The sequence below is a fragment of the Nomascus leucogenys genome, chromosome 13 (genome assembly GCF_006542625.1).
Source record: "Nomascus leucogenys isolate Asia chromosome 13, Asia_NLE_v1, whole genome shotgun sequence".
Taxonomy (NCBI): domain Eukaryota; kingdom Metazoa; phylum Chordata; class Mammalia; order Primates; family Hylobatidae; genus Nomascus; species Nomascus leucogenys.
In genome coordinates this window covers 91287292-91357754 of record NC_044393.1, presented here as the reverse complement: position 1 = coordinate 91357754, position 70463 = coordinate 91287292, and the positions used below count along the sequence as shown (strand labels likewise).

Genomic DNA, 70463 nt, shown 5'->3' with positions numbered 1-70463 from the left:
TGAGTGACACCAGCATTCACTGGACCTGCAGAGAAAGACAAAGCCGATGCTGAAGCCCCACTGGGAAGGTGCTGGGCGTTGAAATCCAGGCAAGGGGACCTGCCCAGGACCCACCTGCCCACAGGAGAGAAAAGGCCGCACAGTACAGGAGGCCGATGCTCATTGCAGGTGCTGCAGGACAGAGGGGGCTTCTGGGTCTATGCATTGATGAAAGGGGAGCAGGACTCTCCAGGAAGTCATTCTGAGACCTCATTCTCCCTGCCTGGGCCCCAGATCCTTCCTGTCAGGAGAGGCCACACCCCTTCCCCAGATGCTCAAATTCAAGACAAATGGCACCAGTGAACAGTTTGGATGGGAAGAATACCTTTGTCTGCATTGATGCAAGTCTACCCTTTTTTTTTTTTGATCTTTTGGTAATTAGTTTGTAACTCAATGTGTTCAAGCGATTCTCCTGTCTCAGCCTCCCAAGTAGCTGGAATTATAGCCGTGCACCACCACACCTGGCCAAGTTGTTATATTTTTAGTAGGGACGGGATTTCACCATGTTGCCCAGGCTGGTCTCGAACTCCTGAGCCTGGTCTCCCAAAGTGCTAGGGTCACAGGTGTGAGCCACTGCACCCAGCCTTCAGCCAGTTATTCAATATGAGACCCAGGACAGCTGATTTCCTTCAGATATATAAACAGGTAAAATAATACTTATCCTGCACAATTTATGTGAATATTAAAGCAGATCACATGTAGAAGCAGCTGAGAGTGCCTGGGAAAGACCTGTCAGCTCTCCAGGGCCAGAACCCTTCTGGCTGGCAGCATGTCCCTCATAGTCATTTCCTGAGTGGGGGCAGGAATGTTTCTGGTGCTTCTTAGGGGAACTGGCCTTTCCCAGTTACTCTCCCTGCAGGCCACCACTGCACCCTGCACCCCTTGGCAGGGCCCAGGCTCAGCTGTTTCATGCATCTGTCCCGCACAGCCGTGAAACTAAAAGTTTGGTGGATGGGGAGCAGGCCCCACATGCCCACATCACACCTTACTTTCCTCTGGCTGCCTGTCCATGCCCTGACACTGATTCCCAGCCCTTGTGGCCCAAGCTCCTTCACCCTCCACTGCACATGCAGATACAGAGACACTTTACTCTGGTGCAAACTGAGGCCTCTGGCACCTCTACTCTTCTCTGGCAGTGGGGAGTTTGTGTTTAACTCAGGATCCACTCTGAATCAAACCACCCCCCTGAAGCCAGCAGGCAGCCAAGCATACCCTTCAGCCCCCCTCTCCTGGGTCACCCTCCCACCCCTCTCCAGGGTTCCCTGCAGCATTGTGGAGCCACAGCGCCTCCAAGTGGCCAACGTTCCATAGCCTCATGGATTCACAGCTTACCTGATGAGCTCAAGATTGTCCAAATCCGGAACAAAGATGCCCCATTCTCACCTCTGCAGCCCTCATCCTCACACCCTCTATGCTTTCCCCAAAAGGCCAATTTAGGGTTGATCTTCAAATTCACCCCGGGGCAAAGGGACACATGAACCAATCTTTTGATTACAAAATAAATAATTGTCGCACTTAGAGAGCAGCCAGAATTAAACAGACCCTTAATTAAACAGTGTGAGGATGTCAAGCCCACCTAGCCCAGAAACGCTGCATTGTTCCCTGGCTCCGTTTGCTCAATCTTTTCATATTTTGTATTTAAATTAATATCACTAAATTTTACATCGTGTGTTTTGTAAGAAAGGATTTCTTGATTTTATAAATTTATTTCTGAATTTGTAAAATTTTAAAATAAACAACCCTATCAGCTATAACTTAGCCAGTTTCAGTTGGCTGTGACATTTCCTATCACTCCCTGGGTTTAGGAACGTGCCTATGAACTTTACCAGTGATCCAGTGACGCTTAGGAAACGCCACCCACAGAAACTATTTGTATCTCCACCAGGAAACATACTCACGACCGGGCGCGGTGGCTCACAGCTGTAATCCCAGCACTTTGGGAGACCGAGGTGGATGGATCACGAGGTCTAGAGATCGAGACCATCCTGGCCAACATGGTGAAACCCTGTCTGTACTAAAAATACAAAAATTTGCTGGGTGTGGTGGCGCGCGCCTGTAGTCCCAGCTACTCAGGAAGCTGAGGCAGGTGAATCGCTTGAACCTGGGAGGTTGAGGTTGGAGTTAGCCGAGATTGCCACTGCACTCCAGCCTGGCTCCAGAAAAAAAAAAAAAAAAGAAAACACACTCACAGTCACAAGCACGCACACACAAGGTTCAATTACTAAGCACAGCTACTTTTTCTTTCAGTGTTTCAAGTTGATTTCTGAGAAGGACCATTGTTGATGTTTCCAGTCTCACCAAACCTCTAAAGATATGGTCACGGAAAGTGTGGTTACGATGAGAAATAGTTTTCAGCAAGATTGTGAGACTGGATAAATGTTACTAAAACATAATGATTTTCTTTTTTCCCGGAAGAACAGTTGCAAATTCTGGCTTTAAACACAGTTAGCGTACTTTAGAGAACAAGTCATCAATTATGACTGTGAAGACAGAATTGCTTAAAATGTTGCAGAATTTGTGTAGAAAACTGGGCCTATCCCTAAAGACTCTCCAGAATATTTCATGTGGGAGAAGTCTCTTGTAAAGAGAAGACAGTAATTCATATATTCCAGGGGTCTATATAAGTGGACTTGAATTGATTCATGTTATAAACATCAGGCAGTTCCAATTCTATTCTTGGTTTGGCCTATGAAGTGAAGAGACTGATAAGAGGGCCAGAGAATGCCGGCATGAGCGGTGAAGAGGAAGACAGGTGGGAACCTGTCCTTGGCAGATGAGCAGTGTCTGGCCCTGTCGTGGGAAAATAAAGGTCCTTCTGGGCCATGGAAACAGTGAGTGCAAACGCAGAGGATGTGAAAGGCTGCTGAGTTTTACAAAATCTTCGGAAACTGTTTGGTCACCGAAGGTAATGAGATCTGGATGACGAGTGTTAGAAAGCATTCCTAGGAAAGCAGAGTTTATCTTGGGGAGACGCGCAGAGCATTTTCTCCTTCAAAACCAAGGGCAATCTGACCTTCTCTGTATTGTGGGAAGTACCTGACTTCCCTGAGGAGTTAAGCTCAGGGCCAGAAGTCCAGAAGGAAGACATCAGGACCAACTTCAGGGTTCCTACACTGGACAAGCCCCTGTTTGCTGTTTTTCCCAACTGAGACTGGCCTCAACGTGATGCCAGTTGCTATCAGTCCTTTCTTTATATTTTCTAGGTGTCGAAAACTTTTGGAGTGGGGAGAAGAGCGTTCATGGTGCCTAGAACACAACTTTTCATCACTTTCTGCTCTATTACTATTTTCAGTCATCTTTGATCAGGTTCTCTTTTCTTGACTTTTCCCAAATCTCAGTTTCTTCTTCCTCAAGTACATAAAGCAAACTCCTGTGACTCTACCTTCTTCACTATGCCATTTTCAACAATCTTGACCCCAAAATAAAATTCCCTGCCCTGAATAAAGAAGACCCAAGCTATGAAATCACAAAAACTTCCTCTATCCCGGTAGTTTACAGCATCTGGTGAAGTCGGTAATTTCTCAAAAAAAATAAAATGGGGACCAACCCCAGACAGACAGAGATATGCGATCTTTAAGACAAAGAACTCAGAATGATGCTTTGAGGAAACTCAATGAAATTCCAGATAAACAAACATGTCCCCCAAAATGACAACCAATGTTACCATAAAAATAACGATTAGTAGAAGACTGACCAGATAATGAGATAGCCTTATTATTTCCAAGGTCATCTTGACCTTCAAGAAGGGGTCAAATATGCATTAACAAGTGAAAAATTGGAATATAAAAAGTAGGATCATTTGCAAGGCAATACACAGTATCTAATGTGGAAAGTAAGGATGGATATAATTAAGACCAGCAAAAGGCCTGCTATGTGAAATGAGTAACTTGCACAAGGCACATCTGCTGATCTGAGCAGCAGAGAGGGAAGAGATTATTCTGGAAGAGGCATAGGAGTGGTGTGAGATAAGGACACACCGGTGCAAAATAGTATCATTAGCAAACAGAGCCTGCCAGGGGACTGTGGCCTATATGACTTTTCTTTCCACTGTCCTCTGTGAGAGCTCAAATGCACCATTTTCTGTTCCAAGGATTTGCTCCCACAGCCCTCACTCCACCCCAGTTAGAAGCTGCTGGTATTTACTCCTCCGCAGTTTCCCATGGACAAACTCCCACTCCTTCTTTGTGGAGCATGGTCCAAAGCAGAGGTCATCTCTCCCTCCCTCCAAATCCCACAGTAATTGGCATGAACCTCTCCCATAGCTTGCTCACGTGCCACCTATTTCTGCACCTTTTAATTTCAACTAGATTGAAAGTTAAGTGTGGATCATGACCCTTAAACAACACCTTCATCACAGGATGTGTAAATGACTGTTTTCACTGTTCTATCGTGAACAGAAGAAATACACCATTAAAATGATTGTTTAAATTAATTTAACCACAAAAACCTTCCCAAATGCTGTCAACAATGCAACCACGAAAGAATTGCTCTCCTAAATTGTGAGATTGTGTAATAAAACAATAATCAAGGAAAATTATGTCAAATATTTGAGAGGAGCCTCAGAATTTTAATCCCTCTTATACAAACATCATTTGACATGATGCCTCTCTTTACCTAAGAGACAGAATGGCACCTGGGCCCCATACCTGCTGTAGACTGTGGATATCTGGAGGGAGCAACCTAGGTGATTCTGCCCCAAAAGAAGGGATTCTCTGGAGCTCTGGACAACATCCTGGGACTAAGATGGACAGTGGGAGTATTGTAGCTTGGAAAGGATAATATTTAAGGTGAGTATGATCCTTCTGACCTCTCAGCCCAAAATGAATCCAGGGTCATACCTGACTGGTCGGGGGCTGCTTAGTTTCCTAGGCAAATTAGTCCATGCTGCAGGGTCTGTCAATGCCACAGAAGAATAGTGGTGCACTATAGTATAAAGTGACTCACAGCCCAGAGCTTCTGCTTGCCCCATCTCTGTTCCCAGTGATTGCAGCATCTGCATATTTCATGCAAGGAAGGATAATTTGAAAATAATGGACTGGTTCACTGTTTCCTTTAGCTACATTCCAAATAGTTGTCTTGTTTCAGACTGGCATGCTCATAGGAGACACAGACCCACAGAGCAAGGGAATTTGGAGATTGGATAGCAATAGGATCACTTGAGATTCCCTTAGACTACGGCTTCTAGGAGAAGAAACAGATGGCGGATTCTGAGCCTTTTTGGCCCCATAAGACATGCCCTAATAGGATCATCATTGTATCGGAAAACATTCCAGGGATGTCCTGGTAAACTGGATGTCTGTGAGGGTGGGGCCATGCCTAGTAGCATTTGTCAGTTCCTATGGTATCAACATAGCCACTATGGCAGATTTCAAGCTGTCAACATGGTTTCATTGAATGAGGATCTGGGAAGGGTTTGCCTATTTGGCTCTTCTGAGTCGTGCGAGCTGGCTCCAGCACATTCCCAGACTCAGGAACACAGCTTTCAGTCTTGTTCAATGCTTCATACTCAACATCCTTAAAACGAGTTACCAGCAACTATAGCACAGCCAGTTGTTTTCATGATTGTATAACAGTGTGTGTCCCTAGTTCTTAGGGCGGACAAAGGGGTGTTTGTGCAGAGAAAGGATTGCCGAGTCCTCTGAAGCTGCTGAGATCACAGAACACAAGCCTATGCCAGCTGGTTTGAAAGCTTCTAGACTTTGATTCAAAATAATTTCATGGACATTCTGCTTTTGTTCAACTAAAAAATTCAACTCTGTTAGCATTTTCCCAGAATGTAGTCCACTGTTATTAACTCTAGTCACTTTGTTGTATAAAAGATGTTTTTAAACTTCTTCCTCCTATCTGAGTGAAATTTTGTATCCTTTGACCAGCATCTCCCCAGCACCCCATCTCCAACCCAGCCTCTGGTAATTACTGCTCTAGTCTTTTGATGTGACTGAATTTCCCTTAGGTCTTTAACTCAAGAAGACAGGGGTATTTTCTTTATAATAATGCTTATATTACTTTTTGTTTTCTTTATTTTTTCAAATATATTATTTGTTATGAATATAAGTAAGTATATTGTAATAAAATCTTCCACCTCTCTGTGGGTGAAGCTACAGTTCTCATTTCTTTAGAGCAGGGCTTGTATTGCTTCTTTTTTTAGTTATTAATAAAATGTTCCCTTTCTGCCCTTGTATGTTCACCCTCAGTGTAGGTAGGAAGCCCCGCCCACCTTTTTTACATCTTTTTTCAGCAACAGTGTTTACAGCTGTGGTCTGAGTTCTGTTCAAGCCTAAGACTCAGAGTTGGTCCACTATTGGGAGCGTGGGTCTCAGGGGTCACGTGGATAAAGGTGGAAAAAGATGGACACGAGGTCTTAGGAAGTCCTTGAAATAGCATCCGAAGGTCAGGGAATATTTCCATCTGTGCCCGGGGCGTCCTCACTCCCAGGAGACACAAGGTAACAGCAAAGAGTGATTTGATGATGGCAAAATTGTAATGGGTTCAGAACAATCCCCGCCAAGGACCATCATTTGCTAGAGAATGACATTTGATGTCTGCAGCACCACAATATCCAATAACTGAATTTGGGGAACTATAATTTTCCAAGGAGCTATGCAGGACCATGCACTTCTGTCCTGGCTGGGTCTGGAATATTCTATCTTAACCTTGGTGTACGGGGCTGTCTCTGAGGACTCCCAGAAACCATGATCCATAATTATGTCAGCTTTGGTCACAGCTTGAAATTTAGAGTATGTGAACTGTAGCTTTACCCAAAGAGAGGTGAGGGATTTTTATTACAATATACTTATTTATATTTGCAATAAACACTATATTGCAAGATGTAAAATAACAAACAAAACAAAAATAATATAAACATCATTATAGAGAAAATTCCCCCATTGTCTTGAGTTAAAGACCTCAGGGAAATTACTTCAAATCTAAAGACTAGGGCAGTAATTAGCAGAGGCTGGAATAGAGATGGACTTTTGGGAAGATGTTGGTCAATAGATACAAAATCTCACTCAGATAAGACGAAGATGTTACAAAGATCTATTATACAACAAATGACTAGAGTTAGTAACAGTGGATTGTATTCTGGGAAAATGCTAACAGAGTACATTTTAAGTATTCTCACCACTGGAAAGGATAAGGATTGAGGTACTGCATATGTTAACTAGCTAGATTTAGAAATTGCACTATGTACATACATTTTTAAATGCAGGTTGCATGGTATACATACATACAACTCTTATTTGTCAGCGTTCAGGTTCTAGAAACCCCATTTCCTACGGAACCAAGCTGACACTGGAGCAGTAGTGCTGTGGCTGAGCTGCTGGCACAGAGATACACGGCCAAGTCCCCCTGCTGTGTGCGCTGGATCTTCAGAGTGGAGATGGATCCCTCAGGCCTCTCTGCAGAGAACTGGTCACGGGGAAGCCCCGATTTGTCTGCTGCATCCTTGCCTTGGAAGTAAACTGGAAACTCCAGGCCTTGCCCCAGGCTCTGTCGGTACCAATAAAGGGCATTATGACCTGAAATTGCATCATATCTGAGAGCTACATCCTTTCCCTTCTTTGCTACCTTGTGTCTCAGGGACTGGGACACTCCAGCACCTGTGTGATTGGTGGAGACAGAAATTGGGAGCTGAATGAGAAAAACAACTATAGTCATCTCTCTCTCTCTCTCTCTCTCTCCCTCACACACACACACACACACACACACACACACACACACACACACGAGACTGCTTGGCGTCTGAGGAATCACCTGCCCCCAGGAGACATATGGCTGCCCAGCAGAGGAGCCTGGTGCCCATGGCAGGGTCAGGGCAGGATGGGGGCTTTACCAGATCAGAGTCACTGTGAGCAGCAGCAGAGGGGGAGGGACGTCCTTGTTCCCACACAGAAGGTCCCACAGCGACATCTCATCCTCTCTCAATCCACGCAATGACAGGAACAAAGGATTTATTTTAGGACATACTGAAATGACTCCTTTAAATATTTATGAGTTCCTTGCTTTTTGCTTGTTTGTTCTTCAAGACAGAGCCTTGCTCCGTTGCCCAGAATGGAGTGCAGCAGTGTGATCTCGGCTCACTGCAAACTCTGCCTCCTGAGTTCAAGTGATTCTCCTGCCTCAGCCTCCTGAGTAGCTGGGATTACAGATTCACACCACCATACCAGGCTAATTTTTATATTTTTAGTAGAGACAGGGTTTCACCATATTGCCCAGGCTGGTCTCAAACTCCTGACCTCAAGTGATCTGCCCACCTTGGTCTCCCAAAGTACTGGGATTACAGGTGTGAGCCACCACGCCCGGCCTATAAATTCCTTTTTAGACTGGGCGCGGGGGCCCACACCTGTAATCCCAGCACTTTGGGAGGCGGAGGCAGGTGGATCATGAGGTCAGGAGACCGAGACCATCCTGGCTAATATGGTGAAACCCCGTCTCTTCTAAAAATACGAAAAATGAGCCAGGCGTTGTGGCGGGCGCCTCTTGTCCCAGCTACTTGGGAGGCTGAGGCAGGAGAATGACTGGAACCCGGGAGGCGGAGCTTGTAGTGAGCTGAGATTGCGCCACTGCACTCCAGCCTGGGCGACAGAGCGAGAATCTGTCTCAAAACAAAAAAAAAAAATCCTTTTTAACAACATCAATGCATGTATCATCGTTCTGGGCTCTCATGCTGTCTGGACCTGGAGGCCTCACGCTGCATCTCTGAGTTTATCTCCTCATCCCACAGCCGCTCCTCTGTCTGCTGGGCATGTTCGCTAGGATGTGTCAACAGCTCCGCCAACATAAGGCACCAAAAGTTGAGCTCATTGTCTTTCCTGCAAGTCAGAGTCCCCTGTGCCATCCCCATTGATGCCCCAGCCTCCTCCATCCCCGCAGTCACACGTGCCCAACGGGGCTGTCCCATCACATGGGTTCCCTCACGAGTGGCACCTCATGCCTCTCTTCTGGGACCACTACCCATCTTTGTTAACTCTAATTCAGAAAGGATACCTTGGTGACAAACTCACAGTGTTTTTTCTTTCTCTAGCTATAAATATATTTACCTCAATCTCAATATTTAATGAATGAGAATTATAATTCTGACTTGATGCTTATTTTTAATCTCTTTTCTTGACTTTCACTGTTCCTTGCAATCTATTCCACTGGGAGATAGTTATCTTTTGGGCTACTTTTAAAATCTTCTCTTTGTCATTTGTGTCCCACAATTTCACCATAACATATGTATTCATCTACTTCATATTCATTTAACTTGTTGAAACAGAGGATTTAGGTCCTGAAACACGTCTTGAAAATTATCAGCTAATGTCTCATAATTATCACCTATCATTCTCTCTACTTTCTCTTTGTGACATTTCAATCATGTGTAAGAAAAATGGGAAGTTCCAACAAAATATTTTATGTATCCTAATATACTAGAACTGACAAGTTTTTTATTCCTTATCTCTTACCTTTTCTTGTTTCCTATTTAATTTTCTGTGCTGCATTCTAGGTAACTTCTTCAGATCTGTCTTTGACCTCAGTAACAATCTCTTTTGAAGCATGTCATCTTTTCTTCATTTCCATTTTGTTTCTAATGATAATCTTAATCATTACTGTGTTCTCTTTGATTATTTTTTAATGTTTCCTTGATGATTTCTGACAGTCACCTTTTTCTTGTTCACATATCAATTTGCTCTTGTATTCCTTTAAATATAGCTCTTTAACTTTTATATCTTTTAATGGCAAATTCCTTGTCTTCATACATTTCAATTGCTTATGGTTTCTACTCACTTTTCTTCATTGGTTCTTGTTTTAATTGTCTTAATAGTGGGAGTATATTTACCTGACATTAATCTGTGGGATTTCAGAGTGTCCGGCTTTGAGAGTGCAGAACGTCCAGTCCATAGCTTTTCCAGCTGTTTCCAGTCTCATCCCAAATTCACGGGGCCAAGAATTGTCTGCTGCACTCTGAGTCGCCAAACACACTCCTGGCTTTGGTTCCCGGGGTCAGAACATGCTCTCAGGACAGCCACAGTGTTCCCTCCAGAACGCAGTTCTCATTTTTGTTATTTTTCATGACACCTTCTCCAGAAATTAGCACCTATAAGGCTGTGTAGTCATGACTTTCCCTACCTATTCTTCCAAGAAAAATTTATATAAATACATTTTCAATAAAAAAACTCCTAAGTCTAAAGATATTCCCTCTTCTTTCCTTTTTGGTTTGGTTCCTAACCCAAAACTTTAAAAAATAACTTAGATATTAGAATTATATAATGTAGACTTTACCCCATTGAGTTTGAAGAACATGTGATACTTAAAATTGGAAACTCCTAGACGAACTGACAAACTGGCTTGCACAATGAATGGTCCAACGTTTGTTCAACAAGCGAGTGCCCTCTGAAGAGCTCATAGCAGAGCATCTCAGGCACAGTTAACTCTAGATTTCTGCCAGGGTACAGTGGACCTGGAGTGTTCCTGTTATTGGTTCATCCACCCGCTCATCACTCAATCACCCTGTCATTCATTAACTCATCCATTACCTGTGAAATAGGTCTCCCTTCATGCCAGGAACAGCCGTTGGTAAATGTAACAAGCACAGCCTTCCCCTTTATGGAGTTTAAAATCGAATTGAGCAGAAAAATATCCAGACAAGTAACTGGAAAACTCCAACTGTGCTCAACTCTATTGACTAACAAGCACATGTTACCATCAGCGCTTATAACAGAAAAATTGATCTCAGCTGGGAGGCAAGGGAGTGCTTCCCACAGGAGGGCTGATCATGCTGAGATCTGAAGCACAGGTAGGAGTTGGCCACTGCAGAAAGGAAGCCTCCAGCCCAGGGCAGAGAAAATGGACTTTGAAGTCTCCGTGATGGGAAGGAAGGAGGCACAGAAGAGGGGCTCCCCTCATGACTGTAGTAGAACGGGGCGGGGAGGTGAGGGGAGGAGAGACCCAGCAAGACCTTGGAGGGCGACTGCTCAGATGGGAAAGGTGGGCCGCAGGAGAGATCACGTGAGGGTGGGGGCTGGGGAAACCCTAGAGAGAAGAAGCAACATGGTCCCCAGGGAAAAACGAGAGTCTAGATGGATCTGAAATACAAATCCTGTTCCACCCTGGGGGCCTCAGACCCATGATGATGGGGTTTCAAGTTTCCTGGTGTAGAGAACTCTGCCCAGGGCATCACTGAGTCTGGGGTCGGGGAGGAGGGCCGAGCCTCCCCTGTCTTTCTGTGCAGAGAGGAGACGGCCGTGCAGCACTGTGGAGTAACTGCTGGCACAGAAGTACACAGATGTCTGGGAGGGAGCAGCCGACTCCAGCCTGAGTGAGAAATCCTGTGTGTTTAATCTGGAGACATTGTAGCCATCGGGGACTTCTCCTTTGTCAGTGGTACCCTCACCAACTGAGTAATGAATCAGCCTCAGCCCCATGCCTGGGTCTTGTCGATACCAGTACATGGAGTTATGGTTCATATCTTGGGCACACTGCAGTGTCATGCTCTGTCCTGTCTTCAGGACCTGGAATTTTGGGGTCTGAGTGACACCAGCATTCACTGGACCTGCAGAGAAGAACAAAGCTGATGCTGCAGCTGCAATGGAAATGAGCTGGGCCTTGAAATCCACACAAGGGGCCCTGCCCAGGACCCACCTGCCCACAGGAGAGAAAAGGCCGCACAGCACAGGAGCCCGATGCTCATGGCAGGTGCTACAGGATGGAGGGATCTTCTGGGTCTGTGCATCAGTTAAAGCGGAACAGGACTCTCAAGGGAGTCATTCTGAGACTTCATTCTCCCTGCCTGGGCCCCAGAGCCTTCCTGTCAGGAGAGGCCACGCCCCTTCCCCAGATGGTCAAATTCAAGATAAATGTACTAGTGAACAGTTATGAATGGGAAGAATGCCTTTGTCTGAATTGACACAGCCTTACAAGTTTTTCTTAACCTTTTTGGAAGCAGTTTGTAACTCAGTGTAACTTTTATCCCTGTGATGGTATAATTCCTCATTCATACACTGGGGTCAGTTATCTAAATATTTCTCTAATTTAGACTCTTAGGGAAACTCCTCATGTCTTCCTGGTGTTTTTGATCCCTGTGTCCCAAATATTCCTTCAAGTATCCTTTTCTAATTTGCTTAATTGACCATAATCCGATAATCCTGTTTAAAATCCAGTTGTCTCTATTGGTTTTCTCTGTTACCAAGTTTCCAAATCCCAGGGGCAGGCTCATCACCATTGGAGGAGTCGTTTTGCTCTGTTTCTTGTCAATTCACCGACAGATGGGACTCCTGACAAGCCCAGCTGAGCACCTTCAGCTCTACCCAGGGCTCTTGCTTTCTGTGCCTGGGGTGACACCACAGCAGGCAGAACCACCTCACGCTGCTGACTGCCCTCTCTGTGTGGATGATAGTGGCTGCCCAACGCTGCCCATGATCTGTGTGGGCACAAAGATTTCTTGATGTGTGAGGGATGTGGAGAGAGGAGAGAAGAGGCAGGCTCCAGGATAAGAAAAAGTGCTCTCATTTTATTTGAAGTGTCATATTTCATAGGGAATATTCCCTTGGTCAGGATTCTCAGCACTAATTCGGTAACAATTTAAAAAAGAAAAAAAAAAAAGGCGGGGCACAGTGGCTCACGCCTGTAATCCCAACACATTGGGAGGCTGAGGTGGGCGGATCATGAGGTCAGGAGTTCAAGACCAGTCTGGCAAACATGGTGAAACCCAGTCTCTACTAAAAATACAAACAAACAAACAAACAAATTAGCCAGGCGTGGTGGCGTGCACCTGTAATCCCAGCTACTCAGGAGGCTGAGGCAGGAGAATCACATGAACCCGGGAGGCAAGTTTGCAGTGAGCCAAGATTGCACCACTGCACTCCAGCTTGGGCAGCAGAGCAAGACTCCATCTAAAAAAAAAAAAAAAAAAAAAAGAAAAAAAGAAAAGAAAAAAAAGCTCAAAAACTGTATCTTAGTCCACAGAGTCCCACACTTAAAAAGACCCCTGTTACTGTAACATTGTCATGAGCTTCAACTTCCTTACAATATTTGAGCAAAGGAGCTGCCAGTAAGTCACATTGCTGGTCCTGAGTACATGGTTTTGTTTCATATTCTGCTCATCTCCTCTTGTGCTAGTTTCCTTTTGGCACAAGCACATGACTGGAGTCTGAGTCACTCAGCATCCATGGGGTTTAGGAGAGAAGGACACAGAAATTGAAGTCAGAGCAAATGGCCACCTGGTGCTGAAAGTCACAGCCAGGATGTAACAAGTTCGTGAGTGGGTGCCCTGTCTGTGCCCAGGCTAGACCAGGAGACAGAAACACATAATATAGGAGCCTGCTTCCCAGGGCAGAAAAGGGCATTTCCTAGCTCAAGGCTTAGATTTTATGAATTGGACACTTAGTGTCAACACCAAGAGAACCTTTCTCCCAATGTGACGTCATCTCTCAACAAGGTCACTATTACCGTATTTTGTTTGGCCCCAGAGCACTCAGTGTGTGAACACAAAGCTCAGCGGCATGTGTTCCTGATGAAACTCAAAATATTTCCCTTAAAGATGATTAATTTTCACCAAAATATCATTACAAAATAATTTGAGTGAATGAGCAGATAAGAAATGAATGAAAATGAATAAATAAACTTTGTAAAATCAGTCTGTACCAGCTTAGAAGACCTTTTGAGGTTGTTTCATCACAGCATCCATCTCCAGATAGAATTGTCCCTAATGTGGATCTGGTAACTCACCTGGCTTCAACCCCTTTTAAAACCATAAAACTTTTCAGGAGCTCCTCATTCTATTAATTATTTAGTTACGTGTAACCGATCTGTTTATTTAAAATTTGTAATGCTTATATAACTTATATATCAATAATATTGAGTTTTAAATGCCTGAGGGGGGATATATGCTACAGTCTCTAGTTAATGCTTTCAAAGTAATCATCACGCATATATATTTCCATTTCTGTAACTTCCTGAGTCCTCACCCTAAGATTTCCAGGCAAAGTGTGTCTTTAACTGCCTTTGGACGTTGGCGCAGTGAAAGAGGCTGCCTGAGACTAGCAAAGGAAATAAAAATAGCTAGATTTCTACTATATGCTAAATATTTTATGGTATTGGGGTATTGGCTGGGCGTGGTGGCTCACACCTGTAATCCCAGCACTTTGGGAGGCCAAGGTGGGCAGATCAGGGGGTCAGGAGATCAAGACAATCCTGGCTAACACTGTGAAATCTCATCTCTACTAAAAATACAAAAAATTAGCCGGGCATGGTGGTGCACGCCTGTAATCCCAGCTACTCAGGAGGCTGAGGCAGGAGAATCACTTGAACCCGGGAGGCGGAGGTTGCAGTGGGCCGAGATCATGCCACTGCACCCCAGCCTGGGCGACGAAGCGAGACTCTGTATCAAAAAAAAAAAAAAAAAAGAAGTTCTATTTGTGTATAGTAAAATAACAATAAATAATGAAATTATTATTTTTTTGAAGTCTTCTGTATGAAGCAGAATTGAACTTCGAATGAATGTGCATTCATGTGCTCAGTGCTTGCTGTTCTGTTCTGCAAATGGCCCTGCCGCACTTGTGACAGATGGTTTCACAGAAACAATAAGATACTATACATTTAATATTCAGACTTTAAATGTGGTGGATGCATACAATGGAATATCATTAAGCATTAAAAAGAAGAAAATCTGGCCATACATGACAATGTAGCTAAACCTGGAGGACATTATACTGAGTTGAAAAAGTCAGGCACAGAAAGACAAATACTACATGATTGTGCTTATATGAGGCAAACTAAAAGTCAAACTGATGTAAGTGAAGATGAAAATGGTGACTTCCAAGGGCTGGGAAGTGGGGGAAATGGGCGGCTGCCATCAGTGGCTACAAAATTTCAGTAAAGAAGGTTCAGGAAGTTTTAGAGATCTGCTGTCCAACCTTGTGTCTGTAGATTATGATACTATATTGTACATTTAAAAATCTGTTTAAAAGATAGCCTTAGGTTATTAAACTAAAAAAGCTGGCAGAAAAAGGTGTAGGTGGCTAAACAGAGAAGGAGAAGAAAGAGAAGAAAAATTATACAGTTTCTGTATAATTCAGAAACTGAGCAAATAACTTTGAATAAGTTAAAAAAAATTAATGCAAACCTTAATACTCTAAAAAGCAAGAAAAATTTAATATTCTTTCAAGCTTTTCTTTTTTATTTTCATTTGTTCTTTTTTATTTTGCATTTTATTTCATAAAATATCTATACAAAGAAAGGACCTCCAAACACATATTAAATAAAATCATAACTAATGAATAACAATTTTTCTTGTTACTTTTCCTCAAAGTAGATTATATCAGTTACAGGAAGTCTACAGTGCAGAAAATTTCATCCTTCTGTTTTGCTTCAATGAAAGGTGAATGGATATGCTTGGTCTGGAAGTCACATGTTCCTTGGACTTGTCAGGGAAGAGGTTATAATGGTCACATATGAGGCATGACCTTGCGCTCCTGCTAATGGGACTGGGAAAGGGGAAGCCAGATGAAGGGACAGATATACAGAGTCGGGGGAGGTGGCTGGTGCAGAGGTGTTGGAGGAAAACGCCTCAGCCAATTACTTAATATGAGACCCGGAACAGCTGCTTTCCTTCAGATGCATAAACAGGTGAAATCATACCTACCTTACATGATTTCAGTGAGCATAAAACCAGATCACATACAGAAGCAACAGGAAGTGTCTGGGGGAAAAGCCTGTCAGCTCACCAGGACCTGAGCCCCTCTGGCTGGCAGCTCCCTCCTCAGGGTCACTCCCTGAGTGGGGGTAGGAAAGTGTCACCCAGTTCCTTGGGGTACAGTCCTTTTCCAGGTACTCTCTCTGCAGGCCACTCCTGCCTTGTTCACCCATTGAAAGACTCAGGCTCAGCAGCTCCATGCAGCACTCCTGTCCCGCACAGCCCCTCAACTAAAGGGGAGGTGGTTGGTCACAGTCCCCGCATGCCTACATCACACCTTACTTTCCTCTGCCCACCCTGTCCCTGTCCTGACACTGATTCCCAGCCCTTGCCACCCCAGCCCCTACACCCTCCTCTGCCCATGCAGAGGCAGAAACACTCCCTGCTTGGTGCCAACCCTGGCCCTACCTTTCCCTGGGCAGTCCCAGGCCAGGATCTACTCTAATTTCCACCTAATCTCCTGATGCCAGCAGGCAGCCAGGCATTCCCTTCCACCCTCCTTTCCTGTCCACCCTCCCACCCCTCCCCAGGGTTCCCTGCAGCATTGTGGGGCCACAGCGCCCCCAAGTGGCCAACGTTCCACAGTCCCATGGATTCACACCTTCTGACCTGATGAGCTCAGGATTGTCCAAGTCAGGAACAGGGAAGCCCCCACTCCAACCCCTGCAGCCCCCATTCTTTCACACACCCTGTCTATTGCTTTCCCGGAAGGGCCTATTTAGGGTGGAGCTTCAAACTCACCCTTGGCCAGTGGAGACAAAAGGACACATCTTGATTGCACAAGAAATTACTGTTACGTTATTGCAATGAGCATCCTAAGACGGAAGAAAGGAGCCAGAATTCTACAGGCCACAGGATGAAACAGTGTGACAATATCAAGCCAATCTGGGCTGAAAATACTACATTGCAGAGCTCCCTTTGATTAGTCAGACGCACATCTTTTCACACATTGCATTTAGTTTAATAATTCACAAATGTTAGCACATTTTATAAAAGGGACTTTTTGATTTTAAAAATTTATTTCTGAATTTATAAAATCTTGAAATAAACTATCTTATCAGCTATAACTTAGGCAGATTCAGTTAGGTCTGTTATTTTCTATCCTTACCTAGAAGTGCCTAGGAGCTCTGCCAGTGATCCAGAACCTCATAAAATGCCACCAGGGGAGAAACTTCTATATGAGTGAGTATCCACAAGAAAACACACACACACATTCACACTCACAAACACACACTCACAAACACATAATATCTTTTCACTGTCAAGGATGATAAGATTCCATTACTGAGCAAAGCTAGTTTTTTTTTTCAATGTTTTAGGTTGATTTAGGTTGATTTCATCAAGGGTGATTAAGAAGCACCTTTGACTATATTCCACCCTCATCAAATCTCTAAAAATGTGGCTGTGGAAAGTGTGGTTACGGTGAGGAAGTTTTTTTTACAAGATTATGAGTCTTTATAAATATTACTGTACCATAATTTTCTTTCTTTACTTATTCTTCAGTCAGCCTAAATAACATAATTTTCTTCACTCCAAAAGAACATTTGCAGATTCCAGCATTAGATACCCTTTGGGAACTTGACAGCACTGGTCATCAATCCTGACTGTGAAGACACGATTGCTAGGAATATTACAGAAATTATATGAAATGCTAAGACTATTCATAATCATTCTCCATGATATTTCAAGTGGAGTCCCTGGTAAAGAGAAGACAGTAATTAATCACACTCCAGGATTCTGTATAAGAGGGCAATAACTTATTAGTTTTACAAACATCAAAGACTATCAATTGTATGCTTGGCTTTTCCCATGAAAATAAAGGAAAGAGAGTGATACAGTACAGTCCCAGGAAATGTCACAGAAAGAAGTGAAGAGGAAGGCAGGTGTGAGCCCGTCCTTGACAGATGATCAGTATGTGGCCCCGTCTTAGGAGAACAAAGGTCCTCCCAGGCCATGGAAACAGTGAGGACAAATGCAGAGGATGTAGAGACTGCTGAGTTTTAGAAAATGTTCAAAGAGCATTTGGTCATAGAAGGTAATTGGATTTGGGAGGTGAGTGTCAGAAAGGAATCCCAGGGACGCAGAATTTATTTGGGGGGAAACTGGAAAGTATTTGCCCCTTTAGGAACAAGGGTGACTTTACCTTCCTCTATGTTTTGGGAAGTACCTGACTGTGGCCTGAGGAGTCAAGCTCAGGGCCGGAAGAAGGAAGACAGCAGAAGCAACTCCAGGGCTCTCACAACGGCCAAGTGGCTCTTTGGTGATGCCTCCGACTGGGACCGGCTACCAGGTGATTCCAGTTGCTATAAGACCTTTCCTTATTTTTTCTAGGTATTGAAAACTTTGGGAGGGGGGAAAGAGGGCTCATGGTGCACAGAACACCATTTTTCATCACCTTCTGCTCTATCTCTATTTTCAATCATCTTTCGTTTTCTCTATCTTTGACTTTCCCAAAATCTCAATTTCTTCTCCCCAAGTTGTATAAAGCAAACCCTGTGATTCTCCCTTCTACACTACACTGTTATCAACAATCTTGACCACAAAATTAAATCCCTTGTCCTGAAAGAGAGTGCGCCAGCTATTAAATTACAAACATTTCCTCTACCCCTGTAGCTTATAGTGTCGGCAAAGAAGGTAACGCTGCAGTCAACCTACGGAAGCAGCACCATCCTCTGAGCAGGCTCTCTTGGCCTTGTTTCCTCCAGCCCTGAATTGCAGAAAGCCCCAGGCTGTGGGTCCCAGCATTCTCAATTGCCTTTCTTTCTCCCTGCAGTCCCCAGGTTCTCACAGATATGTCAGGGCTGAGGTTGCCCCACACTGGGCCAGGGAGGTTTGTGCACAGAATGTGGTTGGCTTTGTAGGGCTGTGCCAAGCTGCTGGCACAAAGATAAAGGGCCGAGTCCCCCAGCTCCAAGGTGCTCACATTCATCTCAGAGCGAGAGTTAGAGAACTGGCGCCCTGAGAATCGATCAGGGAAGTTTCCTTTTTCTCTCTGTGTCTCACTGAAGTATTCGAAGAGGAACTGAAGGCCCTGTCCTGGGGTCTGTTGGTACCAGAATACACTCTGATGCCCAGAGATAGGGGAGCAGCTCAGTGTCACTTGCTGTCCTCTCGTTTTGATCAGATATCTTGGAGTTTGAGTGACTCCAGCCTCTACTGGGCCTGTGGGAAAAGCAGATGGAGGATGAGCACAGGAGACAGCCTGGTGGTGCCTCCCCATGGTAAAGTGGAAGACACAGGGGTGAGGGCAGGCTCAGAATGGGATGCTGTCCTGTCTGCAGGGACTCACCTGCTCCCAGGAGACAAAGCAGCACCCAACAGAGCAGCCTGGAGCCCATGGCACAAAGGGGCAGGCAGCACTCTGTCTGTGCTCAGGGCTTGGTCCTCCTGGGGAAGAGCTAAGTTCTCAGCCTTGCTTTTCCTGGTGGGAGGGGCATCCTGTGATGTCACTGTCCTGTGTCCTCCTGAGGTCCACTGCTCTGTGTTCTGCACAGCAGAAGCCACTGGGCCTGTGAGGGAGGGAGACAGAGGCTGGGGAAAGAACGCAGGAGGGAGCCTGAGGGTGCCTTGGATGAGGCGTGCTCCAGAGATATCCCACCTGTGCCAAGGACTCACCAGGTCCCAGGAGACAAAGGCCTTCCCATCAGAGGCACCTGGAGCCCATGGCCAGGTGGGACAGAGCTGGGCAGGTGTCACCCTGCGACGGATACTGGTCCTCTGAGAGCTGGGGTTTTGAGCATCACATCTCTGATTGGATGTTAGGCTGTGATATCACTACTCTGATGTCATCTCTGCAGGTTCCCATGCACTCTGCCTCCCTTGTTATGCCCCTGGCTAACCTGATCCAGGACCTCTGCTTTGTGCTGTTAATACTCTCACATACCATGTGGGGCTGGACTGGGTTGCTCTAAGCTGGGCTGAGGTTAAGCTGCATGTCCCTCCCACAGTTCCTTTGCTTTCCCCTCCAGGCAGTTGTTCCTCTGTCTGTCCCTGCCCGGGACATGCAGGTTGTCCCATCCCAGCATGGGACATCCTATCTTCATCCTCCCTGGCAAGCTCACAGAGGCTTCCTAACCCACGCATAGCTGAAGCGCATGGCTCCCTGATGGGAAGCACACCTGTAATTTCATGTATCTGTCATCACACCTTTTAGTGAGCACAAACATTAAGCAAGGCTGCTCCTTAACCCTCCGTGTCCCAGGCTCCTGGCTCTGTGCATGCCCCAGAGACATTTGGAGCTCAGTGGTTCCACAGCACCCCCGTGTGGCCCACTGTGCAGTAACCAAGATTTTGCCGTTGTTAATGGACTGGATATTTATGTCCCTCCAAAATACAACCCCCAGGGAGACAATATTTGACGGTAGGGTCTTTATGGAGAAAATTATGTTTACATGAGCTTATAAAAGTGGAGCCCTGATCCAGTATGATTAATGCCGTCTGAGATGAGACACTTGATCGCTGGCTTGTTCTCTTTCCACCACGTGAGGATTCAACTGGAAGAGGGTGCTCTGCAAGCCAGGAGGAGGGCCCTCACCAGAGCCCCACTTGCTGGCATCCCCATTTCATACTCTGGAGTTGTGAAAAAAAAATGATTTGTATTTAACCCATGCAGTCTGTGCTATTTGCTGTGGCTGTCTGAGCTGATGGATACAGCCTTTCTAACATGGGGCAAGGGACATGGGACATATTTAAATTAGGAATGATTTCAGCATCATGACTGTTATACTGTTTCTCTAGGGGAACTAAAAAAAGCCCCCACATTTTAAAATTTATGTTCTTCAAGATCACTTTTTGCATCGTAAAAGGGAAAAATATGATAGAGAAGAAATGTTGCCTTTGAGAAAATTCTGATGAAGGAGATGATGCAAACCTGGCCTAGCTCAGGGAGGTGTGCTGCAGGAAGAACTGTGCCAGAAATTACACCAAGTCATCCTGTCTCCCTCGCTGCAGGCAAACTCTCAGGGATTTGTGGGTGATTTATTATTAAAGTTCTTTTTTTCTGTGATGACTCCAGCCAGCTTGCTCGAAACAGACCTTTCAGACCACTCTGTGCCACGTGCCAACTAATCAGCTTATCCAAAAATAAAGAAAACTGTACCCACTGTTCCCGTGCTGCTGGGGAATTTGTTTCTTTCCCATCTAAACTCACTGTTTTAGAAATCCTCTTTTTGCCTGAGTTCACTGACAATATCCTCTTGCCCACTTTCCCGTATATGAGTAAAGATATGTGCAGAAAATGATTAAATTTCTAAGTTTCTATTTGTGGTTCTATACTTAGTAAGCTAAGAAGGAGAGGCCAGACTGGGTTTAAAAAAGAAACATGAGACTTGGGAAAACAGAATCTGAGAAAGATTCCATTACAGAACCGCTATCCTTCACTTGCTACTTCTGATTTAGTTTATTTCCAATCCAAATTTCTTTAAATATCTACATTTGACATATCTGTTATCAAATTTTAAGAATAGTTACATATATACAGTAAATCTAGATATTGTCATTATGAAGTATTTCTTGATTTTTAAGTCCAAAGGCAAATGACCCCATGAGAAAGCAATGAGAAGAGGTTCCAATTCAGCTGCATCTGACATTAGCGGTCACTAGCCAATGTGCCAGTGAGATATGATCAATGACCAGTACCTCTTCCAAGATGCCATCCAGAGGACAAAAATGCCCTACTGAGGGAGTATTCATGGAAATAAACCAGTTAAAATTCTCTCAAGTTCAGATGGCAGTGTTCTATAACTTAATTTTTTTTTACGGATTTTCTGCATACCTCACTCTCCAAATAGAAGAATTAGCTTCTTTCATAGTAGAAGCTGATTATCTGATGTGGTTTCTGATCCTAGGGAAGGTAAAGCTACTACACAAAATCATAAAAATATAAGCTATCAGTAGAAGTCACGTTAAGAAAAACTATGTATTTTTTGCTTTAAAGGCATACCTAAAATTTTTCTGATTCCACTAAATAAAGTTACTAGAATACTGGTCAATTCTTTACTAGAAAAATAAACAAAACAGATATCTAGATTGCTTCTGAGATGCCTCATATCCCATGATGAATAGCCATTATATTTCAAAGAAGAGGAGGCCTAGATAATATTATAAAGATGTGTGAAATACCAGAGCATTCGATCTGACTCCCCCTAAAATTGCAGACTTGTAGCATCTCCTGGCTCCTTCCTCAGGGAAGCCTGATCAGACAAGAAGTAACTAAGAAACCAGAAACAAACTGAAAATCATGAGAATCTTCTGGGAAAACTGAAGCTATTTTGGGCCAGAGAATGAAGAGATGAGTGGTAAGTCCAAGACTGCAGTGAGAAAACAAACCGTGGACATTGGTTAAGCTCTGCCCTGTCTGACTTCCTCCTTGCATGGGGACAGTCTGATTTACATTTAAATTTTAGAAATGAATAGCAGAAGCCAGGCATGGTGGCTCATAACTCTATTCCCAGCACTTTGGGAGGTAAAGGCGGGAGGACCACCAGAGCTCAAGAGTTTGAGAGAAACCTGGCAACATGGCAAGACCTCATCTCTACCAAAAATGTAAACAAAAAAGTTAGCCAGTGGTGGTGGTGGTGTGTGCCTGTAGTCATAGCTACTTAAGAGGCTGAGGTGGGAGGATTGCTTGAATCTCAGATGTCGAGGCTGCAGTGAGCCACGATTGCACCACTGTACTCCAGCTTGGGTGACAGAGCGAGACCCTGTTTCAAAAAAAGAGAAGGTTCCCAGCTACTCGGGAGGCTGAGGCAGGAGAATGTCGTGAACCCGGGAGGCAGAGCTTGCAGTGAGTCGAGATCGCACCACTGCACTCCAGCCTGGGCAACAAAGTGAGACTCCGTCTCAACAACAACAACAACAAAAAAAAAAAAGAGAGAAGGTTCTGCTACCTCAATTCTTACAGAGATAGAAACTTTAGAGGAAAAAATAAGGAATGTAACCCCAGAAAATATAATTTGATTAGCATCAGCCGACCAGTTACCTGGGTTATCATTAAATGAGGTCAAATAAGTAAAAGAGAAACACAAAAATGTCAGATGTTAATCAAATAAACTACAATTAAAGTTAAAATATAAATGGAAAGGACAATAAGAAAGAGAGAAGTCTGAGAAGCGTGGTCACTGCATGTCTCAGGAAAGCTTCCCAGAGAAAAATAGGGAGCTAAGTAGAGAGCATGGCTACCTTGTACCAAGCAAAGGGGCTAAATGATTAGCTGGCCCACAGCTGTGCTAATGATTTGAGAAAGTGTGTGGAGTAATTACAGATGACAGAATCTAAGTTGAAAGCACAATATTAGGAAGCTGCATCTTTCATTGGAATGTGTGCTGGGTTTTCCCGCTTACTTCAATTTACAGGATTTCAGCCCAAATGAATCCATTTTCACCTCCACGGCCTTGCTAATGTAGTCCCTCTGTAACCACAATCGGGCATTATCATAGAACCCCACTTCTGCCTCTGGCTGAAATCAAGTGTTCCTGACTTGGTGAAGATGTTGCCCACGTTGCCCACCTTCTAAGGCAGGAGGAAACCCTTCCTTCACAGAAACTCCAAAGCCATTAAGCACGTACTTCTTTCTAGAGGTGATTAAATTTCTCTTTATGAGAACTCTTGTTTGTTCCTTCCAGCCTCAGAATTCTGTGAGAGCACAGTCATATGAAGGGACATGTAGACAGCACTAGCCCCGTGCAATACACACATAAAACAAGATTTACTGGGGAAAACTCACAAGCAAGAAGCAGAAACACTGACTCAATTATCCACCCCTTCCTTAGTCCATGCAGAGATGTGCTGGGATAGGCATAGCTCCATGCATTGTGGAAAGTCTGCCAAAAGAAGGATCCATCACCATTCCGCCATATGTATTATGGAGAGAGTGGGAGATGCGCATTTAAGGTCTACTCATGGTAGAATACATAGCAGGGGTAGCTTCTGGGCTGGCAAATATTTTCGTGTGATTGGAGATTAGAGGTACACCCAAGCCAGTGTTGTGAAGGCTAGCTAGAAGCCTTTGCACTATCTCAATCTGACTGAATTAATTACCTGCCAAATACTGATAAGGGTGTAGGTAGAGAGACAAAATAAAAGGAGAAAGAAGGGTACTCTCATTTCATAGGGGTTGTGCCCAGGTACTATCAAGAAAGTGGAAAGGAAAATTTTCAGACTGAGGAAAAAGTTTTGCAATACATATATCAGACTAGAATATTGTATCCAGATTATATAAAGGATTATATATAATATAAAAAATCCTTTATATTATATAAAGGATTCCTATAAATCAATATAAAAGATATATAATTTAACTTTTAAAACTGGGCAAAAGCATTAATAGGTATACAAAAAAGACATATCTGCAAATGGTAATAAAATCATTAATCCTTAGAGAAATGCAAATTAGAACTCCAACGAAAGATTAATATTATGCCAATAAATTCAACAGCAGACAAAATAAACAAATTCCCCAAAAAACACAATTACTCACTCAAAAAGTAGATAACTTGAATGTCCATAAGGATATTAAAAAATACACATAGATGTAATTTTAAAAATGAACTCATAATAATTAAAAGCTTTTCCAGAAAGAAAATTCCAGGCCCAGCTTACTTTATTGATGAAATTGAGCAAGTTTATCAATTTACAAATTGTGAAGAATAAATAGTACTATTATTAACATAGAAGCAAAAATCCTTAACAAAAATAAATTTAACTCACAATGTATAAAAAGATTAATATCTAATCAGTAGATGAGATTTGCCCCAGGAATGCATAATTGGTTTTATATTTAAAAAGCAATTAATGTAAGTTACCTTATTTAAAAATTATTTAATTCGATGCAAAAATTTTTAACAAAATACTGGCAAGCTGTATCCAGCAGCACATCAAAAAGTTTATCTACCACAATCAAGTAGGCTTCATTCCTGGGATGCAAGGTTGGTTCAACATACACAAATCAACAAATGTGATTCACCACATAAATAGAACTAAAAACAAACCCAGATGATCATCTCAATAAACACAGAAAAGGCTTTTTGATAATTCTATTAAAATCTCTGTAAACCTCTACCCAGCTTTATGACCCAGGAATGTCTTTCCCAAGACCCTAGCAACCTTCTTTTTGAGATATAATCGTCAAGGAAGATAGAGGCCCTTGTCTCCCAGTTTTTGTGGGACAGTAGGAGCCTAATTTAGGATCCTAACTTTACTTAGGCAAAAGCCTAATTTTGACAACTAACTTAAGAGGCTGCTCCCCCCAAGTTGCGAAGCTACCTCATTTCATAAAACTGTGAGAAGAATGTCTTCTCTTTTGATACAGCACAGATGACTATATATCTTGGGATAGGGAATCTTTTGTCTCTATAATAAATGAATGAATGAATTAGTGAATGAAAAAATATAAACAGAACAGCCAGGACCCACTCTCCTCTCTAAAGGCTAATGTAGAGCTGCTAGAGCTGCACTCTGGAGGCATCAGACCCTGAGCCTGATGATTTAACACATTGGGAATAAAGAGACCAAAGGGGGAAAAATAATCCTTCAAGTGTCAGTCTGGAGAGGAAATCCAGGGGAGGCTGAGACCTGAAACCAACAAGGAGACTTCCAGCCAAGGGAAGGAGAGTGGATGAGTTAGGAAACTTCCAGATCATGATCCATGGGCTCTGCAGCAAGGGGAGCAGACAGAGGCACATTTGCTGCCTGCAGGGTTCAGAGAAGGTGTCTGTGCATATTTGGAACTTTGATCAGGGCTAGAATTCACAGTCTAGCTTTCAGTGTACAAATGAGAAATTAGAGAATAGACAAGCTGAAATATAGAATAATAGAATTGGTGAAAATATATACATATTTCTCAAACACATTTCCCAAAGGGTGAGTCTACTACTGTCCTCTCTAGCTGACTTCTGCACTGGGACCCTTGCCTGGAAGTTCCTTCTCTGATTTCCCAGTGCTCAGGGCTGCTTGACTCTGCATGACAACAACCTGTGATGGAAGGGAACCCTTGGTCCCAAAGAAGAGTCATGGAAACCACAGAACACGAAGTGTCAGGAGAACATAGCTCCTCACAGGACAGTGTCTGACCCAGTGCAGGGTGTGACTCTGTGGTGACACACGTGATTGTTTAGAGGGTTCTTATAAAATTTTAAGCTAAACAATCCTTACAGCATGCTTGCTTTATTTCAGGAATTTTTTTTTTTTTTTTGAGACAGAATCTTACTCTGTCGCCCAGACTGGAGTGCAATGTCACGGTCTTGGCTCACCGCAACCTCCACCTCCTGAGTTCAAGTGACTCTCCTGCCTCCTGAGTAGCTGGGATTACAGGCATATGCCACCACGCCCAGCTAATTTTTGTATTTTTAGTAGAGACGGGGTTTCACCATATTGGCCAGGCTGGTCGCAAACTCCTGACCTCATGATCCGCCCGTCTTGGCCTCCCAAAGTGCTGGGATTACAGGCATGAGCCACCATGCCCGGCCTATTTCATGATTTAAAAAAAAAACATTTTTAAAAAACTAGATCTGAATATGTTTATCTTTTTTAAATCAGTTGATGAGGCAGAGTCACACTCAGGCAAAAGAAAACCCACAGTCTAAATATGTGCATAGGATGTAACATTGCCACATGGATGAATTAGCAGGTGCTAGGATGTTCTGAAGCTTCTGTCGGGGCTCTTGCAGGAAATGTTCACCCGAGCCGTCCGTGGCCCCCACAGCTTCCTGGCAGGCCCTGAAGGTTTCTGCACAGGAAACCAGTGACTCTGCAAGGCTGTGTCTTGGCTGCTGGCGCAGAGATACAGGGCTGAGTCTTCTGGCTGCAGGGCGTGTAGGTGAAGGTTTAAGAGAGAGCTCTTGGGGCATTCAGGTGAGAAGCGGCTGGGCACACTTTCATTTATAGAGAGTTTCTCATAATTGTAGACAAACATGAGCTCCGGCGGCTTCTTCGCTTTCTGCTTGTACCAATACATAGCATTGTGCCCCATATGTTGTTCACATTCCAAAGACTTCTTATTGGTCATTCCCATGACCAGGTGTTTTGGTGTCTGGGTAACTTCAGTGTCTATGGGAACTGTAGGGGGAAAGGGACAAAATTCAGGCAGAGCCCAGGAGGAGGGTTGTTCCTGCAGCCACAAGGAAAAGGCTTGGAGTTCAAGGACAGACAATTTCAACCTAACTCACCTGCTCCCAGGAGACAGAGAACCACACAGCAGAGCAGCCTGCAGCCCATGCTAGCCTTGGGTCTGAGATGGGGCCTCTGACTGGGGTCCTTTGGGTGAGGTGCTGGGCTCTGGTCTCCCTGGCCCTGGTTGGTGGTTTTTCTTGTGATGTCACTGCTCCTGACAGTTTCCCCAGACCCAGGGGATGTTTCTTCCTGACTGCTTTACATCCTTTCTAAGTTCTGATAGAAAGTAGATTTAAATTGTCTGGGCTGGGATGAATGGGCTGGGCAGAAAGGGCAGAGCCAGCTTTTTACTCCCCAAGGATATTCCTCTGGCAGGGGCTCCTTTGCTCTCAGCTGCTTCCTCATTATGGGGATCCTCCCTCTATCTTTGTCTTCCTGTCTTTCAGGATCCCTCTCAACAACACACCACTCCCATTCAAGGAATCTCCTTCTGTCCTGCGGGATCACATAAAACAGTGCCATTCAAAACGTCCCTTCCCTCTATGTCTAAGCATGGTGGAGCCCTTTCTGCCCAGCTCTGTGGACAGAGGGTGACTGCATGACCGCAGATCCAGTATGGACCAGCTCCCATCATTCAAGGGCATGACTGTGATGCCAACCAGCCACCAGGCACTGAGGAGGGAGCTGAGGGAGCACGAAAGGGATGAGCCACCCTCTGTCCCTGAAGTGGAGGGCATGGGGCTTGGCTGGGCTTAGAGCCAACATACACAGGATGCTGAAAAAGAACAACACCAGGTGTGTGGAGCAAAGGAAAGGGAAATCAGGTTGAAGTTGATGTTAGTGTGCTTTAGCTGAGTAAGATCATGTTCTCAGTTGGGTATGGGTGTCTCCCCATGGGCAAGATCCCTCCTGGCCCATCTTTTCTCTTACTCTCTATCCCTTCCCCAGGTCCCTGCATCAGAGGGATTCCACATCTCACAACCCTGAGCAGCGAAGAAGGGTTTGAAAGGCCAGGGGAGAATGAAGACAAAGGAGGTGATGGCAACAACACCGAGAGTCAGCAGCTGGAACACCAGGTATCCACACACCTAGGACATTCTAAATTTTTACTCAACAGAAATTATCTTTGTCTGTGTCTGGGCAGAATTCTATTTGAGTAGGGCAATTCAACTTATTCGGACAACAGCTAGAGAATAAACATGTATCTTACATGAACTTTAAGAAATGTAATCAGTATGTCATTGTTCAATTACTTCATATATGTGATGCCGTACTTCCTCATATGTTAAATCAGGAGAACTGAAATGAGATGATCTCCAAAGCCCTGCCATTTCTAAAATGTTAGAAACCACATTAGGTCATCTGTTCTGTGGAGAGCTTTCCAACTAGGAACCACCTGGATGAATTCCTATGGGTCTTCTCTACTTCACTGCATAAGCTATTTATGCTTTGTGACCATTTATTGAAATATCATCAATTTTCTTAAAATGTAAAGTTATGCCAATATTGACTTTTCATTTTAGAACATGTGAAGATACAAATGAATGCATATAAACACAAAATGAGATGATTCATACTTTCTAAATGACTTTTACCATCTATCTATTATTGTATTACATCAGTATTACCATTTTGTGATGAAAATTGTAATTGTAGGAGTGAGACTAGGGTCGTAAATCTATGTTATATGTAAATCTACACTGGGCCTAGGGAGGATACTTATCCATGAGTTAAGTCAAGGATTTATAATTTAGGTTTGTTTTAACCCGGGGATGTTATCAGTCAGGAAGAAAATTTTAGCATTCCTCTAATGTGTAAATTTTATCAGATTTTCATTGTGGCCCATAAAGCAAAACAAAAAAAAATGTAAAGGGATGTCGATTAGATTTTAAGAAAAGGGGGTTGAATATTCTTCCCCTTAACAGGATACATATGGGATGTATCTCTAACCTGCTACACTAGATTAAAAACCTAAAATTAATCTTGTTTTAAACACTAATATCGTTCCTATTAAAATTATTTCAATTGGTATCTACTTCAACAAGAAAACACTTTGGTCCTTCTACAAAGAAATAGAACAAATTTGAACAAATAAAATTTTATTGCATTGTTTAGTTCCCAATAAGTAAACCAAATTGCAAGGACAATTAAAAAAAAAAGCAATAGAGTTTAAACGGAAACCTTGAATAATGGTGGAAGTAAATGGTTTAATTTTCCTGAGGACAATAGCTAACATAAGCATTTGCCACAACAAGGGGTGGTGACGGGTGAGTTGAAGTCATCTGAATTAGGGATGGACCTAAGAAGGAAAATGATCTCAGGACCATGTGAATTGCAACAAGAGTGAAGAGTGGAATAGGAAATATGAAGAAAAGCCAAGTAAACACATTTATATATAATAGAAGTAGTATATGTGATTGAAGATAAGGGGACATAACTGACTCCAAGACAGCTGGGATTTAGGACACAGAGTACTAACAAGGAGTTCCAAGAATATGCATAAGAAAATCCTTTTTTTTTTTTTTTTCTGGGCCATGTCCTAAGCTGTGTATGCAGAGGGTGGGACTCCCGACGGCCCACCAGAGAACAAATTCTGGAAGGCTGAAGACATGGGCAAGGATGTCAGAAGATACCAAGGGCCGGAAGGCATTGGCATTCAGACCCAGAGAGAGTGGAGAGTCATGGTGGGTACACTGTGATTCCCACTAAGACCCTGGAAAGCCCATGCACTAGCAATGATGACCACATGCTGGAGCTCCCTAAGAGGGAGGGCAAAGCTAAAATAGAACATAAACCCTTTCTAGTCTTTCACGTAGGATATTTAGAAGTCTCCTAATGGTACATGCCACCCAAAAAATCTGTCTCCTTTCTGATCCATATTACTACCAGTGTTCCTCTACCAAAATATCAGTTTCATCGTGTTGTTTCACTTGGAGTAGAACTAATGGCTCACCATTCCCTAGAGATTTGTGTCCAAAGTCCTTTCGATGTCTCCCAATATCCCTACTCATCCAGCTGTCACTTACTCTTGAGGAGAGTTCAAGGTGACATTTGTCAGAATTGGGAGAGACTCTTGCTGGTCACCCTTCTTGAAGAGAAAGAGTCTACAAGGCGCAAGGTTGCTTCCACCGGCTTCTCCTCAAAACCTTCCAGTTTACCTATTGCCACGGAATTTCATGCCTCTCCAAATATTTTTCTGTTAAATAAAGTACTTACAGATCATCAGAATTTTCTCTTGATCTTAGAAATATTTTCCCTCCCCTCTCCTTTATGCTTGTGCTCATCAACCATTTTTAGCAATCATGTGTTTTTTTCATAATGTTATATAAAATATGAACAAATGTGTGCAGCACAGAAAGGCAAGAAGTGGCTTCCTCCATCAGTTAAGATCTTCAGTGCATAGGACAGGCTCTTTTTTGTTTGTGGAGCCCTAATACTTTAGTGGCTTTGTTGTGAAGCCCTGCTCTAGCTGATAAATAATTCTGTGAGACTTTTATGTGCATAAAATAGAGGACTTCTCCACCGGGTGCACTAGCCGGCTGTACTACAGACTGAAACTTCACCAGAGGCCATCAGTAAGTGGAGCCTGGAGCCTTGGGTGCAGGTGCACACACTCTCCTACGGCTTCCTGGCTGAGCCGGGAAGTTTGTGCACAGGGATGCGGTGCATCTGAAGGGCTGTGCCTTGACTGCTGGCACAGAAATATACAGCAGAGTCACCAAGCTCCAGGGACTTGATGTGAAGATTTAAATGAGCTTTGTCTGGAGAGTCAGGTGAGAAGCGATTTGGAACTGTTTCATTTAAAATGGGCTCCTTATTCCTGTAGCTAAACATTATCTTCAGAAATTTCTTAGAGTCCTGCTTATACCAATACATAGTATCATGGCCCAGATTTTGTTCACATTTAAGGGACTTGTCATTTCCCATCTGTGTGACCAGGTATTTTGGAGTCTGGGAAACAGCTGTGTCCAAGGAACCTGCAAAGGAAAGAAGCAGAGTTCAGGCAAATCCCAGGAGATAGCCTGCTGTTGTTGTCATGGTGAAGAGGCTGAGGGACTCCAACAGGATCCTGTCACCTGGGCCCAGGACTCACCTGCTTGGAGGAGGCAGAGGGCCACACAGCAGAGGAGCCTGCAGCCCATGGCAGAGTGAGGCAGACCAGGCAAGGCCCAGGGCAGGGTTCTGGTCTGCAGTGGTGAGAAGACTAGGCTGTGGTTTCCACTGCCTCTGAGAGGTGCTGCGCCAGTGAGGTCACAGCCTGTAATCATTCCCCCATTCCCAGGGTCTCCTCTAGCATGGCTCCTCCCTTTCATGCCCTGCACTTGCTCCTTTAAAGGAGTTTTTGGAATTTCTGTGAATAATTGAGAGGGTGGAATTGTGGCCTCCAGGATGTGTCTCTGACCATCATTCCTGTGCCATCAGCCCCCTCCCTCCTGGCTCCTTACCCAGAACTTGACCACCTCCTCCCTTCCTCTCCCTTTCAGGCCCTTCTCTCAGAGTCAGGCTGGTTTCCTCTCTGGATCTTTTGCTTCCCCTACACAATAATGCAGGACGTTGTTCTGCTCTCTTGAATCTTTGCTCACTTAAAGGTCTGATTAATGGTCAGTGGTCCCCTTGTTTCAGAAGACACTGGCCTGAGATTTCACCTGAATACCAGCCATAGCCACCTACCCCACATGACTGTGATGCTAGTTCAGAGCAAACCCTGCTGAAGGGTTATTATTGGGAGTGAACTGTAGTCCTGTTCCCTGTGATGTTCTTATCTGTTCAAGGGGCAGATCTATAAGGAAACAGGAGGCTGCTGGAGAATATGCAGTCACCGTGTGCTGGGAACGAATGGCAATGAAGGAAAACAACATGGCAGTCAGGGAAAACAAAAGTAGGTGACAGTACTGCCCTTGAGTTTTCTGCAGATAATCCTCCTTCTTGGTTCAAAGTTTACAACCCAAGCTTATTGCAGGGTTTCTCAACTTGGGCACTACTGCCATGTTGGATCAGGCGATGTTGTGGGGGGCTGTCCTGTGCAGGTAGGATGCTTAGCGGCATCCCTGAGCCCTACCCACCTGATGCCAATGTGATAACACAACATGCCTTCATGTTTTGTGAATTATCCCGTTGAGGACCACTAACCCCTTTATTCTTGCCGATTGTACCCCCCTCCTCTGCCAGGCATCATCCGCCAAGCCTCAGGGATGTGGCAGGGCTGCAGCTCCTCTTGCTCTGGTCAGCAAGGCCCAGCACTCAGACCTCGGTGCCTCAGTCAGTGGCCCCAGGGCAGCAGCTTCCAGGATTTCTGGTTGTTGTTTTGTTTTGTTTTACAGGAGACATGGAAAGCGAAAGTATTTTATTGTCCATCAAAAATTGTCCAAAGGATAGAAAGAAGCAAATAAATTGATGACGTAAATCTTCTTTTCTGACAGGGCCCACTATGCTGGAGAAGGGGAAAAAGCTACAGAAAGGAGAGAGGATAGATGCTAGGATCCCCGGGAAGAACCAGGCTTCCAACAAGAAAGTCAACGAGGGAAGAAAACATAATAATTTTATCGTGGAGATAACTGAATCCACAAAAAGATGGAGAGTTGTAGGGACAAAGGGACTGAGACAGAAGGCTGCAGAAGAACTAGAACACATCGAACTCAATGATATCACGATGCATATTTTGAACGTGAGTCATACTTTTGGCTGTCCAATATTTAAACCCTGGCTTATATTTGGGCACTTCTCCCAAAGTTTGGGTCTTAGCAGGAAAGGCAAGTGTGTTGATATGTTTACAGGCAAAATCTTCCACCCCTTTTAGAATCAAAGTCTCCATCTCTGCCTCTTCTTTTTACACTTCTCATGAGGATACCACTCCACTTGGCAGAGCTGTCTCCCTCCTCCACCTCCCCAAGAACTCAGGGGAAAACTGTGCTGTCTCTTCTGGTGGAATAGAATGGATGAACAATCTCTTGTGCACAATTATGTCAAATTTCATTTCCTGAGCACAGTCTTAGGAAGATTTCATTTCACCTGATTCTGTCTCTCTCTTCACTGATACTCAACACTGGGTTTCCAGGTCTGCAAGGGGACAAGGGCCATGGTTTCACTTCCATTTGACCCAGCTTGCTGCTAGTTACTGGAGACTCTGACCCTGATTAAAAAAAATTCTTTCATGCTGACAAAAATACAAAAGTCAACATCCATATTAGCTCATGGGATCATATCCCTGCAGGTCGACCAGCAGCTTCCAGTTTTCCAAATGAAATTCAGACCAAAACCAGATAAGACATCCTGTCACAGGCCATGTGTCCTTCACTTTTGCAAAGCATCAGTTCACGCTATTTGCTTGTTGAACTATTAAAATCTCTCTTGGCCACTTAAAATATTGACAGTTATTATTTCTATTATTATACAGATCACAAATGTTTAATCTGTAGTCATTTGTTAGCAACAATTAACACAAATTAAATGCAATTCCATGATGGATAGAGATTATTTATTAACAACGAAAAATGATTATACATTCTCTTATTTTTGTTACTGAGCAGAAGTTCTAGATTTTTTGTGAGGGTAGGAGTTTGAAAAGTCCAGGGGTCCCTGATTTTCCAACTCTTACATTAGTTAGTCACTTTAGATATTTAATATTGAGCTTAGAAGTGTGTATTTCGCATGGTCTGGTTTTAGGACTTTAGCAGATTTGAAAATTACTCATACTACAGAAAGTTAAGAAATTTAGATTCTAGCATGTAGAAATGAGATTCCTATCTTCAATACATTCTTTTGTTCCATTCCAAAATAAACTGCAAAATTAACCTCCACAGGATGGCTAATGGTTTTCCTGTTAAACTGTTTGGCTAGACTTTTACTTCCAGGCAGCATGCTAGAACATGCATAGTAGAGTATAGAGATATTCTGAAGCTCCCTCCTGCTGAATAACTAGAGCCTACAGAAAATGTATCTTTGCTGCATTTTTGGATTTCCAAGAAGTAAGGGAAATTCCAAATGCTTTTTGAAAAGGTGAAACAGGAGCTTGTAGTGAAAACAAAATGAAGAGCCTGTTTCAGATGTGCATCCTGGAGGTCTGTCCACACCACCTTCTTTCCCATCTCCAGGTATTTGGCATCATCTTTTGACACCTGGACAAGTCTAGCTTCCATGGGTCTTGGTAGACAGGGATAGATGTTGAAGATGAAAGCTGGAAGGGAGTCTAGTGATGCTATTTTGATAAGAACATTTGCTCACACCCAGGAGACAGGTTTCCTATCCTTAGATCCTCTTGCTCCAAGAAGTTAGAAGGAACATCCAGAAGAGGAAAAAGAAAAAAAGAAACCCTTTCTAGCTTAAGTCTTTCATCATTTAGAGTCAAGGGAATGGTGCTCCAGGTGTTCTTTGGTCTGATAAGTAGATTTCCCTTGGTAATTACTCTGTTTGCAAGATCGCTCGAGGAAGCCCTGATCTGTCAGGCTCACTGCCCAGGTTCCAGGAAGTCATTTCATGGCAGGATTGAGCTGGAGCAGAGGCCCAGCATCCAGAGCTTCTCTTATTCTTCTCAGGAAGGGGTCCTCCATTGGCATCTGCTTGTGAGCTCTCCTCTTTCCCAGCTCAAATTCTCCCCCTTTCTCAACCCATGCAGTGTCACATGCAACAAATCTGGCAGTCTAGGCTCTTTGCTACAACAAAAACACCTGCACAGCAAAGCAAATGAATAGTCTGTATTTAACCTCTCACAATTCACCATTAACACAGCTTCTGCAGACCACATTTTCCCCTGTGGTAAATAAGCCCAATATTTCTTTTAACTGTCTCCCACCCAGAGAGCGCTCTGTCCTTCCTCTGAGTTCCCTTAATCTCAGTAGAGTCACAGCTCCTCCTTGTGGTAAAAGGTCAAACGTGTCAAGACTCTGTCCCATGGTGGACCAAAGGCAGAAGGGTGGTAGAGCTCCTAGAAATACAGATACGTGGCTGGCGCCTCATGCCTGTAATCCCAACACTTTGGGAGGCCGAGGCGGGCGGATCATGAGGTCAAGAGGCCAAGACTATCCTGGCCAACATGGTGAAACCCTGTCTGCACTAAAAACACAAAAATTAGCTGGGTGTGGTGACACCACACGGCTGTATTCCCAGCTACTCGGAAGGCTGAGGCAGGACAATCGCTTGAACCCGGGAGTCGGAGGTTGCAGTGAGCTGAGATCGCTCCAATGAACTCCAGCCTAGGCGACAGAGCGAGACTCCGTCTCAAAAAGAAAAAAAAAAATGGGAAGGCAGAGAGGTTCATTCCTTCCTTTCTTCAAGAGGCTTCTAGCTAAAATGCAAACATACAAAATTGCACCTCAACTTTAATAAATATAAAAACTGGCTTTCAGAGTTAATAGACTGAATTTTTGCAGAACAACTTCCCATCAAAAAGAACAAGAAAAACAGCAAAATATAAAGACAAATGTTTGAAGGCACTTGGAGCTACTGAAGTAGTAAGAACTTACGGGATTGGGATCTCAATGAGAAAGGAGAGATCTAACAGACCACTTTTCTGTCTAAGTCATTTGCCAATTTTATATCATTGGCTAAGTAGCTGAGAAAAAAAAATGGAAGCCTGAGAGCATAGCAGGCTTTGAGGAGAATCCATCACTTTTCTGGTCTGGAGAACATTTATGTTCAGTGACTACTGAATAGGAGAGGACCCTGGCAAAGACCCCAGGCCTTGGTGCTGGGGGTAGGGGCAGGGATTGACTGAAAATGACCACGAAGGAACTTTCTGGGTGGGGAGGATGAAATGTTTTAGAGCTGGATCACGGTGATTGTTGCACAACTCCACAAATTTATCAAAATTCACTGAACTGCATACTTGCAATGGGCAAATATCATGTTATGTAATTTACACTTTAATTTAGCTGTTAAACTCCAGACATCTAGTTGGAAATTAAATGGCTAAGAGTAAAGGCGAGCAGCGTCATGCAGGCTGAATCCCAACTCTGATCCAGCTCAGTCATCAACTCATTTAAGGTGACCTGTCCCTGCTACAATCCCCAGCAGAAGCAAAAGTGAATCATTTGAGAAAGATGAAATCATTCAGAGCCTCAAAGTAACTCTATAGTTTTTATATACAACATCCAGCATTCAAATAAATTACCAGTTGTGTGAGAAAACAAAGTCACATGCCCAGAAACCAAACAGAGAAAACAGACAAAAGAAATAGACCCATATTCAGATGTTAAAGTTATCAAAAACTGGCTTTAAAATGACAGATGTTAATATAGTCAACAAAGTAAATGACAAAATGTAGAATTTTAGCAGACAGCTGGAAATTGTAGGAAGATTTAAGTGGAAATTCCAGAACTGAAATATGCAAAATACCTAAAATTTGGAATTCAGTAGATATGTTTAAAAGAAAAATAGTTTCTTAAATGAAACTCAAGAAGTTAATCTGGCTGCCTCAGGTTAAGTTGTAAGTGAAAAATTTATTCCTGCCTCTGCCTCTAGGTGTCTCTTGACTTTTGCTGCTGAATTCTGTTCCTGCACTGCCTGGCTTTATTCTGGCGATTCTCATGCTGGTCTAGACCTCTGTTGACCTTGAAATGGTGTGAAATGTTAGACTCCATGTTTTCTACTCTCTTAACTTGTTATTTTGTGAGCTAGCATCATTAGCCCAAATGCATCACACCAGGTTCACAGGGTCATCAGACAGTTCTGCTCTTGACCACATGCTGTGGAAGACTCATTGATATTGAGGCACTTGTACCGAGCCCCTTCTCCTTCTGTAGGTTCCCGTGGGGACCCTCTATATTCTCGTGGAAATACCTGAACTCCTGCTCAGTAATCGTCTTGCAATTCTATGAGTTAAAATATGTTTTCCTAAACAACTAAAACAAAAAAAAAATTCTAATAAAAATGGCAAAATGGGAATAAAGAAAAGATATAGGTGATGTGATCATGTACAATTCTCCCATATTCAGAGCCCAAAGCCACGCCCTCTAGTATCTGTAAAAGTTCTTCAAATCCTACAGTATATCTGGCCATTTCTGCCCAAGATACCTTTGGTAATTTAATTTTAGATATCTGTCTATTTGGAGATGGCTGCAAGAACAAACCCAACCAGAGACTTCCTTTCCTTAGGCAGGAAGTGGGTGCTGGCAGCTGGGAGGGAGGCAGCTCTGTGAGGGATTTTGCACAGGCTGGAGTTGTCTTTGCAAGGCTGTGGCTTCACTGCTGGCACAGAAGTACGTGGCTGAGTCCTCCAGCTTTGTGGACTGGATCTTCAGAGTGAAAGGTGATCCATCAGGCCTTGCAGCTGAGAATCGATCATCCACTATTTCAGATTTCTCAGAGATTTTACCATTAAAAAAGTAAAGTAGAAACTCGATTTTCTGCCCCATGATTTGTCTGTACCAATAGAAGTGTAAGTGATTAGAGATGGGGACACACTGCAAGATCACTTCCTGTCCCATCTGTGTGACCTGATGGCTGGGAGTCTGGGTGACTTCAGGTTCTGTGTGTCCTGTAGGAAAACAAAGAAGATTAAGAGAATGGTTTAGAATTGTCTTAGGGTAAGTTCAAAGCAAGAATTTCCTAGAGTCTAAGCATTGACCTGCTTTCAAGAGACTAAAAATTGCCCAGCATAGGAGCCAGGTATCCATGGCAGCATCACAGCAGGAATGAGGCCCCTCCTAGCTCAGGCATCTGGTCATGTGGAAGGAGGGGCATTTTGAGCTCCCATGGCCCCACAGACAAGGTCTGGCAGAATTACTGGTGTCTCTGCCAACACCCACCATCCCTGGAGCACCCTCTATAGGAGATAGGAGGGAACCTTTGTGTTGGTGCAGAAACCTGACAATGCAGGGCTCTGCTAAGCCCCAGGGGTCTGATGGTGTGTGCAGGACTGAGGGCCATTACTGAGAGTGAGAGCAGTGCTGGAAAATATGGGGCTCAGCACGGTAACCCTGAGTACAAAGTCTGGCTCAGAAAATCCAGGAGGTCTTCTTGTCTTATTACCTGCTGTGAGTAACAATTCAGGTGCAACACACTCTACCGCTGATGATGGATGCCAAGAAAACTTGGTATTAGGATTAAAGAAACAGAAGGAAAAGAATCAAGTGTGAAAGTTTTAAATCCTGAGTGGAAGAGAGCAGCCAACAAGAAGTTGAAACTCTGCACATGCCCCAGGGAGAGTGAACCAGAGAACAGTGATCCAAACCCCATGGGAACTACTGTCCTCAGGGTCAGGCAGTGACAGAGCCACTTGAGGAGGGGATTGAGTATTAAAAAAAAAAAAAAGAAAAGAAAAAGAAAAAAGAAAAGAAGAGCTCTGCCCGGGCACAGTGGCTCACGCCTGTAATCCCAGCACTTTGGGAAACTGAGGCAGGCGGTTCATAATTTCAAGTGTTCGAGACCATCCTGGCCAACATGGTGAAACCCTGTCTCTAATGAAAAAACAAAAATTAGCCAGGTGTGGTGGCGGCGGGCGCCTGTAGTCCCAGCTACCTGGGAGGCTGAGGCAGAAGAATCACTTGAACCCAGGAGGTGGAGGTGGCAGTGAGCCGAGATCACACCACTTCACTTCAGCCTGGCGACAGAGTGAGACTCTGTCTCAAAAAAAGAAAAAGAAAAGAGAAGAGAAGAAAACAAAAGATCTGAGCATATTTGGAGCTAGGATGAGGGCTGAGATCCAGGGTCTAACTTGGGTGGAAAGAGAAGTCAAAACAAAGTCCATCTAGGAAGGGGGATTAGTGTGGCCAGAGTGTTAAATGCTTCACACAAGATTTCCCAGAGGCACAAGCCAACTGGAAGATACTTGGAACAATTTAAACTTGACAGCATCTGTCCTACATTCAAGTTCAGGCCCAGTCGCGTTCAAGACAAAGTCAGGCCACAGGCTGCTGTTTTATGGGAAATGTAGGATAGCCACATCCAATAAATGACAGTATTATGATGTGAGATTTCTGCCGAGGTCCTACTGAAGGATGAAGAGACAGAAGGATTTCATACCAAGGAATGCTGAACCGAGTGTTGAGGCTCAGCTGGACGCATTGCTCCCACGGTTTCCTGACTACAACTAGGAGGTTTGTGCACAGGGAGGCGGTGACTCTGCCGGGCTGTGTCTTGGCTGCTGGTGCAGAGATACACAGCTGAATCTCTAGCTGCAGTGTGACCACATGAAGGTGTAAGCGAGAGCTGTCCGGGTATTCAGGTGTGAAGTGATTTGGCACAGTCTTGCTTTCAATGAGTTCCTTATAGCTGTAGTAAAACATGATCTCCAGGGATTTCTTAGCTTTCTGTCTGTACCAATACATAGAATCATGTCCCAGATGTTGCTCACATTTCAGCATCCTTTTACTCCCCATTGCTGTGACCAGGTAATTTGGCGTCTGGGTAATTCTAGTATCCATGGGGCCTATGAAAATAAGATGCCAAATTCAGACTAAGCCCAGGACAGAGTCTTCTGAGGCAGTTCCACGAAAAAAGCCAAAAATCCAAAAACAGAAATGTCCCACCTGTGTCCAGGACTCACCTGAGACAATGGACCACACCACAGTGGAGCCTGCAGCCCATGGCAGGGTCACCCAGGACAGAGGCGGGGGACCCCGTGTCTCCCTACTTGGCGTTCTGGTCACCTGGGTGTGCTTCACTGGCCCTGAGACAGAGGATGTTTGGGAAGTCTCTGCTCCTGTGGTTGCCACTGTTAGTGTCTACAGCTCACACTTCCTCTTTCTCTTCTGAGCTTTGCACCGACACCTCAACAGGGTCAGGGCCAGGTGTGCAGGGCAGGTTCGTCAAATAGTTGCTTTTTTCTTAGCAGCTGCCTGCCCTCACCACAACGAATGACTGGGTCTCCCCTTCCTCTTTCTACTTATGGCTCCCCTCCTCCTTAACACACAGACCCCTTCCCTTTGGGCGGATGCCTTCCCGATGCCTGTTGTGGACCCAGGAGGAGCGCACTCTGGCTCCCCTCCCTCATCTTGGTGAACTCCAGGAGGCCACCTCGCCTGGCTCAGCGGAGCCCTTCCCTGGAGCCAGCTGTGCATCATTTTAAGACCCAGTAAGGTAATGCCAACTAGGGAGGGAACACCCTTCAGTGGGTGCTGAGGGGACACGAGAGGAATAATCTGCGACCCCTACCCCAGGGAGCCCAAGGAGCATCTCACCTACTTAGGATGCCAGACCTGAACACAGACTAGAATAACAGAAGGCCCTAAGGGCGTCAGAAGAGGGACTGCAGAGACGATGCTAGGCAGGTCCAGGTGGAATGGACTTTAGTGTCTTCAAGTTGTCCACACATGGTCTCTCAACTACAACAAGGAACAAACGATGATGCCAGAGCATTTGATTCCTTCCTTAGTCCTTTCCTCCCTCCTGCCTCTCTTCTCCTCCCCCCACTTGATGCAGCAAATTCACTAAAGTCGCAGCTCCTCCTGGAGGTGAAAGAGCCACATTGCCCTCGCCTCAGCCATCTGGCCCCAGTCCTCCAGATACAGCATTGAGAGCATAGATATGCAAAGGGATTCCGCAGGGGAATGCACAAAGCAAGAAGGCATTTGAAACGCCAAAGTAAAGGCTTGCAACTCTAACTACCACCTACTGGTGAAACGCCTCCTACAGCCTCCACATACACACTTAAGATATCAAAAAAATAGCATCCAATAGGTAGTTATGGAACACATAACTATATATCAGGCACCGTTTGGGGACCAGGAATAGAGCAGTGAATAAAACCAACTCTCATGGGCACATGGGCCCTTTTAATTTGTTCAAAAAGCTTTTGTGAATAATGGTCTGATTCTCGAAGTGCTTCGGGGCTTACAAGAGCTATAAGACATGTTTGACAGGGCTGGACGCAGTGGCTCACACCTCTAATCCCAGCACTTCTGGAGTCTGAGGCAGGCGGATCACAAGGTCAGGATTTCCAGACCAGCCTGGCCAATACGGTGAAACCTCGTTTCTACTAAAAATACAAAAAAATTAGCCGGGCATGGAGGCATGCACCTGTAGTCCCAGTTACTCGAGAGGATGAGGCTGGAGAGTCACTTGAACCCCGGAGGCGGAGGTTGCAGGGAGCCAAGATCACCCCGCTGTGCTCCAACCTGGGCGACAGAGTGAGACTCCATCTAAAAACAAACAAACAAACAAAAATGTAAAGGCAGAGAGGTACACTCCTTCCTTTCTTCAAGAGGCTTCTACCTAAAATACAAACATACAAAATTGCACCTCACCTTCAATAAATATAAAAACTGGCTTTCAGAGTTAATAGACTGAATTTTTGCAGAACAACATTGCCATCAAAAACAACTAGATAAACTTAACAAAATATAAAGATAAATATTTGAAGGCACTTGGAGCTACTGAGGCAGTCAGAACTTAAGGGATTGGGATCTCAATGAGAAAGAAGAGATCTAACAGACCACTTTGCCCTCTAAGTCATTTGCCAATTTTATGTCGTTGCCTTAGTAGCTGAGAAAAAAAGGGAAGACTGAGAATGTAGCAGGCTTTGAAGAGCATCCACCACTATTCTGGTCTGGAGAACATTTACATTCAATGACTACTGAACAAGAGAGGACTCTGGCAAAGACCCCAGGCCTTGGTGCTGGGGGTAGGAGCAGGGATTGACTGAAAATGACCACGAAGGAACTTTCTGGGTGGGGAGGAAGAAATGTTTTAGAGCTGGATTATGGTGACTGTTGTACAACTCCACAAATTTATGAAAATTCATTGAATTGCACAGTTGCAATGGGCAAATATTATGTTATGTAATTTACACTTTAATTTAGCTGTTAAACTCCAGACATGTAGTTGGAACTTAAATGGCTAAGAGCAAAGGTGAGCAGCCATCATGCAGGCTGAAGCTAAGCTCTGATCCAGCTCATTCATCAACTCAATTAAGGTGATCTGCCCCTGCTACAATTCCCAGCAGAAGCAAAAGTGAATCATTTGAGGAAGACGAAATTATTCAGAGCCTCAAGTTATCTCTGTAGTTTTTATATACAATATCCAGCATTCAAGTAAATTACTAGTTGTATGAGAAAACAAAATCACATGCACTGAAACCAAACAGAGAAAACAGACAAAAGAAATAGACCCAAACAGATGCAGATGTTAAAGTTATCAAAAACTGGGTTTTAAATAACGGATGTTAATATAGTCAACAGAGTAAATGACAAAATGTAGAATTTTAGCAGACAACTGGAAATTGTAGCAAGATTTAAGTGGAAATTCCGGAACTGAAATATACAAAATACCTAAAATTTAGACTTCAATAGGTATGTTTAAAAGAGGAATAGTTTCATAAATGAAACTCAAGAAGTTAATCTGGCTGCCTCAGGTTAAGTTGAAAATGACAAATTCATTCCTGCCTTTGCCTCTAATTGTTTCCTGACTTTTGCTGCTGAATTCTGTTCCTGCACTGCCTGGCTTTATTCTGGTGATTTTCATGCTGGCCTAGACCTCTGCTGACCTTGAAATGGTGTGAAACAGTGTCACCACATTAGACTCTCTGTTTTCTACTCTCTTGTTATTTTGTGAGCTAGCATCATTAGCCCAAATGCATCACACCAGGTTCACAGGGTAATCAGATAGTTCTGCTCTTGACCACATGCTGAGCAAGAATCATTGATATTGAGTTCCTTGTACTAAGCCCCTTTTCCTTCTGAAGATTTCCGTGGGGACCCTCTAAATACTCATGGAAATACTTGAACTCCACTTAGTAATCATCTCACCATCCTAGGAGTTAAAATATGTTTTCCTAAGCAACTAAAACAAACAAAAAAAAAACTAATACAAATGGCAAATGGGAATAAGGAGAAGACATAGGCTACTTGGTCGTGTACAATTCTCTCATATTCAGAGCCCACCATCACACCCTGTAGTATCTGTAAACATTTTTCAAATCCTACTGTATCTGACCATTCCTGCCCAAGATATATTTGGTAATTTAATTTCAGATATCTGTCTATTTGGAGACAGCTGCAAGAATAAACCCAACCAGAGACTTCCTTTCCTTAGGCAGGAAGTGGGTGCTGGTGGCTGGTTGGGAGGCAGAGCTATGAGGGTTTTTGCACAGGCTGGAGGTGTCTTTGCAAGGCTGTGGCTTCACTGCTGGCACAGAAGTACGTGGCTGAGTCCTCCAGCTTTGTGGACTGGATCTTCAGAGTGAAAGGTGATCCATCAGGCCTTGCAGCTGAGAATCGATCATCGACTATTTCAGATTTCTCTGAGATTTTACCATCAAAAAAGTAAAGTAGAAACTCGATTTTCTGCCCCAAGATTTGTCTGTACCAATAGAAGCGTAAGTGATTAGAGATGGGGACACACTGCAAGATCACTTCCTGTCCCATCTGTGTGACCTGATGGCTGGGAGTCTGGGTGACTTCAGGTTCTGTGTGCCCTGTGGGAAAAGAAAGAAGATTAAGGGAATGGTTTAGAATTTTCTTAGGTAAGTTCAAAGCAAGAATTTCTTAGAGTCCTAAGCATCGACCTGCTTTCAAGAGACTAAAAATTGCCCAGCATAGGAGCCAGGTATCCATGGCAGGATCACAGCAGGAATGAGGCCCCTCCTAGCTCAGGCATCTGGTCATGTGGAAGAAAGGAGGGGCATTTTGAGCTGGCCTCAGAAGGCAAGGTCGGGCAGAATTACTGGTGTCTCTGCCAACACCCACCATCCCTGGAGCGCCCTCTACAGGAGAGAGGAGGGAGCCTTTATGTTGATGCAGAACCTGACAATGCAGGGCTCTGCTCAGCCCCAGGGGTCTGATGGTGTGTGCAGGACTGAGGGCCGTTAATTACTAAGAGCAGTGCTGGAAAATACGGGGCTCAGCAAGGTAACCCTGAGTACAAAGTCCGGCTCAGAAATTCCAGGAGGTCTTGTTCTCTTATTACCTGCTGTGAGTAACAGTTCAGGTGCAACAGACTCTAAGGTGGATAATGGATGTCAAGAAAACTTGGTATTAGGATTAAAGAGATAGAAGGAAAAAGAATCAAGTGTGAAAGTTTTAAATCCTGAGTGGAAGAGAGCAGCCAACAGGAAGTTGAAACTCTGCACATGCCCCAGGGAGAATGAACTAGAGAACAGTGATCCAAACCCCATGGGGAACTACTGTCCTCAGGGTCAGGCAGTGATAGAGCCACCTGAGGAGGGGATTGGGTGTTAAAAAAAAAGAAAAAGAAAGAAGGAAAGAAAGAAGAAAGAAAGAAAGAAAGAAAGAAAGAAAGAAAGAAAGAAGAAAGAAAAAGAAGAAGAAAGAAAGAAAGAAGAAGAAGAAGAAAGAAAGAAGAAAGAAAGAAAGAAAGAAAGAAAGAAAGAAAGAAAGAAAGAAAGAAAGAAAGAAAGAAAGAGGAAAACAAAAGGTCTGGCCTGGCGAGGTGGCTCACTCCTGTAATCCCAGCACTTTGGGAGGCTGAGGTGGGTGGATCCTGAGGTCAAGAGATCAAGACCATCTTGGCCAACATGGTGAAACCCTGTCTCTACTAAAAATACAAAAATTAGCCAGTAGTGGTGGCTGGCGCCTGTAGTCTCAGCTACTCGGGAGGCTGAGGCAGGAGAATCTCTTGAACCTGGAAGGTGGATGTTGCAGTGGGTTGAGATCGCCCACCCCACTGCATTCCAGCCTGGGCAACAGAGTGAGACTCCGTCTCAAAAGACAAACAAACAAACAAACAAAAACGAAAAGAAAAGAAAAGGACTGAGCATATATTTGGAGCTGGAATGAGGGCTGAGATCCAGGGTCTAACTTGGGTGGCAAGAGAAGTCAAAAAAGTCCATATTGGAAGGTGGATTAGTGTGGCCAGGGTATTGAATGCTTCACACAAGATTTCCTAAGGGTACAACCCAACTGGAAGTTACTTGGAACAACTTAAACTTGACAGCATCTGTCCTCCATTCAAGTTCAGGCACAGTTTCATTCAAGACAAAGTCAGGCCACAGGCTGCTGGTGTCTGGGTAATGTAGCGTTGCCACATCAATAAATGACAGCATTATGGTCTGAGATTTCTGCTGAGGTCCTACGGAATGCTGAAACGTGTTGAGGCTCAACTGAACACGTTGCCCCCATGGCTTCCTGACTAGACCCAGGAGGTTTGTGCACAGGGAGGCGGTGACTCTGCTGGGCTGTGTCTTGGCTGCTGGGGTAGAGATACAGAGCTGAGTTTTCTGGCTGCAGCGCGACCACATGAAGGTGTAAGCAAGAGCTGTCAGGGCATTCAGGTGTGAAGTGATTCGGCACAGTCTCGTTTTCAATGAGGTCCTTACAGTTGTAGTAAAACATGATCTCCAGGGATTTCTTAGCTTTCTGTCTGTACCAATACATACAATCATGTCCCAGATGTTGCTCACATTTCAGCGTCCTTTTACTCCCCATTGCTGTGATCCAGTATTTTGGTGTCTGGGTAATTCCGGTATTTTGGTGTCTGGGTAATTCCAGTATCTGTGGAGCCTGTGAAAATAAGAAGCCAAATTCAGACGAAGCCTAGGACAGAGTCTTCTGAGGCAGTTCCATGAAAAAAGCCAAAAATCCAAGGACAGAAATGTCCCACCTGTGCCCAGGACTCACCTGAGACAATGGACCACACCACAGTGGAGTCTGCAGCCCATGGCAGGGGCAGAAGGGGCAGGGGGAGGGCGGAACCTCGAGTTGGCCTGCTTGGCATTCTGATCCTGTGGGTGTGCTTCCCTGGCCCTGAGACAGGAGCTGCTTGGGAAGTCTCTGCTCCTGTTGGTGTCACTGTTAGTGTCTACAGCTCACACTTCCTCTTTCCCTTCCAAGCTTGGTGCAGGCACCTCAAGAGGTGCGTTTAGACTAGCTTCTCAGGGCCAGGTGTGCAGGGCGGGTTCCTCAGATAGTTGCTTTTTTCTTAGCAGCTGCCCGCCCTTCCCACAATGAATGACTGGGTCTCCCCTTCCTCTTTCTACTTGTGGCTCCCCTCCTCCCTAAAACACAGACACCTTCCCTTTGGGCAAATGCCTTCCTGCTGCCTGTGTTGGACCCAGGCTTCCCTCCCTCATCTCAGTGAACTCCCAGAGGCCACCTCGCCTGGCTTAGCGGAGCCCTTCCCTGGAGCCAGCTGTGCATCATTTTAAGACCCAGTAAGGTAATGCCAACCAGGGAGGGAGCACCCTTCAGTGGGTGCTGATGGGGCATGAAAGGAATACTCCACAACCCCTACCCCCGGGGAGCCCAGGGAGCATCTCACCTACTTAGGATGCAGGACCTGAACACAGACTCGAATAACAGGAGGCCCTAAGGGCGTGAGCCAGAGAGACTGCAGAGACGATGCTACGCAGGTCCAGGTGGAATGGACTTTAGTGTCTTCAGCTTGTCCACACATGGTCTCTCAACTACAACAAGGAACAAACCCCTGATACCAAAGCATTTGATTCCTTCCTTAGTCCTTTCCTCCCTCCTGCCTCTCTTCTCCTCCCTCCACTTGAGGCAGGAATTTCACTAAAGTCACAGCTCCTCCTGGAGGTGAAAGAGCCACATTGCCCTCGCCTCAGCCATCTGCCCCTAGTCCTCCAGACACAGCATTGGGACCATAGATACATAAAGGTATTCCGCAGGGGAATTCACAAAACTAAAGGCATTTGAAACGCCAAAGTAAAGGCTTAGCAACTCTCACTGCCACCTACTGGTGAAACGCCTCCAACAGCCTCCACATACACACTTAAGATATCAAAAAAAATGGTATCCAGTAGGTAGTTATGGAACACATAACTATATGTCAGGCACTGTTTGAAGACCAGGAATAGAGCAGTGAATAAAAACAACTCTCATGGGCACATGGGCCATTTTAATTTGTTCAAAAACTTTTGAGAATAATGTTCTCATTCTCAAAGTGCTTCAGGGATTACAGGTGCTGTAAGATATGTTTGACATGTTTACAAATAACATCTAATTTGGAAAGTTTTACAGGGTATGTTTTAGGAATGTTAAAGTAATTGGTTTTTAGGTGCCTAAATCATTTCATCTACTGACCTTCTTATTGCCTCATCCTTGAAATCTGGTTGTGGGGAGAGGCTGAAATAATTTTCCCCGACTCTCTACCCAGCTCTGAAACAATGTAAGCCAAGCAGGTTAGACTTTACTAGGCTTCTGTGCCAGAAGCTTACAAGGTTTACGGTCCCTATCAAAATACTTTGTAGAGTGCACGTGCTTAATACATGTTTGTTTAATTGCTCAATGAATAGATGGATGGAATGGAAAACAGTAAAAACCACATATAAAAGGTAGGTCTAAGCACTTAAAAATTGTATTTCTAATCTGCTATGGATGGCATTGGCATATTTGTATCTGTAAATCCACAGAAATCAAGTCATAGTCTCAGTATGTAAGGCTGGAATGTAACTGATTAAAAATAATTTTTATTTCAAAGACTTTATTTATAAACGATAATTTTTCGATGTTGATGAAGCATTGTCCAAAGGAGATATGGAAATGGGGGGGGGTGTTACTTCTTAAATTCTCCTTCCTGTCAGGGTCCCCACCATTCTTTGAGCATTTCCTTGCTTTATGGCACAAGGGGTTCTAGGCTTTTCCTGCCTGTGTTGGTATCCACTATTTGTCCAGAAGTCCTGGTTCCTTCTAGTGGACAATGGTATTTAGAAAACAGAATATGGACACTAGATCTTTGGGGTGCTTTTGAGGTGAACTACTCTTAGGCTTCACAGTGGACAGAGCTGTACATACACATGTATTTTCACAGTACACATATATTTACGGGTATCTTTAATTCCTGTCTATACATATTGAGAAGCGATGAGTTCACATTAGTTCCCATGCAATATTACAAGGTTTATTGTTGTGTCCTGGTGTTCTCTCTTTCCATATTTGCAAACTCCCTTATCCAATACTGAGAAGCTTGGTTCTGTTATCCTTATAGAGTTACATATTTGATCAGTCCCTTTATTTGTAACTACATGTATGCTGCGGCTGCCATCACCACTCCCTTGTAAATGGCCTCCTCTCTCCATTCAAGTTCGACTTCCTGTGCCACGGAGACCACCCATGTTGAAACTCTCCTCACCTCAGTCCAATTTCTGACACACCACACAAGGGATGTCTTGCCCCACACGGTGCCCTTTGAAATTTGCTGGGGCTTCCACGATCTGCAGGAGGCTGCTTTCCACACCCCATTTGGACTCCACCCCCCTTTTGCAGAGACGCTTTCCACATGCTGCACGGTCTCTATCACCTTCCAACAGGCCTCCCTTCTACACAGATTCAAAGAAATGGACATTAGTCCTCTGTATTTCATGTCACTGTGAGTTTATTGCATAACTTGAGGCCCCTGAGATGGGCGATGAGCAGGGAAAACCTCAGGACCTTTTAGGAAGATCTTCTCAGTGTACAGGGTGATGGATGCAGCTAATGAGCTTGTTTGCAGTTGATTTGTCTGGGCTTCTCTGAGCCCTCTGTAGTCCTATTATTCTTCATCTTGCTCTCCAGGGAGCAATGCCAATTTCGTTGTTCTACAAATCCTAGGGTTTTCCTTCCATACTAACACATGTTTATGCGAGTACTTGTCTCCCTTATTCTATTGGATCTTCCTAAGGTCACAGGCTGCATCTTAATCACTTTCTTTTTTCTGCTTCCTAATGGAACCACCTGCCTCACCTGCCAGCGTTTGCAGAACACCTTAAAGGTGCAACAGCAGCTGCTCCTGATAGCCCACCACATGCCTTTTACCATTCTCTCCCTTGAAAGTGGGAGCTGGGGGGTCACCTTTCAATATTTGCAGGTGCACAGACATTCTAATCACCTTTCATTCATCTTCCTAGGACCAAAGGCTTGAGAACCACAATCAGATGTTTTCTTCTCAGCATTTGAAGGCCTGCCTGAAGTCTCAGTTCCTCAAGGACTGATCATATGCTCTGCTCTGGTTACCAAACACCCACTGACCACAAATATAGAAGGACCCTGACTGCAATGGGTACCGTGTGAAAGGGGAAATAGATCAATACAAATGAAAAAATCCGTTGGACATACATCCTTGTTTTTAGCATGTGTGAATATTCTAGATGGTGAGACTGAGCCAACATTGAGATGAAACAACTTTTTTAAATCACTATATGATATTTGACTGATCATCAAATAATGGGGCACAAACTATTCTCATCAGCATTCAAAGACTATGTAGAAAACCAGTTATCAGTTGGGAACTGATGCAATTAGAGGAGGTTTTTTAAAGGAGAGGACTTTAAGCCAGATCTTAGAGCAATCTACTTAGGCCTGTTCCAACTATTTCTTCCTAAGAAATTATTTCCGCTGGATTATCTACAAAGAAGCCAGCATCAACTTTGACTACTACTATCTGGCATGCTATTTCCCAGTAATGGGGAGATACTTTTGAGGTTGCCTTCCATGATTTGTAACTGCTACCTAAAGAGAAAAATGTATATTTGCTGGGCTAGGGTTTTCACTTATCTGACTCATCTTTAACTCTTTTAGAACCTACAATCTTCTTTTGGCTTTGTTGACTAGTTACCTTCTTACTATATCTCTCCTGATCCTATGTCCCCAAGCTATAGAACCGAGAGCAAAAGATTCCAAGCTCTAAGGAGATGATTTTCTGGCTCAACAGAAGGAAGAATTTTCCAGAAGTAGGTACTGTGGTCTCCTGTGCATTATAGAGGCTGGATGACTGTTGGTGAAGATGTTTTGGACAACGTTTAAGTGCCCAATGCGGCAAAGAAGAAGCTTAGCATTAACTCTAGGCCAGAGACAGTGTCATAAACTGGAGATTTTAACCTACAATATTTTCTTCAGAAGCTCATAATCTAGTTGAAGAAACAGACAAGGAAATCAAAGCCTGCAACAAAATTGAAAAGTCATAATAGCAACATACACAGCATTTTAAAAGGGCACCAAAAAGGAATAGAATGGGTTAGCATCTAACAAATTGGGGCATTATAAGAGTGGCCTTAGGAGAGTGTATTGGGAATAAAGAGAACAAAGTGGGAAAAGTAATCCTTCAATGGGTTAGCATCTAACAAATTGGGGCATTATAAGAGTGGCCTTAGGAGAGTGTATTGGGAATAAAGAGAACAAAGTGGGAAAAGTAATCCTTCAAGTGTCAGTCTGGAGAGGAAATCCAGTGAGGAGCTGAGACCTGAAACTAACAAGGAGACTTCCAGCCAAGGGAAGGAGAGTGGGTGAGTTAGGTAGCTTCCAGACCATGGTCCATGGACTCTGCAGCAATGGAAGCAGACAGAGGCATGTTTGCTGCCTGCAAGGTTCAGAGAAGGTGTCTGTGCACATTTGGAGCTTTGATCAGAGCTGGAATTCACAGTCTAGCTTTGAGTGTAAAAAGGAGAAATTAGAGAATAGACAAGCAGGAATATAGAATAACAGAAGTGGTGAAAATAGATACATATTTCTCAAAACCATTTCCCAAAGGGTGAGTCTCCTACTGTACTGTCCTCTCCAGCTGGCTTCTGCACTGGGACCCTTGCCTGGAAGTTCCTTCTCTGATTTCCCAATGCTCAGGGCTGCTTGACTCTGCATGACAAAAACCTACAATGGAAGGGAACCCTTGGTCTCAAAGAAGAGTCATGGAAACCACTGGACCTGAAGTGTCAGGAGAACACAGCTCCTCACAGGACGGTGTCTGGCCCAGTGCAGGGTGTGACTCTGTGGTGACACAGGTGATTGCTTGGAGGGTTCTTATGAAATCTTAAGCTAAACAATCTTTCTTATAGGATGGTGGCTTTATTTCATGATTTCCTTTTTTTTTTTTTTTTTGAGATGGAATCTCGCTCTGTTGCCCAGGCTGGAGTGCAGTGGCGATTCTCCTGCCTCAGCCTCCTGAGTAGCTGGGACTACAGAGCTGGGACTACAGGCAGGTGCCACCATGCCCTGCTAATTTTTTGTATTTTTACTAGAGATGAGATTTCACCATATAGGTCAGGCTGGTTTTGAACTCCTGACCTCATGATCCACCCGTCTCGGCCTCCCAAAGTGCTGGGATCACAGGGGTGAGCCACCATGCCCAGCCTATTTCATGATTTAAAAAAGCATTTTTTAAAAGTAGATCTGAATATGTTTATCGTTTTTTCAAATCAGTTGACAGGGCAGTCACACTCAGGCAAAAGAAAACCCACCCTCTATATATGTGCATAGGATGTAATGTTGCCACATGGATGAATTAGCAGGTGCTAGGATGTTCTGAAGCTTCTGTCGGGGCTCTTGCAGGAAATGTTCACCCGAGCCGTCCGTGGCCCCCACAGCTTCCTGGCAGGCCCTGAAGGTTTCTGCACAGGAAACCAGTGACTCTGCAAGGCTGTGTCTTGGCTGCTGGCGCAGAGATAGAGGGCTGAGTCTTCTGGCTGCAGGGCGTGTAGGTGAAGGTTTAAGAGAGAGCTCTTGGGGCATTCAGGTGAGAAGCGGCTGGGCACACTTTCATTTATAGAGAGTTTCTCATAGCTGTAGACAAACATGAGCTCCGGCGGCTTCTTCGCTTTCTGCTTGTACCAATACATAGCCCTGTGTCCCATATGTTGTTCACATTTCAAAGACTTCTTATTTGCGATTCCCATGACCAGGTGTTTTGGTGTCTGGGTAACTTCAGTGTCTATGGGGACTGTGGGGGGAAAGGGACAAAATTCAGGCAGAACCCAGGAGGAGGGTTGTTCCTGCAGCCACAAGGAAAAGGCTTGGAGTTCAAGGACAGACAATTTCAACCTAACTCACCTGCTCCCAGGAGACAGAGAACCGCACAGCAGAGCAGCCTGCAGCCCATGCTAGGCTCCGATCTGAGATGGGGCCTCTGACTGGGGTCCTCTGGGCGATGGGCTGGGCTCTGATCTCCTTGGCCCTGATTGGTGGTTTTTCCTGTGATGTCACTGCTCCTGACAGTGTCCCCAGACCCAGGGGATGTTTCTTCCTGACTGTGTTACATCCTTTCTAAGTTCTGATACAAGGTAGATTTGAACTGTCTGGGTGGGGATGAATGGGCTGGGCAGAAAGGGCAGAGCCAGCTTTTTACCCCCCAAGGATATTCCTCTGGCAGGGGCTCTTTTGCTCTCAGCTGCTTCCTCATTGTGTGGATCCTCCGTCTATCTCTGTCCCTCTGTCTTTCAGGATCCCTCTCAACAACACACCATTCCCATTCAAGGAATCTCCTTCTGTCCTGCGGGATCACACAAGACAGTGCCATTCAAAACATCCCTTCCCTCAATGTTTAAGTGTGGTGGAGCCCATTTTGCCTGGCTCTGTGGAGGGAGGATGACTGCATGACCACGGATGCAGTGTGGACCAGCTCCCATCATTCAAGGGCATGACTATGATGCCAACCAGCAACCAGGCACTGAGGAGGGAGCTGAGGGTGCACGAAAGGGATGAGCCACCCTCTGTCCCTGAAGTGGAGGGCATGGGGCTTGGCTGGGGTTAGAGCTAACATACTTAGGATGCTGAAAAGGAACAACACAAAGTGTGTGGAGCAAAGGAAATGGAAATCAGCTTGAAGCTGATGTTAGTGTGCTTGAGCTGAGTACAGCCATGCTCTCAGTTGAGGTATGGATGGCTCCTTGTGGGCAAGATCCCTCCTGGCCCATCTCTCCTGTCACTCTCTATGCCTTCCCCAGGTCCCTGCATCAGAGGTTTCACTAGAGCACAGCTCCTCCCTGTGGCAAAAGCAGCATTTGGCCACTTACTAACCCAGTGTCAGCATCCAGACTGGTTCCACATCCCACAACCCTGAGCAGCAGGGATGGGTTTCAAAGGCCAGAGGAGAATGAAGACGAAGGAGGTGTTAGCAACAACACAGAGAGTCAGCAGCCGGAACACCAGGTATCCACACACCTAGGACATTCTAAATTTTTACTCAACAGAAATTGTCTATGTCTGAGTCTGGGCACCATGGCAACACCTTATCTCTACAAAAATTACCAAAAATTAGCCGAATGTAGTGGTGCATGTGTGCAGTCCCAGCTACTCAAGAGGCTGAAGTAGGAGGATCGCTTGAGCCGTGGAAGTCAAGGCTGTAGTGAGCCATGATTGCGTCACTGCACTCAGGACAGAGCAAGACCCTGCCCCCACCATGCCCCTCAAAAGAAAAAAAAGAAAAGGAAATAAATGAAACGAAATGAAACAAAGAAAAGAAAATTGCCTATGTCTGGATCCCAAGTAATGAGCAGAACAGACAGTAGTATCCCAGCCCTCTTGTGCTCTTGGGCCAGTCTGACTTGTTCAACAAATACTCCTTGAACAACAGCTAGAAGCAAGCAGAAAATCACCAACAGTTTCACCCCCAGAATTCTATTTGAGTAGGGCAATTCAACATATTCAGAAAACAACTAGAGAATAAAAATATACCGTACATAAAGTTTGAGAAATGTAATCAGTATGTCATTGTTCAATCACTCCATATATGTGATACTATATTTCCTCATTTATTAAATCAGGAGAATTGAAATGAGATGATCTCCAAAGCCATGCCATTTCTAAAATGTTAGAAACCACATTAGGTCATCTGTTCTGTGTAGAACTTTCCAACTAGGAACCAGCTGGATGACTTCGTATGGGTCTTCTCTACTTCACTGTATAAGCTATTTATGCCTTGTGACCATTTAGTAATTGGAATATCATCAATTTTCTTAAAAGGTACTGTTATGCCAATATTGACTTTTCATTCTAGAACATGTGAAGATACAAATGAACACACATAAACACAAAAATGAGATAATTCATGCTTTCAAAGTGATTTTTACATCTATTTATTGTTGTATTACATCAGTGTTACCATTTTACGATGATAATTATAATTGTAGGAGTGAGATTGCATCAGTGTTACCATTTTGCGATGATAATTATAATTGTAGGAGTGAGATTGGGGTCGTAAATCTATGTTATATGTAAATATACATGGGGCCGAGGGAAGATACTTATCCATGACTTAAATCAAGGTTTTATAATTTAGATTTATTTTAACCTGGTGATGTGCTCAGTCAGGAGGAAAATTTTAGCATTCTTCTAATGTATAAATTTCATCAGATTTACAATGTGGCCCATAAAACAAAAAAAAATGTAAAGGATGTAGATTAGAATTTAAGGAGGTTGAATATTTTCCCCCTCAACAGGTTACATATAGGATCAATCTCTAATCTGCTATAGTTGGAGATATTCTATTTACTAGATAAAAACCTAAAATTAGCCTTATTTTTAATACTAGTATCATTAGCATTAAAATTGTTTCCATTGGTATCTACCTCAGCAAGAAAACACTTTGGCCCTTCTACAAAGAAGTAGAAGAAATGTGAACAAATAAAATTTTATTGCATTGTTTGGCTCCCAATAAGGAAACCAAATTGCAAGGACAGAAAAAAAAAAGCAATAGAATTTAAACTAAAAACTTGAATAATGGTGAAAGTGAAAGATTTAATTGTCCTGAAGATAATAGCTAACATAAGCATTTCCCACAACAAGGGGTGGTGACCAGAGAGTTCAAGTCATCTGAATTAGGGATGGATCTAAGAAAGAAAATGATCTCAGGACCTTGTGAATTGCAAGAGTGAAGAGTGGAACGGTAAATATGAAGAAAAGCCAAGTAAACATATTTATATAAAATAGAAGTAGTATATGTGATTGAAGATAAGAGGACATAACTGACTCCAAGACAGCTGGGATTTAGGACACACAGTACTAACAAGGAGCCCTGAGAACCTGTGCAAGAAAATATTTTTTATTTTTTATTTTTCTTTCTGGGCCAGATCCTAAGTTGTGTATGCAGAGGGTGGCACTCCCGAAGGCCCAGCAGAGAACAAACTCTGGAAGGCTGAAGACATGGGCAGGGATGTCAGAAGATACCCAGGGCTGGAAGGCAATGGCATTCAGACCCAGTGAGAGTGGAGAGCAGTGGTGGGTACATTGTGATTCCCAGTAAGACCCTGGAAAGGCCATGAACTAGTAATGATGACCACAGGCTGGGGCTCCCTAAGAGGGAGGGCAAAGCTGAAATAGACCCTAGCAAGTCCTACATTCAACCCTCCCAGAATAAAACCCAACACATTTCCAAGAAATAACATAATGCCTCAAGCCTATGTTGTCCACAATGCTTCACATAACCCCTTTCTAGTCTTTCATGTAGGATATTGAGAAGTCTCCTAATCATTCATGCCACCCAAAACTCTATCTCCTTTCTGATCCATACTACTACCAGTGTTCCTCTACCAAAATATCAGTTTCATCGTGTTGTTTCACTTGGAGTAGGACCAATGGCTCATCACTGCCTAGAGATTTGTGTCCAAAGTCCTTTCGGGTCTCCCAATATCCCCAGTCATCCATCTATTGCCTGCTCTTGAGGAGAGTTCAAGATGACATTCATCAGAATTGGGAGAGACACTTACTGGTCACCCTTCTTGAAGAGAAGGAGCCTACAACGCACAAGGCTGCCTCCACCGGCTTCTCCTTACCTATTGCCACGGAATTTCATGCCTCTCCAAATATTTTTCTGTTAAATAAAGTACTTACTGATCATCAGAATTGTCTCTTGATCTTAGAAATATTTCCTTCCCCCTCCTTTATTCTTGTGCTCATCAACCATTTTTAGCAATCATGTGTTTTTTTATAATGTTATATAAAATATGTACCAATGTGTGCCAAACAGAAAGAAAAGAAAGAGCTTCCTCCATCAGTTAAGATCTTCAGTGCATGGGACAGGCTCCTTTTTTGTTTGTGGAGCCCTAATACTTCAGTGGCTTTGTTGTGAAGCCCTGCTCTAGCTGATAAACAATTCTGTGAGACTTTTATGTGCATAAAATAGAGGACTTCTCCGCTGGGTGCACTAGCCGGCTGTACTACAGACTGAAACTCCATCAGAGGCCATCAGGGAATGGAGACTGGAGCCTTGGGTGCAGGTGCACACACTGCCCACAGCTTCCTGGCTGAGCCAGGAGGTTTGTGCACAGGGATGCGGTGACTTTGCAGGGCTGTGTCTTAGCTGCTGGCACAGAAATATACAGCAGAGTCACCAAGCTCCAGGGACTTGACGTGAAGATTTAAATGAGCTTTGTCTGGAGACTCAGGTGAGAAGCGATTTGGAACTGTTTCATTTATAATGAGCTCCTTATTATTGTAGCTAAACATTATCTTCAGAAATTTCTTAGAGTCCTGCTTATACCAATACATAGCATCATGGCCCAGATTTTGTTCACATTTAAGGGACTTGTCGTTTCCCATCTGTGTGACCAGGTATTTTGGAGTCTGGGAAACAGCTGTGTCCAAGGAACCTGCAAAGGAAAGAAGCAGAGTTCAGGCAAATCCCAGGAGATAGCCTGCTGTTGTTGTCATGGTAAAAAGGCTTAGGGACTCCAACAGGATCCTGTCACCTGGGCCCAGGACTCACCTGCTTGGAGGAGGCAGAGGGCCACACAGCAGAGGAGCCTGCAGCCCATGGCAGAGTGAGGCAGACCAGGCAAGGCCCAGGGCAGGGTTCTGGTCTGCAGTGGTGAGAAGACTAGGCTGTGGTTTCCACTGCCTCTGAGAGGTGCTGCACCAGTGAGGTCACAGCCTGTAATCATTCCCCCATTCCCAGGGTCTCCTCTAGCATGGCTCCTCCCTTTCATGCCCTGCACTTGCTCCTTTAAAGGAGTTTTTGGAACTTCTGAGAATAATTGAGAGGGTGGAATTGTGACCTCCAGGATGTGTCTCTGACAGTCATTCCTGTGCCATCAGCCCCCTCCCTCCCTGCTCCTTCTTGGGGATCTGAGCACCTCCTCCCTTCCTCTCCCTTTCAGGCCCTTCTCTCAGAGTCAGGCTGGTTTCCTCTCTGGATATTTTGCTTCCCCTACACAATAATGCAGGACATTGTTCTGCTCTCTTGAATCTTTGCTCACTTGAAGGTCTGATTAATGGTCAGTGGTCCCCTTGTTTCAGAAGACACTGGCCTGAGATTTCACCTGAATACCAGCCATAGCCACCTACCCCACATGACTGATGCTAATTCAGAGCAAACCCTGCTGAAGGGTTATTATTGGGAGTGAACTGCAGTCCTGTTCCCTGTGATGTTCTTATCTGTCCAAGGCGCAGATCTATAATGAAACAGCAGGCTGCTGGAAAATATGCAGACACCGTGTGCTGGGAAAGAATGGCGATGAAGGTCAACAACATGGCAGTCAGGGAAAACAAAAGTAGTTGACAGTATTGCGCCTTGAGTTTTCTGCAGATAATCCTCCTTCTTGGTACAAAGTTTACAACCCAAGCTTATTGTGGGGTTTCTCAACTTCAGCACTACTGCCATGTTGGATCAGGTGATTGTTTGTTGTGGGGGGCTGCCTGTGCAGGTAGGATGCTTAGCGGCATCCTTGGGCCCTACCCACCTGATGGCAATGTGACGACACAAAATGCCTTGGTGTTTTGTGAATTATCTCCTGTTGAGGACCACAGTTCCCTTTATTCTTGCCCATGGTACTCCTCTCCTCTGCCAGCCATCAGCCACCCAACCTCGGGGGTGTGGCAGGGCTGCAGCTCCTCCTGCTCTGGTCAGCAAGGTCCAGCACTCAGACCTCAATGCCTCAGTCAGTGTCCTCAGGGCAAGAACCTCCAGGAGGAAAACCAGGGACCAGCACTGCCAGAAAGGCATTTCACACACGCACACACACACACACACCCATACACAAACTTTGGTAGTGTTGTCATCTACTGGTGAATCCCCTGCAAAGACAGACCCTGATGGTTCATTTGTGATTTACTAAACACAGAACTTGAACTAAACGAAAGAAAAATGACCACCATCCTTCTTGGAACTTCAAGCATGCTTTATTTGTTTATAGTCATTGAATGGCTACTTAGTGCAAAGCATGAGTAAACAATATTCTCACTCTCATGATGTTTATAATCCAATAAGAGCAAAAACAGATTCACACACTACTTGTAGACTAAGAATATGAAATACATGTTACATGGACGCCAGCAATATAGTTACTATTTACATTTAAATACTTTTTTTAAAGCATCCCATTTCCTGATCTATGAAACAATGGGCAGAAATAAATAATTTTCAACACTCTGTCTAGCTCTACAATTCTGTGAACATAACCAGGTACCCCCGTAGATGTGGGTCTTATTCAGTACCTACCTCATTGCACCACATAGCTGACATGGGAACCTTTTCAAAGAAGGAATGGTAGGGAGGGAAGGTAGTGAAATGACAAGAGGCTACATACAATGGTGATGATCATAACTATATAAAGATGTAACCATTCTTAAAGAGTAGACTTTAAATAAATATGTATCTCACTATTTTATGCAAGAGTTTTTACCAAATCAGACGGACAGCATCTGGGAGAGGCACTGGAATGAAACTGATAGAAACTCGCCTCGCATGAGGCAATGTTAGTTCTGGTTGTTGTTTTGTTTTGTGTTTTACAGGAGACATGAAAAGCAAAAGTGTTTTATTGTCCATGAAAAATTGTCTAGACCGGGCGCAGTGGCTCTCGCCTGTAATCCCAACACTTTGGGAGGCCGAGGCGGGCGGATCACTAGGTCAGGAGATCGAGACCATCCTGGCTAACACGGGGAAACCCTGTCTCTACTAAAAATACAAAAAAATTAGCTGGGCATGGTGGCGGGTGCCTGTAGTCCCCACTACTAGGAAGACGAGGCAGGAGAATGGCCTGAACCTGGGAGGCGGAGCTTGCAGTGAGCAGAGATCCTGCCACTGCACTCCAGCCTGGGCGACAGAGCGAGACTCGGTCTCAACCAAAAACAAACAAACAAAAGAATTGTCCAAAGGATAAAAAGGAACAAATAAATTTATTATCTACGTATTTTCTGACAGCACCCGCCATACTGGAGAAGGGGAAAAAAGCTACAGAAAGGAGAGAGGATAGACGCTGGGATCCCCGGGAAGAGCCAGGCTTCCAACGAGAAAGTCAAAGAGGGAAGAAAGCATAGTATTTTTATCATGGAGATAACTTAATCCACAAAAAGGTGGAGAGTTGTAGGGGCAAAGGGAATGAGACAGAAGGCTGCAGAAGAACTAGAACCAGTCGAACTGAATGATATCAGGATGCACATTTTGAACATCGGTCTTATTTTTGGCTGTCCAATATTTAAACCCCATCTTATATTTGGGCAATTCCCCAAAGTTTGGGTCTTGGCAGGAAAGGCAATTGTGTTGATATGTTTATAAGCAAAATCTTCCACCCTTCTAGAGCCAAACTCTCCATCTCTGCCTCTTCTTTTTCACTTATCATGAGAGTACCACTTCACCTGGCAGAGCTGTCTCCTGCTTCCAGCTCCCCAAGAACGCACAGGAAATCTGTCCTGTCTCCTCTGGTGGAATAGAATGGATGAACAAACTCTTGTGTCCAATTACATCAAATTTAGTTTCCTGAGCAGGGTCTTATGAAGATTTCATTTCACCTGATTCTGTCTCTCTCTTCACTGATGCTCAACTCTGGGTTTCCAGGTCTGCAAGGGGACGAGGGTCGTGGTTTCACTTCCATTCTATCAGCTGGCTGCTAGTTACTGGAGACTCTGACCCTGATTTAAAAAAAAAAAAATTCTTTCATGCTAACAAAAATACAAAAGTCAACATTGCATATCAGCTCATGGGATCATATCCCTGCAGGTTGACCAGCAGCTGCCAGTTTTCCAAAAGAAATTCAGACCAAAATCAGATAAGACATCCTGTCACAGGCCAGGTATCCTTCACCTTTGCAGAGCATCAGTTCATGCTATTTGCCTGTTGAGCTATTAAAATCTTGCTTGTTCACTTAAAACATTTACACTTATTATTTCTATTATTATATGAATCACAAATGTTTAACCCACAGTCATTTTTTTAGCAACAATTAACACAAATTAAATGCAACGCCATGATGGATAGAGATTATTTATTAACAATGAAAAATGATTATACGTTATCTTGTTTTTGTTACTGAGAAGAAGGTCTAGATTTTTTGTGAGGGTAGGAGTTTGAAAAGTCCAGGGGGACCATGCCTCTCCAACCCTACATTAGTTAGTCACTTTAGATGTTTAATATAGAGCTTAGAAGTGTGTGTTTTGCATAGTCTGGTTTTAGGACTTTAGCAGATTTGAAAACGGCCCATACTACAGAAAGTTAAGAAATTTAGATTCTAGCATGTAGAAATGAAATTCCTATCTTCAATACATTCTTTTGTTCCATTCCAAAATAAACTGCAAAATTAACCTCCACAGGATGGCTAATTGTTTTCCTGTTAAACTGTCTGGCTAGACTTTCACTTCCAGGCAGCATGCTAGAACATGCATAGCAGAGTATAGAGATATTCTGAAGCTCCCTCCTGCTGAATAACTAGAGCCTATAGAAAATGTATCTTTGCTGCATTTTTGGATTTCCAAGAGGTAAGCGAAATTCCAAATGCTTTTTGAAAAGGTGAAACAGGAGCCTGTAGTGAAAACAAAATGAAGAGCCTGTTTCAGATGTGCATCCTGGAGGTCTGTCCACACCACCTTCTTTCCCATCTCCAGGTGTTTGGCATCATCTTTTGATATCTGGACAAGTCTAGCTTCCATGGGTCTTGGTAGACAGGGATAGATGTTGAAGATGAAAGCTGGAAGGGAGTCTGGTCAGGCTGTTTTGATAAAACCATTTGCTCAGACCCAGAAGACAGGTTTCCTATCCTTCAAAGCCCTTGCTTGAAGAACTTAGAGGAACATTCAGAAGAGGAAAAAGAAAAAAAAAAGGAACCCTTTCTAGCTTAAGTCTTTCATCATTTAGAGTCAAGGGAATGGTGCTCCAGGTGTTCTTTGGTCTGATAAGTAGATTTTCCTTGGTAATTACTCTGTTTGCAAGATCCCTCGAGGAAGCCCTGATCTGTCAGGCTCACTGCCCAGGTTCCAGGAAGTCATTTCATGGCAGGATTGAGCTGGAGCAGAGGCCCAGCATCCAGAGCCTCTCTTATTCCTCTCAGGAAGGGGTCCTCCACCAGCATCTGCTTGTGAGCTCTCCTCTTTCCCAGCTCAAATTCTCCCCCTTTCTCATCCCATGCAGGGTCACATGCAACAAATCTGGCAGTCTAGGCTCTTTGCTAGAACAAAAACACCTGCACAGCAAGGCAAATGAATAGTCTATATTTATCCTCTCACATTTCAGCATTAACACAGCTTCTGCAGACCACATTTTCCCCTGTTGTAAATAAACCCAATATTTCTTTTAACTGTCTCCCATCCTGAGAATGCTCTGTCCTTCCTCTGAGTTCCCTTAATCTCAGTAGAGTCACAGCTCCTCCTTGTGGTAAAAGGTCAAATGTGTCAAGACTCTGTCCCATGGTGGACCAAAGGCAGAAGGGTAATAGAGCTCTTAGAAATAGAGATATCTGACCGGGCATGGAGGCTCATGCCTGTAATCCCAACACTTTGGGAGGCCGAGGCGGGCGGATCATGAGGTCAAGAGGCCAAGACCATCCTGGCCAACATGGTGAAACCCCATCTCTACTAAAAATACAAAAATTAGCTGGGTGTGGTGGTGCACGCCTGTAATCCCAGCTACTCCGGAGGCTGAGGCAGGACAATCGCTTGAACCCCGGAGGCAGAGGTTACAGTGAGCCGAGATCGCCCCTCCGTCACTCCAGCCTGGGTGACAGAGCCAGACTCTGTCTCAAAAAGAAAAAAAAAAATGGGAAGGGAGAGAGGTTCACTGTTTCCTTTCTTCAAGATACTTCTACCTAAAATACAAACATACAACATTGCACCTCACCTTTAATAAATATAGAAACTGGCTTTCAGAGTTAATAGACGGATTTTTTGCAGAACAACACTCCCACCAAAAACAACTAGAAAAACTGAACAAAATATAAAAATAAATGTTTGAAGGCACTTGGAGCTACTGAGGCAGTAAGAACTTAAGGGATTGGGATCTCAACGAGAAAGGAGAGATCTAACAGACCACTTTCGCCTCTAAGTCATTTGCCAATGTTATATCACTGGCTAAGTAACTGAGAAAAAAAGGGAAGACTGAGAGTGTAGCAGGCTTTGAGGAGCATCCACCACCTTTCTGGTCTGGAGAACATTTACGTTCAGTGACTACTGAATAGAAGAGGAGCCTGGCAAAGACCCCAGGCCTTGGTGCTGGGGATAGAAGCAGGGATTGACTGAAAATAAGCACGAAGGAACTTTCTGGGTGAGGAAAGATGAAATGTTTTAGAGCTGGATCACAGTGATTGTTGCACAACTCCACAAATTTATCAAAATTCATTGAATTGCACACTTGCAATGGGCAAATATTATGTTACGTAATTTAATTTACAATTTAATTTTGCTGTTAAACTCCAGACATCTAGTTGGAACTTAAATGGCTAAGAGCAAAGGCGAGCAGCCATCATGCAGGCTGAAGCCCAGCTCTGATCCAGCTCATTCATCAGCTCAATTAAGGTGATCTGCCCCTGCTACAATTCCCAGCAGAAGCAAAAGTGAATCATTTGAGGAAGATGAAATCATTCTGAGCCTCAAATTATCTCTATAGTTTTCATATATAATATCCAGCATTCAAATAAATTACTAGTTGTGTGAGAAAACAAAATCACATGCCCAGAAACTGAACAGAGAAAACAGACAAAAGAAATAGACTCAAACAGATTCAGATGTCAAAGTAATCCAAAACTGGCTTTAAAATGATAGACGTTAATATAGTCAACAAAGTAAATGACAAAATGTAGAATTTTAGCAGACCACTGGAAATTGTAGGAAGATTTAAGTGGAAATTCCAGAACTGAAATATACAAAATACCTAAAATTTAGACTTCAATAGGTATGTTTAAAAGAGGAATAATTTATTAAATGAAACTCAAGAAGTTAATCTGGCTGCCTCAGGTTAAGTTGAAAGTGACAAATTCATTCCTGCCTCTGCCTCTAGATGTCTCTTGACTTTTGCCGCTGAATTCTGTTCCTGCACTGCCTGGCTTTATTCTGGCGATTCTCATGCTGGTCTAGACCTCTGTTGACCTTGCAATGGTGTGAAATATTAGACTCCATGTTTTCTACTCTCTTAACTTGTTATTTTGTGAGCTAGCATCATTAGCCCAAATGCATCACACGAGGTTCACAGGGTCATCAGATAGTTCTGCTCTTGACCACATGCTAAGCAAGAGTCATTGATAATTGAGTTCTTTGTACCAAGCCCCTTCTCCTTCTGAAGATTTCCATGAGCACCGTCTATATTCTCATGGAAATACCTGAACTCCCACTCAGGAATCATCTCGCCACCCTAGGAGTTAAAATATGTTTTCCTAAGCAACTAAAACAAAAAAATTCCAATAAAGATGGCCAAATGGGAATAAGGAGAAGATATAGGTTACTTGGTTGTGTACAATTCTCTCATATTCAGAGCCCACCATCACACTCTGTAGTATCTGTAAACATTCTTCAAATCCTACAGTGTCTGGTCATTTCTGCCCAAGATATCTTTGGTAATTTAATTTCAGATATCTGTTTGGAGACAGCTGCAAGAACAAACCCAATGAGAGACTTCCTTTTCTTAGGCAGGAAGTGGGTGCTGGCGGCTGGGAGGGAGGCAGCTCTGTGAGGGATTTTGCACAGGCTGGAGGTGTCTTTGCAAGGCTGTGGCTTCACTGCTGGCACAGAAGTACATGGCTGAGTCCTCCAGCTTTGTGGACCGGATCTTCAGAGTGAAATTTGATCCATCAGGCCTTTCAACTGAGAATTGTTCATCGAATATTTCAGACTTATCTGAGACTTTATCACTATAAAAGGAAACCAGAAACTCGAATTTCTGCCCCAAGATTTGTCTGTACCAGTAGAAGTATAAGTGATTAGAGATGGGGACACAGCGCAAGATCACTTCCTGTCCCATCTGTGTGACCTGATGGCTGGGAGTCTGGGTGACTTCAGGTTCTGTGAGTCCTGTGAGAAAAGAAGAAGATTAAGAGAATGGTTTAGAATTTTCTTAGGTAAGTTCAAAGCAAGAATTTCCTAGAGTCTAAGCATCGACCTGTTTTCAAGAGACTAAAAATTGCCCAGCATAGGAGCCAGGTATCCATGGCAGGATCACAGCAGGAATGAGGCCCCTCCTAGCTCAGGCATCTGGTCATGTGGAAGAAAGGAGGGGCATTTTGAGTTCCCATGGCCCCACAGGCAAGGTCTGGCAGAATTACTAGTGTCTCTGCCAACACCCACCATCCCTGGAGCGCCCTCTACAGGAGAGAGGTGGGAGCCTTTGTGTTGGTGCAGAACCTGAGGATGCAGGGCTCTGCTCAGCCCCTGGGGTCTGATGGTGTGTGCAGGACTGAGGGCCATTAATTAATAAGAGCAATGCTGGAAAATATGGGGCTCAGCAAGGTAACCCTGAGTACAAAGTCTGGCTCAGAAATTCCAGGGGGGTCTTGTTCTCTTATTATCTGCTGTGAGTAACAGTTCAGGTGCAACAGACTCCACGGCTGATAATGGATGCCAAGAAAACTTGGTATTAGGGTTAAAGAGATAGAAGGAAAAAGAATCAAGTGTGAATGTTTTAAATCCTGAGTGGAAGAGAGAAGCCAACAAGAAGTTGAAACTCTGCACATGCCCCAGGGAGAGTGAACTAGAGAACAGTGATCCAAACCCCATGGGGAACTACTGTCCTCAGGGTCAGGCAGTGATAGAGCCACCTGAGGAGGGGATTGGGTATTCTTCAGTTTTTCAAAAAAAAAAAAGAAAGAAAAAGAAAAAGAAAAGGACCTGCCTGCCAGGCCTGGTGGCTCACGCCTGTAATCACAGCACTTTGGGAGCCCTAGGGGGGGCAAATCGTAGAAGTTAAGAGATTGAGACCAACCTGGCCAACATGGTGAAGCCACATCTCTACTAAAAATACAAAAATTAGCCAGTCGTGGTGCTGGGCGCCTGTAGTTCCAGCTACCTGGGAGGCTGAGGCAGGAGAATTGCTTGAAACTGGGAGGTGGAGGTGGCAGTGAGCCAAGATCGCGCCACTGAACTCCAGCCTGGTGACAGAGTGAGACTCTGTCGAAAGAAAGAAAGAAAGAAAGAAAGAAAGAAAGAAAGAAAGAAAGAAAGAAAGAAAGAAAGAAAGAAAGACGGAAGGAAAGGAAAGGAAGGAAGGAAGGAAGGAAGGAAGGAAGGAAAGAAGAAAGAAAAAAAAAGAAAGAAAGAAAGAAAAAAAAAGAAAGAAAGAAAGAAAAAAGAAAGAAAGGAAGGAAAGAAAGGAAGGAAGGAAGGAAGGAAGGAAGGAAGGAAGGAAGGAAGGAAGGGAAAGAAAGAAAGAAAGAAAGAAAGAAGAAAGAAAGAAAGAAAGAGAAAGAGGGAGGGAGGGAAGGAAGGAAGGAAGGAAAGGAAGAAAGAAAGAGAAAGAAAGAAAGAAAGAAAGAAAGAAAGAAAGAAAGAAAGAAAAGAAAAGAAAAGAAAAGAAAAGAAAAGAAAAGAAAAGGTCTGACCATATTTGGAGCTGAGATGAGGGCTGAGATGGAGGGTCCAACTTGAGTCAAAAGAAAAGTCAAAAAACGGTGCATACTGGAAGGTAGATTGGTGTGGCCAGAGTGTTAAATACTTCACACAACATTTCCCAGAGGCACAAGCCAACTGAAAGATACTTGGAATAACTTAAACTTGACAGCATCTGTCCTACATTCAAGTTCAGGCACACTCTCATTCAAGACAAAGTCAGGCCACAGGCTGCAGGTGTCTGGGCAATTTAGCATTGCCACATCTAATAAATGACAGTATTATGGTCTGAGATGTCTGCTGAGGTCCTACGGAATGCTGAACCAAGTGTTGAGTCTCAGCTGGATGCGTTGCCCCCACGGCTTTCTGACTAGACCCAGGAGGTTTGTGCACAGGGAGGCGTTGACTCTGCAGGGCTGTGTCTTGGCTGCTGGTGCAGAGATACAGAGCTGAGTCTTCTTGCTGCAGTGTGACCACATGAAGGTGTAAGCGAGAGCTGTCAGGGCATTCAGGTGTAAAGTGATTAGGCACAGTCTTGTTTTCAATGAGTTCCTTACAGTTATAGTAAAACATGAACTCCAGGGATTTCTTAGCTTTCTGTCTGTACCAATACATAGAATCATGTCCCAGATGCTCACATTTCATCATCCTTTTACTCCCCATTGCTGTGACCAGGTATTTTGGTGTCTGGGTAATTCCAGTATCCATGGAGCCTGTGAAAATAAGAAGCCAAATTCAGACTAAGCCTGGGACAGAGTCTTCTGAGGTAGTTCCATGAAAAAAGCAAAAAATTTAAGGACAGAAATGTCCCACCTGTGCCCAGGACTAACCTGAGACAACGGACCACACCACAGTGGAGCCTGCAGCCCATGGCAGGGTCACCCGGGGCACAGGCAGGGGGACTCTGTGTCTCCCTGCTCTGTGTCCTGGTCATCTGGGTGTGCTTCCCTGGCCCTGGGACAGGGGCTGCTTGGGAAGTCTCTGCTCCAGTTGGTGTCACTGTTAGTGTCTACAGCTCACACTTCCTCTTTCTCTTCCAAGCTTGGCACTGGCACCTCAAGAGGTGGGTTTAGACTAGCTTCTCAGGGCCAGGTGTGCGGGGCGGGTTCTTTAGACAGTTGCTTTTTTCTTAGCAGCTGCCCGCCCTCCCCACAACGAATGAATGGGTCTCCCCTTCCTCTTTCTACTTATGGCTCCCTCCTCCCTAACACACAGGCCCCTTCCCTTTGGGCGGATGCCTTCCCAATGCCTGTCTTGGACCCAGGATGAGTGCACTCCGGCTCTCCTCCCTCATCTCGGTGAACTCCAGGAGGCCACCTCGCCTGGCTCAGTGGAGCCCTTCCCTGGAGCCAGCTGTGCATCATTTTAAGACGCAGAAATGTAATGCCAACGAGGGAGGGAGCATCCTTCAGTGGGTGCTGGGGGAGACATGAGAGGAATAATCCGCAACCCCTACCCCCAGGGAGCATCTCACCTACTTAGGATGCAGGACCTGAACACAGACTAGAATAACAGGAGGCCCTAAGGGCGTGAGCAGAGGGACTGCAGAGATGCAGGTCCAGGTGGAATGGACGTTAGTGTCTTCCTGTTGTCCACACATGGTCTCTCAACTACAACAAGAAGCAAACCCTGATGCCAGAGCATTTGGTTCCTTCCTTAGTTCTTTCCTCCCTCCTGCCTCTCTTTTCCTCCGTCCACATGACTCGGGAATTTCACTAAAGTCGCAGCTCCTCCTGGAGATGAAAGAGGCACATTGCCCTCATCTCAGCCATCTGCCCTCAGTCCTCCTGATACAGCACTGGGAGAGTAGAACACAAAGGGATTCCGCAGGGGAATGCACAAAACGAGAAGGCATTTGAGCGTGAACCCCGGGGGGCGGAGCCTGCAGTGAGCCGAGATCGCGCCACTGCACTCCAGCCTGGGCGACAGCGAGACTCTGTCTCAAAAAAAAAAAAAAAAAAAAAAAAAAAGAAGGCATTTGAAACGCTGAAGTAAAGGTTTAGCAACTCTCACTGCCACCTACTGGTGAAACGCCTCCGACAACCTCCATATACACACTTAAGATATCAAAAAAATAGTATCCAATAAGTATTTATGGAACACATAACTAACTATATGTCAGGCACTGTTTGAGGACCAGGAATAGAACAGTGAATAAAACCAACTCTCATGGGCACATGGGCCATTTTAATTTGTTCAAAAAGCTTTTGTGAATAATGTTCTCATTCTCAAAGTGCTTCAGGGATCACAGGAGCTATAAGACATGTTTGACGTGGGCTGGGCGCGGTGGCTCACGCCTGTAATCCTAGCACTCTGGGAGGCTGAGGTGGGCGGATCACGAGGTCAAGAGTTTCAGACCAGCCTAGCCAATATGGTGAAACTTCGTCTCTACTAAAAATAAAAAAAATTAGCCAGGGGTGGCGGCGTGAGCCTGAAGTCCCAGCTACTCAGGAGGCAGAGGCAGGAGAATCGCTTGAACTCAGGAGGCGGAGGTTGCAGTGAGCCAAGATCGTGCCACTGCACTCCAGCCTGGGTGACAGAGTAAGACTCCATCTCAAAAAAAAAAAAAAAAAAAAAAAAAAAAAAAAAAAAAAAAGACAAGTTTGATATGTTTACAGATAACATGTAATTTGGAAAGTTTTACAGGGTATGCTTTAGGAGGGTTAAAGTAATTGGTTTTTAGGTGCCTAAATCATTTCATCTACTAAACTTCTTATTGCTTCAGTCTTGAAATCTGGATGTGGAGAGACACTGAAATAATTTTCTTCAGCTCTCTACTCAGCTCTGAAACAATGTAAGTCAAGCAGGGTAGACATCACCAGGCTGCTGTGCCAGAAGCTTACAAGGTTCGTGGTCCCTATCAAAATACTTTACAGAGTGCAGGTGCTTAATACATATTTGCTTAATTGCTCAATGAATAGATGGATGGAATGGAAAACAGTAAAAACCATATGTAAAAGGTAGGTCTAAGCACTTAAAAATTGTATTTCTAAAGTGCTATGGTTGGCATTGGCATATTTGTATCTGTAAATCTACAGAAATCAGGTCGTAGTCTCAGTATGTAAGGCTGGAATGTAACTGATAAAAATAATTTTTATTTCAGAGGTTTTATTTATGAATAATAATCTTTCAATGTTGATGAAGCATTGTCCAAAGGAGATATGGAGATAGAGGGATTGTTAATTCTTAAATTCTCCTTCCTGTCAGGGTCCCCATCATTCTTTGAGTATTTCCTTACTTTATGGCACAAGGGGTTCTAGGCTTTTCCTGCCTGTCTTGGTATCTACCATATGTCCAGAAAGTCCTGGTTCCTTCTGGTGGACAGTGGTATTTAGAAAACAGAATATGGACACTAGATCTTTTGGGGTGCTTTTGGGGTGAACTACTCTTAGGCGTCACAGTGGACAGAGCTGTACATACACATGTATATTCACAGTACATGTATATTTACAGGTATCTTTAATTCCTCTTTAGACATATTGAGAAGCGATGAGTTCACACTAGTTCCAATCCAATATTATAAGGTTTATTCTTGTGTCCTAGTGTTCTCTCTTTCCATATTTGCAACTCCCTTATCCAATGCTAAGAAACATGGTTCTGTTATTTTTATAGATCTACATATTTGATTAGTCCTTTTGCATGTAACTAAATGTATGCTACGGCTGCCACCACCACTCCCTTGTAAATGGCTCCTCTCTCTGTTCAAGTTCTGACTTCCTGTGCCAGGGAGATCACCCAGGAGAGTTGAAACTCTCCTCACCTCAGTCCAGTTTCTGACACACCACAGGAGGGATGCCTTGCCCAACGCGGTGCCCTTTGCAATCTGCTGAGGCTTCCACAATCTGCAGGAGGCTGCTTTCCACACCCCATTTGGACTCCACCCCACTTTTGGGGAGACGCTTTCCACATGCTGCATGGTCTCTATCACCTTCTAACAGGCCTCCCTTCTATGCAGATACAAAGAAATGCACGTTAGTCCTCTGTATTTCATGTCACTGTGTGTTTATTCTATAACTTGAGACACCTGACATGGGCAATGAGCAGGGAAGGCCTCAAGACCTTTTAGGAAGATCTTGTTAGTGTACAGGGTGATGGTTGCAGCTAATGAGTTTGTTTGTAGTTGATTTGTCTGGGCTTCTCTGAGCCCTCTGTAGTTCTATTATTCTTCACCTTGTTCTCCAGGGAGGAATGCCAATTTCATGGTTCTAAACGGCCTAGGTTTTTTCTTCCATAGTAACACATGTTTATGTGAGTACTTGTCTCCCTTACTGGATTGTATCTTCCTAAGGTCACAGGCTGTATCTTAATCACGTTCTTTTTTCTTCTTCCTAATGCAACCCCCTTCCTCACCTGCCAGCGTTTACAGAGCACCTTAAAGGTGCAACAGCAGCTGCTCCTGATAGCCCACCACGTGCCTCTTACCATTCTCTCCCTTAAAAGTGGGAGCTGGGTGTCACCTTCCAATACTTTCAGGTGCACAGACATTCTAATCACCTCTCATTCATCTTGCTAGGACCAAAAGCTTGAGAACCACATCCAGATGTTTCATTCTCAGCATTTGAAGGCCTGCCTGAAGTCTAACTTCCTCAAGGACTGAGCCTATGCTCTGTTCTGGTTACTGAACACCCACTGACCACAAATATATAGAAGGACCCTGATTGCAATGGGTACCATGTGAAAGGGGGAAATAAATCCATACAAATAAGGATTTTCACCTTTGTTTTCAGTGTGTGAATATTCTAGATGGTGTGACTGAGCCAATATTGAGAAGAAATAACTTTTTAAAATCACTATATGATATTTGACTGATCATCAAATAATCGGGCACAAACTATTCTCATCAGCATTCAAAGACTATGTAGAAAACCAAACATCAGTTGGGGATTGATGCAATTACAGAAGGTTTTTTGAAGGAGAGGACTTTAAGCCAGATCTTAGGGCAATCTGCTTAATACTGTTCCAACTATTTTTTTTTTTTCTAAGAAACTATTTCTGCTGAATTGTCTACAAAGAAGCCAGCATTAGCTTTGACTACTACTACCTGGCATGCTATTTCCCAGTAATGGGGAGATACTTTTTTTATTTCCTTTCATAATTTGTAACTGCTACCTAAAGAGAAAAATGTATATTTGCTGGGCTGGAGTTTTCACTTATCTGACTCATCTTTGACTATTTTAGAACCTACAATCTTCTTTTGGCGTTGTTGACTACTTACCTTCTTACTATATCTCTCCTGATCCTATGTCCCCAAGCTATAGGACTGAGAGCAAAAGATTCAAAGCTCTAATGGGATGATTTTCCAGCTCGACAGAAGGAAGAAT

The 70463-nt window shown here is 44.1% G+C and overlaps 2 protein-coding genes and 9 gene segments (V, D, J or C); all 11 read right to left on the bottom strand.

Annotated features, from left to right (window-relative positions):
• LOC101175952 overlaps positions 1–227 on the bottom strand; it is a 4914-nt gene extending 4687 nt beyond the window's left edge. Inside the window, 2 exon segments of the V gene segment in view lie at positions 1–25; positions 115–227. The exon segment at positions 1–25 is cut by the window's left edge and continues 402 nt beyond it. Coding sequence covers positions 1–25; positions 115–205 — 116 coding nt within the window.
• Positions 228–7290: 7063 nt separating this feature from the next.
• On the bottom strand, positions 7291–7888 carry LOC101177954. The segment is given in 2 exon segments: positions 7291–7649; positions 7795–7888. Coding segments are annotated over 2 exon segments (408 nt in total).
• Positions 7889–11138: 3250 nt separating this feature from the next.
• On the bottom strand, positions 11139–11799 carry LOC101175907. The segment is given in 2 exon segments: positions 11139–11572; positions 11662–11799. Coding segments are annotated over 2 exon segments (525 nt in total).
• Positions 11800–18326: 6527 nt separating this feature from the next.
• On the bottom strand, positions 18327–19431 carry LOC101175866. The segment is given in 3 exon segments: positions 18327–18874; positions 19002–19221; positions 19311–19431. Coding segments are annotated over 2 exon segments (597 nt in total).
• Positions 19432–26339: 6908 nt separating this feature from the next.
• Positions 26340–27555, bottom strand: LOC101175807. Its single transcript, XM_012512067.1, has 3 exons — positions 27422–27555; positions 26875–27032; positions 26340–26764 (listed from the first exon to the last, which is right to left on the bottom strand). Exons 1-3 carry the CDS (start codon positions 27553–27555, stop codon positions 26340–26342), a joined length of 717 nt encoding a protein of 238 aa, XP_012367521.1.
• A 2881-nt stretch (positions 27556–30436) lies between these two features.
• On the bottom strand, positions 30437–31002 carry LOC101175764. The segment is given in 2 exon segments: positions 30437–30795; positions 30912–31002. Coding segments are annotated over 2 exon segments (408 nt in total).
• A 5901-nt stretch (positions 31003–36903) lies between these two features.
• On the bottom strand, positions 36904–37443 carry LOC100607834. The segment is given in 2 exon segments: positions 36904–37289; positions 37380–37443. Coding segments are annotated over 2 exon segments (435 nt in total).
• A 5379-nt stretch (positions 37444–42822) lies between these two features.
• On the bottom strand, positions 42823–43329 carry LOC101179599. The segment is given in 2 exon segments: positions 42823–43166; positions 43257–43329. Coding segments are annotated over 2 exon segments (393 nt in total).
• Positions 43330–50927: 7598 nt separating this feature from the next.
• Positions 50928–55053, bottom strand: LOC101179555. The gene is made up of 3 exons (XM_012512066.2): positions 54926–55053; positions 51463–51620; positions 50928–51352 (listed from the first exon to the last, which is right to left on the bottom strand). Exons 1-3 carry the CDS (start codon positions 55051–55053, stop codon positions 50928–50930), a joined length of 711 nt encoding a protein of 236 aa, XP_012367520.2.
• Positions 55054–55704: 651 nt separating this feature from the next.
• Positions 55705–56250, bottom strand: LOC101179512. The segment is given in 2 exon segments: positions 55705–55997; positions 56114–56250. Coding segments are annotated over 2 exon segments (342 nt in total).
• A 6976-nt stretch (positions 56251–63226) lies between these two features.
• Positions 63227–63804, bottom strand: LOC101177849. The segment is given in 2 exon segments: positions 63227–63612; positions 63701–63804. Coding segments are annotated over 2 exon segments (435 nt in total).
• Between the last annotated feature and the right edge of the window lie 6659 nt (positions 63805–70463).

Bases quoted from the DNA above. Each gene is read 5' to 3' on its own strand.
- LOC101179555 (XM_012512066.2), bottom strand. From the start codon at position 55,053: ATGGATGACTGGGGATATTGGGAGACCCGAAAGGACTTTGGACACAAA. The intron at 51,621-54,925 runs GTAGTAGTATGG...GGACACTGTCAG, and splicing joins ATTTTGGTAGAGGAACACTG to GAGCAGTGACATCACAGGAA. The intron at 51,353-51,462 runs GTGAGTTAGGTT...TTCCCCCCACAG, and splicing joins TCTCTGTCTCCTGGGAGCAG to TCCCCATAGACACTGAAGTT.
- LOC101175807 (XM_012512067.1), bottom strand. From the start codon at position 27,555: ATGCCCTCCACTTCAGGGACAGAGGGTGGCTCATCCCTTTCGTGCTCC. The intron at 27,033-27,421 runs GTCATGCAGTCA...GGAAACTGTCAG, and splicing joins TGGTCCATACTGGATCTGCG to GAGCAGTGACATCACAAGAA. The intron at 26,765-26,874 runs GTGAGTTAGGTT...TTCCCCCTACAG, and splicing joins TCTCTGTCTCCTGGGAGCAG to TTCCCATAGACACTGAAGTT.